Source organism: Xyrauchen texanus, chromosome 41, assembly GCF_025860055.1.
Source record: "Xyrauchen texanus isolate HMW12.3.18 chromosome 41, RBS_HiC_50CHRs, whole genome shotgun sequence".
Lineage (NCBI taxonomy): Eukaryota > Metazoa > Chordata > Actinopteri > Cypriniformes > Catostomidae > Xyrauchen > Xyrauchen texanus.
The window spans coordinates 26,207,665-26,279,753 of NC_068316.1; the positions used below are offsets into that span (position 1 = coordinate 26,207,665).

The window sequence follows — 72,089 nt, forward strand, 5'->3', positions numbered from 1 at the left end:
ACATACATTCATTTGTTTACATGTTCTCATTCTGTATCATCGTCTTTCACTCGCTCCTTTGCATCTTCTCACTCCTCCTCTCATTCTTTTATCCTTTCTGTCTACATCTCTATCTGTCAGCCATGAAATATCTCATAGCTGCTCTATAAGAGCTTCCCTGCAAATGTTCTGGAAGATTCTTACATCTTTATTTTCCATTTGTTGCCATGAGGATCCCTTTTTATATGACTTATCAAGCAGATTAATCAGTTATCAAAATAGTTGTTAGTTGCAGCCATACATTATCTCCCACTTGCTGTCTCTACTTCAGTCTGTATCTTTCTGTGCAGCTGAATCTGTAATTTTTCAGTCTCTGTCTTTCTCTTGTTCTCTTGTTCTCTCTCTCTCTCTCTCTCTCTCTCTCTCCTTAAGACCCATAGGGTATCAGATGGCCTTTTTAGCTCTTTAATAATGCGGTCAGCTCCTCATGTTCACCAGGGACCAGGGCATGTCTCCCCATGTCTGTCTGCCAGTCCTCATTGATTACAGACACTTGAGGAGATTGGACTTTAAGCATGTGTCTGCTCTTAGGGAGTCGACACGTGCCAACTTCCCTCCCAGATCTGCTCTCTCAGAGAAATAAGAGCGTTTTACAGACTGTAAACACCCCACACTTGCAGAAGTGAAGTTTCTGCGAGCAGTAGGAGGGAGCAAAGTGAGAACAATGTGAATTGAACTGACCATTATCTGGGCTGGCTATTTTTAGCATGCCAGCTGTGGTGGATAACCAAGTCTCTCCCTCTCTCACTATACAGAGAGATATTGTTACAACAATAAAACTGCTATTAGCCACACATTTTATACAGCATGGACTTAACTAACTAGCTAAACTGCCATGGTAATAGCATGAATTATGGACAGTACTAAGGCAATACCATGTTAACTGTGGTGGTACTATGGTACCATGATGGTATCATATAGTAATACCACGGCACTTTGATATATACAATGGTACTATATTTACATTATACTCCAAGAAACCAAGATAGTACCATGGTTTTTGGACATTAAAAGGAGTGGCTGACTATTTTTAGTACACTGACAGTAAACGATTACCACCATCTTTGTCTGTCTGTCTGTCTGTCTGTCTGTCTGTCTGTCTGTCTGTCTGTCTGTGGAATCTACTGCAAATGCTTGGTTGGTTATCTCTGGCTCCAATTAAAGGGTGAGTAAAGTGTGATTAGATACGAGTCCAAGACAGCACGGCCTCTCTCTCTGCTGTAGAGGAGCTGTCCTCATTACATTCGGCTTGTGTGTGTGTGTGTGTGTTACATTCAGCTTGTGTGTGTGTGTGTGTGTGTGTGTGTGTATCTCTTTGAGTTCTCCTCATATCATCATGCAAATCTACAGTGTGTAAGTGTCTTTTACAGTGTATTTTGTGATTAATAGGGGTTTTCTCACTGGGGCCGCATTATTTCACTAGAAAAAAATTTACCACTAGCATGGTATTGGAATGGTACTATGGCAATACCATATTTGTGTACATGTGTCATGGTAATACCATGCTTTTGGAAATGTTACTATGGCAATACCACATTTTTGGACATGTATCAAAGGGGTGGAGAAAAAAGATATTCTGTTAAACGTTTAGCTTAATGTACAAAACTAGAGATAGATACAGTAGGGACTCAACCAGAATAGCCTTCGTACCACTGAAATCACCACTTGGATTAATCATTAGCAGCTCTAAAATTCTAAGGGGTGCTATAACCATAGAATTTCAACAAGCCAGATCTGAACGCCTCAAAGCTCTTTTTCACAACATCACAACCGTTTAGTTGGAGGTGGTAAGGCACGTTAAGCTTGCTTTGCCAACTGGCATAAAAGAGAAGAACAAGAACAAATGCAAGAACACCACCTCTACATTGATTTGCAGGTTGGACGTTGCAATGGAGATGCATGTTAAACACTTTCTGGCAACATTCAACATTCAAAAGCTGTCAGGACGCTGAGCCTGTGCTTTCTTTTAATGTGCTGATAGGCTTAAACCGGATTATCAAATGTGAATTCATTATTTTTTATGTAGTTTTTTGTGTCCTGTTATATTCTCCTTGCAAGAAAACATAAACAGAATAATTCCTAAAGGGAGCAGAATCTACTGTATATCAAATTAAATATTGTAAAATATTTTAATAAGAATCACAATTTTGCATTATTTGAAAAGCTGGAAGTATTGTGGCCACATTATTTGTATAATATTTTTTTTAATACATGCGTTTGAGTTTTACTTTATATGTAGTAACCAGAAACGCTATGCCATTCAAAACTTTAGGTTACCGTAATTTCCGGACTATTGAGCGCACCTGAATATAAGCCGCACCCACTGAATTTTAAATAAAATATTATTTTGAACATAAATAAGCCGCACCTGTCTATAAGCCGCAGGTGCCTACCGGTACATTGAAACAAATTAACTTTACACAGGCTTTAACGAAACACGGCTTGTAACAAAAATAAATAGGCTTTAATGAAACACGGTGTGGCTGCGTGGGCGTGGTCAAGCGCCCGTCCGGGAGAGAAAAGCGGTAAGGGCGCTTACATCAAGTGCTGAAAACTGTCACACTGGTGCCTGTGTGACAGTTTTCCCAAGAAGGACACGTGAAGCAGGGCACTTGACGTTCCAGGTAAGGCTTTTAATGGCCACAGCAATGTTTACAATCAATTTTATAAAGTTTCTCAATTCTTGGACTTCTATGCGCCAACACTAGACTGACGTGTGTCTGTCTGTCACTCACTCACTCTCTCTGCTGCCTTTTTATGCAGCTCTCCCCACGCTTACTGAAATTAGTCACAGGTGTTAGACATTAGCTCAGGTGTAAGCGCCCTTACCGCTTTTCTCTCCTGGAGGGGCGCTTGACCACGCCCCCGCTGCCACACACGGCTTGTAACAAAAAATAAAAAATTAGCAGTAAACAGTAGCCTAGCAAGAAAGTCATTGGTCACTATCTTCCTCCTCTTGTGCACATGAAACCACTGAAGTCATCTCCTTCGGTGTCGGAGTTGAATAGCCTCAGCTTTAGTTGTCTTTTTGCACTGAGTCAATTCATCACGCTGCTGTTTCCAACGTCTCCCGTGCAGCAGCTCTATTTCCTTTTCCAACAGCCAGATCAATCGCCTTCAACTTGAAAGCTGCATCATATGCATTTCTCCGTGTCTTGAGGGTGACAAAATGACTACCGTAATCAGAATGATGGGAAGTTTGCGCGCTCTCGATTTAATCTAAACAGTAAACAAAAAAGTTGTTTGACCTTAACCCGTTCGGCAATTTCATTGGTCTAATGAAAGCTTCATGCCGCCAAAAAACTGAGCACGTCACAGAATGTTTTTTTTTTTTTTTCTTTTTAATTAAATTTGAAAGCGGGAAAAATCCATATATTAGCCGCGTCGTTGTTTAAGGCGCGAGGTTCAAAGCGTGGGAAAAAAGTTGCGGCTTATAGTCCGGAAATTACGGTACGTGCTTTGTTATTCGTAATCGGTCTAGTATCTGTCTAGTTTGTTATTAGTAGTTAATGTGCTATTAACTGATTTTGCCCCAAAGCTTGATGACATTGATTATATTTTTCTGTTCTTTATCAAGCCTATTGAAATAAGAGACAACCTAATGTTAGCATTAGACAACCTACAGGCACTGGCTCACTGACGGTCGAGGCTGCAGGCACTGGCTCATTGACGGTCAAGGCTGCAGGCACTGGCTCACTGACGGTCGAGGCTGCAGGCACTGGCTCACTGACGTCGGGGCTGCAGGCACTGGCTCACTGACGGTCGGGGCTGCAGGCACTGGCTCACTGACGGTTGGGGCTGCAGGCACTGGCTCACTGACGGTCGGGGCTGCAGGCACTGGCTCACTGACGGTCGGGGCTACAGGCGCTGATTTGCATGCGTGAGCTCTGGTTCACTGAACATTGAAGGCAGAGCCATGGGAGGTTCTGTGGACGGAGCTGTGGAGAGCAGAAGCATTTCCTCTTCTCCTCCTCCTCCAGGCGGACGAGGCTGGCAAAGCTGGCTCGTTGGCCGTGGCAGGCGTGGGCGTTGGCTCGCTGGCCGTGGCATGCGTGGGTGTGGGCGTTGGCTCGCTGGCCGTGGCAGGCGTGGGCGTTGGCGTTGGCTCGCTGGCCGTGGCAGGCGGGGGCTTTGGCTTACTGGCCGTGGCAGGCGCGGAAAGCCCAGAGGCGGAAGCCGGGATCGAGAGAGGTGGTTCCCCGGCAGCGAGTTCTTTGAAAACGATAGTCACATACTCCTTCCGCATGTGATCTCCGGGTTCTGGCGTGTTGGTAGCCCGAGCCGGTAGATGGTCTTCAGGGAAGCGTCATCGAAGCCGGTGTGGATGGCAACAGTGGAGAAGAAGTGTGAGTACTCGCGGATGGTCAAATCCGCCTGGGCCAGTTCAGTGAAGAAAGCTGCTAGATCCATTATGGTCGGTCGTTCTGTTACGACGGCAGACGAGGAGTGGGGATCTAGATGCGGTTTATTGAAAAATAACAAGACAAACAATACTGGAAAAAACAAAACATCCACGAGGGGAAACAAACGATATAAACGAGGGAACACATACCAGAATCTACAGAACAATAAAATTTATATTTAAACATACAACGACCGACAATGACTGGAGAACCAACAGGGTTTAAATACACAAGGATAATGATGACTAAACGACATGCAGGTGAGAACAATGAAGTGCATAGGCAGTGATCAGGGCAGGGAATTATGGGAAGTGTAGTTTATAACAGGTGACAAGTGAAACACAGGGCAGACAACAGGGGATCGTGACACCTAAAGTCTGAACCAAAGGAAGATAAAATGGTGGTGAATATGTTGGTGCATAAGAAACATAGGCTATCGCAATAATGGTTTGAGGTTAAATATATATTATTTGTAGGACGTCCGCACAGGCTTTAATTGCAAGTGATCCCAGTGAAATGGTCTTCTGAGGTTCATTCTGTTTGACTACCTACTGTAGATATAGGAAGATATATTGTGCAGAGTTCCACACTAACAGGTTTTCTATCTGAGAAGTTTAATTTCTTTAATTCTTCTTTAGTCCTGTAATGCACTGCTGCTACTGCCATCAAAGTGCTTCTTGTTGACTGCCGGACATCAAACCATCTTATTTGGTTCGTGTTTCTTGGTTATTTTGCATAATCCACGGGGTATATTTGTGAGCTGGTGTGTGGAGTATTTTTCAGGAGTCATTCTGCAGTTTCTGCTGACAATGTCCTAATAGTTGAAGAGCAAGAAAGCTCATCAAACTGTTGTGCCCCTGCAATATTTATAATCTAACAGCAATGCACTTTTGAAAGCAGAGCAAGAAAATAAATTATTTTTGCATCTGATTACTGATGATTCAAATAGACCACTTATATTAAAACACCACCAAATACTGAGGCAGCCATCTTGGATTCTTCCTCAACTTTCTCCAATTTCTTTAAGATGATCTTATGACTGAGCCGCACAAAAGGTATCAACATCTTTTCATTAAGGCAACCCTTACCGAGTAATGCTGTGAAAAAGGTTTATGAGGATGGTGAAAACAGGAAGTTTGGCTGTATCTCGGCAGAACTTTGTCCTATCAACGCAAAACTTTAGATGCTTCATTAGCACCATCGTCTGAGGGTAAATGCAAAGTTTGGTGATAGCACCACCTATGGGCCAAATGTTTTTTTAATTTTTGCCCATAAATTTGTAATAGTTTGTCCTAAAATCATGATGTTGGTGTCTGTGTATTCTTTAGGCCAAGAGGATTTAAACAGTTAACATTTTTTACAATATCAGCCATAGCGGCTCTCTGTCATTTTCATTTTTCTTATAAATTACTATAACAATACCTTATATTTGGACATGTATCATAGTAATACCATGTTTATTTGGCCATTTTAATACCATATTATTTGGACATGTTCCATGAACCTGTTATATATATATATGGCTCTATGGTAATGATACAATGTTAATACCATATTTTGGGACATGGTACCATATCAAATCATATATCATATTTTTTGGACATGATACCACGTTAATACCATATTTTTGGACACATTCCATGGTTATACCTGTTTTTTGGATATGGTGATATGGTAATAGAATTGTTTGTTTGTTTGTTTTTAACATGGTTCTATAATAATACCACATTTTTGGACATGACACCATATCAAATCATATTCTTTGGATACTATCATGTATCATGTTTTTTATTTTGTATTTATTTATTTTAGATTTATCATAGTAATACCATGTATTTTTAACATGTACCATGGTAATACCATGTTTGCTTCAGACTTGGTACTGTGGTAATGCTACATTTATTCTGTAAATGCACCCACACCAAGGTATATAAATATGCTAATCATTCAGTAATATGGTTTCAATTTGATACATTGCTGTATAATATTGCAGTATTGTTTTGAAAGGGTTAGCAGTCATTGAGTATTCTAATTATCCAGGGTATATTACAGCTGTACAGTCTTACAGAGGACCCAGGGGCCTTCAGATTGTAAAATCCTCCAATGACTCGTGACAATTGTCACGAACCCCGCTCCCTCGCTCCGCCCCCTCGAGCTTCCACGCTCGTTCCGCCCCCTCGAGCTCCCACGCTCGTTCCACCCCCTCAAGCTCCCACGCTCGTTCCGCCCCCTCGAGCTCGCACGCTCTTTCTGCTCGCTCGAGCCCTCACGCCCACTTTGCTCCTACTCGCTCACATGCTCGTAGGCAATCTCCCTTCCTCGAGTTTCTCACACGTTTCCAATCCCCCAGAACATTATGACCACCTGCACTCGCGTCATCTGTACTCCTGCACATTAGTTTCACCTGCACTCGTCTCATCACCTGTCATGGTTTACACCTGCACTTGCCCCTATATATATATCACTACCCTTTCGTCTCACGGTTGTTGGTTATTGTATTTAGTTTTCCATGTCTTTGCCCCCCGCTAGTCTCGTCTAGTTTTGACCTCCTCTCGTTCACCTCTTAGCTTGCCAGCTCCCCTTGTTCCCCTGTCTTTTGCTCCCACTAGTCTCGTCATTTTCCTCTTGATTCCCCCGGCTTCTTGTGCGGGTTACAGAATAACCAACCGTTACTGAAGACAGTCACAATGCCCCGCGCTGAGGATTCGCGCAGCTCACTAGAGCGGAGGTGCACGTCACATTCGGCGCGAGGAGCTACAGTTTGGAGGCAGGACCGAGCGCTCGCGGCCCAGGGGCAGCAGGTATGTTCTTTGTCTGATTTATGTCACCCTGTTTCACCTGTGTCTGCCCCTGAGCCCGTTGATGCTTTCCACGCATCCGCGAGCGCTGTATGCTCTCCATCCCCGGAGAGGTTTTATGGCTCATCGGACGCGAACCAAGGGTTTTCCGTGCAAGGCAGTGGTTATGTAACTCATAACCCCGTCCTTGACATTATGGAGCCAGCGGCCCGACTCTTGGGTTTGCGCCAGGGAGCCAACCCTTGGAGGCTTATATTATGGATTTTTGTGCCCTGGCGTACCAGGTGAATTTTGATGAGGTGGCTCTGAAAGACATTTTTCAATTTGGACTGAATGAGCCAGCCTCATCATTCATGCCTGGTGGTCGCTGCTCTCTCAACCTGGCTCAGTTTATTGACCTCGCCCTACTGTACGCTGGTTCCTCGTTTACTGTGGGGGAGGCAGAAACTGAACCAGCGTTCCATACCACGGCCCCCGTCTTGAAGCCTACCACGGCCCCCGTCTTGAAGCCTTACACGGCCCTAGTCCCGAAGCCTGTCACGGCCTTAGTCCCGAAGCCTGTCACGGCCCTAGTCACGAAGCCTGTCACGGCCCTAGTCCCGAGGCCTGACACGGCCCCAGTCCCGAGGCCTGTCACGGCCCCAGTCCCGAAGCCTGTCACGGCCCCAGTCCCGAAGCCTGTCACGGCCCCAGTCTCGAAGCCTGGCACGGCCAGCGAGTCAACGCCCATGCCTGCCGCGGCCAGAGAGTCAGCGCCCATGCCCGCCACGGCCAACGAGCCAGCGCCCATGCCCGCCACGGTCAGCGAGCCAGCGCCTGTAGCCTCGACCGTCCCCATGGCCAAGAGAAGGAAGAGGGCCCCTTCTCCCCAGTCTCGTCTTGTGCTCAAGAGTCTTCCACAGCTCTACCGACCTCTGCTCCGCCCTCAGAGTCTTCCACGGCTCTGCCGGTTTCTGCTCCGCCCCCAGAGTCTTCCACGGCTCTGCCGGGTTCTGCTCCGCCCCCAGAGTCTTCCACGGCTCTGCCGGGTTCTGCTCCGCCCCCAGAGTCTTCCACGGCTCTGCCGGGTTATGCTCCGCCCCCAGAGTCTTCCACGGCTCTGCCGGGTTCTGCTCCGCTCCCAGAGTCTTCCACGGCTCTGCTGGGTTGTGCTCCGCCCTCAGAGTCTTCCACGGCTCTGCCAGCCTCTGCTCTGCTCTCAGAGTCTTCCACGGCTCTGCCAGCCTCTGCTCGCCCCTCAGAGCCCTCGCGGCCTCCGCCTCTCGAGTCTCCCAATGCTCCTCCTCCCAAGCCTCCCAGGGCTCCTCTCAAGCCTCCCAGGGCTCTTCCTCTTGAGCCTCCTAAGGCTCCTCCTCTCGAGCCTCCCAGAGCTCTACCTCCCAAGCCCCCCAGGGTTCTGCCTTTCAAGTCTCTCGAGCCTCCCAGAGCGCCGCCTCTCAGGGCTTCTCCTCCCAAGTCTTTCAAGGCTCCTCCTCCCAAGCCTCCCAGGGCTCCTCTTCTCGAGCCTTCCAAGGCTCCTCCTCCCAAGCCTCCCAGGGCTTCCCCTCTCGAGTCTCTCAGGGCTCCTCCTCCCCTCAAGCCTCTCAGGGCTTCTCCTCTCGAGTCTTTCAGGGCTCCAGCCCCTTCCAAGCCTCTCAGGGCTTCGTCTCTCGAGTCTTCCAGAGCCCCACCTCTAGAGCCTCTCGAGTCTTCCACGACCTTTTTCCCCGAGCCTCTCACGGCTCTACTCCCAGAGACTCCAGAGCTTCCTAGGGCTCCGCCTCTCGAGCCTCCTACGGCTCCGCCTCCCGAGCCTCCCACGGCTCCACCTCCCGAGCCCCTCACGGCTCTGCTCCCAAAGACTCCAGAGCTTTCTATGGCTCCGCCTCTCGGGCCTCCTACGGCTCTACCCCCCGAGACTACAGAGCCTGCCAGGTCGTCGCCTCGGGGACCTCCCACGGCGTCACCTCCATTGGCTCCACCTCCTGAGCCTTTCAGGCCTTCGCCCCTAAAGCCTCCTTCGGCTCCACCTCCAGAGCCTTCCAGAACCCCACCTCCAGAGCCGCCTACAGTGCCGCCTCTGACGGCACCACCTTTCATGGCTCAGCCCGGACTTCCTGACCCTCTCCCTGTCCTGTGGCCTCTTCCCTGGCCTCCGGACCCTATTCCTGTCCGGTGGTCACCTTCCAGACCCCCGGACCCAGTCCCTGTCCTCCAGTCGCCTTCCAGACCCCCTGACCCTGTCTCTGCCCTACGGCTGCCCCCTAGATCTCCCGACCACCCGTCTGTCCGCTATGTTCCCCCAGACCTTGCCTTGATAATGCCCATTGACCCCATGGACTGTCTCATTTCCCTCTGTGCCCCTTGGACTGCCCTCAATTTTGTTTGTGTGTTTTGTGGGTTGTCTGTTCAGGGTTTTTTGTTTGTTGGGTTCGTCCAGCACCACTTCCTCACAACCGAGCGCGGCTGTCAGGAGCCGTCCGTTTTAGATGGGGGAGTACTGTCACGAACCCCGCTCCCTCGCTCCGCACCCTCGAGCTTCCACGCTCGTTCCGCCCCCTCGAGCTCCCACGCTCGTTCCGCCCCCTCGAGCTCGCACGCTCTTTTTGCTCGCTTGAGCACTCACGCCCACTTTGCTCCTACTCGCTCACATGCTCGTAGGCAATCTCCCTTCCTCGAGTTTCTCACGCGTTTCCAATCCCCCAGAACATTATGACCACCTGCACTCGCGTCATCTGCACTCCTGCACATTAGTTTCACCTGCACTCGTCTCATCACCTGTCATGGTTTACACCTGCACTTGCCCCTATATATATCACTACCCTTTCGTCTCACGGTTGTTGGTTATTGTATTTAGTTTCCTGTGTCTTTGCCCCCCGCTAGTCTCGTCTAGTTTTGACCTCCTCTCATTCACCTCTTAGCTTGCCAGCTCCCCTTGTTCCCCTGTCTTTTGCTCCCACTAGTCTCGTCATTTTCCTCTTGATTCCCCGGCTTTCGAGCTCCCCTTGTTCCCCTGTCTTTTGCTTCCTCTAGTCCCATCTCGCTGATTCTGTTTACCCCAGCTTTGACCCCCTACGCTCTCGTTGACCACTCTCTCCTGGATTTGCCCCTTTACCCTATCTTGATTCCCCGGCTTCGATTTAACGCTCACCCTGACCATTCTTCACTGGATTTGCCCCTTGATTGTACTTTTGCCTGCCTGCAATAAAACGCAGTTTGACTTACATTGTGACTGTCTCTTCTTGTGCGGGTTACAACAATGCAGATTTCATTCCATTTTATGTTGCAGTTTTGCTGACCACTAAATCCCAGTTGCTATCATTTGCAATGTGGACTAAGTGACTTTGACTACAAAAGGATGTAGAGCTGGCTTTAAAGGTCAGCTGTCCCACAGGGTCGGAAAGAAGTCTCTGATTCAGTCTGCCTCATTGCTCTGTGCCGTTAGCTTTTAAAGGTAACTGCCTCTGTAGGAGTGAGAGGCTTGTTAATCCCAGCGACAAGGGGCTCATTTCCATGAGCTTTTATATATTATTCATTATTCATCAGAGCAGAGCAAGAAGGGGTGACTCTAATTTGGAGTTTACAGGCTTAGCCAGGCCAGAGGATATAAACAACATCCATTTCCATCTGTATGAAATGCAAGACATAAAGCTGAAGCAATGCCGTTACGGAATGCCGATCTTAACAAGGAGGTTTTTACTTGAAGATTAGCACGACCCTGTGCCGTGAAGATTGGAGTGTCAGCATTGCAGCATTTATAACATTTTCATGGAACCTGCAATAGCAATCCAGCTTGACATAAATTTAGCTTGCCTGCATATGTAAATTTACCACAAATAATACATTTATTAAAAGGAGACTTAACATGGAAAACATTATCTTCCTTAATCTTTTGAAATAAGGTGTTACTATAACACTTGGTTTAATTGCTTTGTCCAAACCAGAGTTTCATTCCACTCCTCGCCCTCTGGCCCCGCAGGTTTATGGAGCAAAGAGGCAAATTAAGCCCCATTAGTACTGGCTAAATGATTTAGGACAGATTGTGTTCATATCTTAGCAAACCATACTTCAAAACCATTCTTCAAAAGGGATAGGGTGTAAGCACTAAAGATTTTTTTTCATGTCAGTCTTTTGTGGTATCAACTATATAAGAAACACTCGCCCTTAAACACTGTCATTAGTTTACATATCAGTCATGAATTTTCTGTTAAAAATAGTCTAATTGGCCAGTTCCTGGATAGAATAAACCGCAAAGTGAACTTAACTTGTATTGAACCAAAATATTCCTTTAAAACTACATTATGAATGTTTTGCAATGAAGCTAAACAATCGAACGCTGCATACGTGAAGAATATGCCCCCTAGGATAATGTAGGAAGACCTGTACGCCTCTTGTTACCTTTTGAGTTGCGTCTTGCCTCAGCATTTTAGAGTTCTGATATTGGCCCTTGGTTGAGGTGTCTTACTGAAGGGCTACAGAATTACTGAATGTCAGTTCGAGGCCCTTCATGCAGTATGCATTAAACGGGTTTGCTTAATGTTGGCAGCACATGGACTACATAATGCATGATAGAATGGGGCCGGTGTCCGCTCTGAAAGTACTGTGTTGTATCACACCTTGGGGCAAGCAGGTGAAGCTTTTCTGCTTCAGGGGTTGCCTCGCCCCACAGATGACCTTTGAGAAACACTCAAACATATACGCTCTTTAGACTTATTTCATTTATAGTTCTGCAGACTCTCTCCCTTTCCTCTCTTTTTTCACTAAACTACTTCAATATACACATGCCTGCCCCAGAAATGACCTTTCCCAATCATTTTACGTCTGCCCTTAAAGGAATGTTGAGAGGGGTAGGTAGCTGTTTTTTCCTTAATGTTACACAGCAGAGACTACAGTACATAAACCTGTTTCTTAGGGTTTTTGGTCTGTTTTCCTGGTCATGTTTACGTGTGTGTGTGTGTGCTGCAGCATTTCATGGTTTACTGTTGGCTGGTCTCCCAACCTTACTAGCTGAAAAGTGCACAAAATTTTAAAACCTTCAAACTAGACCAGCCTCATCGGCTAAGTGGCCAGTTCAGACTAGCAAACCAGGTGGTTTAAGCTTTATCAACATGAAAAAGATCATATCTGGGTAAAAACAGCCAATAAATACCAATGTAATATGAATTCTGTGGAGGTTCAATAACTAAACAATAAACTACATTTTTACATTTTCTAAATAAAATGTAAGTGTTGCTCATGCAAAACTCGCCACCCTAACATTAGGGTGTTGTAGATAGTTTCCAGGGTGTTGCTAGATGGTTTCTTATGGTTTCTTGGGTGTTTTGAGTGGTTTCTACACAGTTGCTCCCTGGCCCAAGTTTAAAGAGTCCACGCCAAAGTCTCTATGATATTCTGGTCCTAGATATGGCTCAGGGCCAAGTTTCAAGAAACCCCTTTTTAATTTAAGGAAACACTTATAATTTGAAGAATAACTGATAAGGCCCCGGTTGTATAGAATCACGACACGGCCCGGCCCTCCACCCTGTCACATTTCTCCCTCGTTCTCTCAGGCTGGGGAGCCCCCCGCATGACGTACATCTCACCCCCCCCTTTCCCTGGGGGGGGGGGGGGGTACGTCCTGTAACAGTTCGAGTTCACACTACACGATTTTCACTCGCCAACAAGGAACGCAATGTATGAACTATCAAAGACGATTTGAGAGAAGCTCCGACGACGTAAGCGAGATATCTAGAAAGATTAAATATATGGACCTGTCTATGATTCCAAATCGTGCAATGTGAAATATGTTTTGACTGAATACAACTGCAGCGTTGACTTACAGCCAATGAGAGAGCAAGAAACTGGGCACAGAAAGTTTCAGTGTGAGGAGTCTTGATGTACCTGCAACAGAACATCAACTAGCAAGGAGGCGGTATCAAGAAAGTTTCATTGGACTGAAGAAATGGAGGAAAAATTTGTGGAACATTGGCATGAGCACCAGTGCATATTTGATGTTTCATCTGAACTGTAGCACAACCGGGTGGAGAATGAGAAGAGTTGGGGAGAAATTGCCAATTCTCTTGGGCAGTCAGGTAAGTAAATAGGTTTCAGTATGATGTACTTTTTCATATTGTAACCAATAAAATATATGGTGCCTTTACACATTATGTATTAAAAACATACACATCATATACTGAAATGCATAACATATGATCATGCATTTGTTTTCGTATCTCGTATCACTTCTCACATGTACACTGCCTGGACTCCAGATTACGTTTCACAACAGAGTAGTCAGGGATTCCTCAATAGTGAAATGTTTTGTTCACCCCTGTCGCCAATTCAATTTGAAAATGCTACGACTTCCATGACCACGATCTCACATCTTTGAAAGTCATGTATTGTGTAGGAGGCATTAGTTTCATCAGTCCACAAAACTTTTTCCCAGTGGAGTGTCATATTGTGGAGTGTCAAGGTGGTCTTTGTCAAACTTTTGGTGCATAGCAATGTGTTTGTTGGAAAGCATCAGCTTCCTTTGGGGTGTCTTGCCATTGGCACCATGCCTGTTTAATGTTTTCCATATAGTAGACTCATGAACAGAGATGTTAACCAGTTTCAATGATTTCTTCAAGTCATTAGATGTCACTCTAGGGTTCTTTTTTACCTCATTGAGCATTTTGCTGTGTGCCCTTTGAGTCATCTTGGCTGGAAGTAACAACTTCAGTATTCTTGATTTTTTTGCGAGGCGTAGTCTACGCCAGCAGATGCTTCTTGTGAATATCAAACTCAAAATGTTTAAGTGTTTTTTATATGTTCAAGTAGCTCTAACCCAAGTATTGCCAAGTTCTGACTCTAATTAGCTTTTGCTGACATCTTTAGCCTATGGGGTTCACTTACTTTTCCCACAGCACTGTGTATGTTTAAGGGGACATGTTCAAAGACATGGAAGATTATAATTGTTTGTGTTGTTAGCTTAAGCACATTGTACTTTGTCTATACTTTTGAATGTGATGAAAAAAGACCTGGTATAGCTCGATTAGACATGTTCATGTAAACATACTGATACCTTAGCAGGCACCACTAACAAGTCTAGCGATGTCAATAAGCCATGTCAGAGATGGATCTGTAATTAACATTTCAGCATGTGTGGCCGAGTGAGATGGAGTGCACTTTGCCATATGTTTGTGAATGAATGTTTTTGTGTTAGTGTGCACACTTGTGGGTGTCTGTAGAGTGCTTGTGTGGGTGGCTCTCATCCCACACGCAGCTTTTTAGCCAGAAGGATTTTGGCATTGTTTCTCCGAATACCATTTTCATATCTTCTGCATCTGAGAGGCATTGTGAGATCTGGCTGGCAGAGGCACATCATTAAACTGCAATGACTGCCATGGTAATGACTGCTGAAGGCTGCCTGACCGCAAAAGAGCCCCAGCACCGGTAGCAGCACGTACAGATTGCATATATAACTGTGAAGAAGACAAATAAGGAATGAGCAGTGTGTGTGCGTATCATACTGCAAAGCATTCAGAATGTCATAAACTCTTGGTCCGTTTCTTTCTGTATTCATCTACAGGTGAAACTCGAAAAATTAGAATATCGTGCAAAAGTTCATTAATTTCAGTAATTCAACTTAAAAGGTGAAACTAATATATTATATAGACTCATTACAAGCAAAGTAAGATATTTCAAGCCTTTATTTGATATAATTTTGATGATTATGGCTTACAGCTTATGAAAACCCCAAATTCAGAATCTCAGAAAATTAGAATATTGTGAAAAGGTTCAGTATTGTAGGCTCAAAGTGTCACACTCTAATCAGCTAAACACCTGCAAAGGGTTCCTGAGCCTTTAAATGGTCTCTCAGTCTGGTTCAGTTGAATTCACAATCATGGGGAAGACTGCTGACCTGACAGTTGTGCAGAAAACCATCATTGACACCCTCCACAAGGAGGGAAAGCCTCAAAAGGTAATTGCAAAAGAAGTTGGATGTTCTCAAAGTGCTGTATCAAAGCACATTAATAGAAAGTTAAGTGGAAGGGAAAAGTGTGGAAGAAAAAGGTGCACAAGCAGCAGGGATGACCATAGCCTGGAGAGGATTGTCAGGAAAAGGCCATTCAAATGTGTGGGGGAGCTTCACAAGGAGTGGACTGAGGCTGGAGTTACTGCATCAAGAGCCACCACACACAGACGGGTCCTGGACATGGGCTTCAAATGTCAAACGTCTTACCTGGGCTAAAGAAAAAAAGAACTGGTCTGTTGCTCAGTGGTCCAAAGTCCTCTTTTCTGATGAGAGCAAATTTTGCATCTCATTTGGAAACCAAGGTCCCAGAGTCTGGAGGAAGAATGGAGAGGCACACAATCCAAGATGCTTGAAGTCCAGTGTGAAGTTTCCACAGTCTGTGTTGGTTTGGGGAGCCATGTCATCGGCTGGTGTTGGTCCACTGTGCTTTATTAAGTCCAGAGTCAACGCAGCCGTCTACCGAGACATTTTAGAGCACTTCATGCTTCCTTCAGCAGACAAGCTTTATGGAGATGCTGACTTCATTTTCCAGCAGGATTGGCACCTGCCCACACTGCCAAAAGTACTAAAAACCTGGTTCAATGACCATGGTATTACTGTGCTTGATTGGCCAGCAAACTCGCCTGACCTGAACCCCATAGAGAATCTATGGGGCATTGCCAAGAGAAAGATGAGAGACATGAGACCAAACAATGCAGAAGAGCTGAAGGCCGCTATTGAAGAATCTTGGTCTTCCATAACACCTCAGCAGTGCCACAGGCTGATAGCATCCATGCCACGCCGCATTGAGGCAGTAATTAATGCAAAAGGGGCCCAAACCAAGTACTGAGTACATATGCATGATTATACTTTTCAGAGGGCCAACATTTCTGTATTTAAAATCCTTTTTTTTATTGATTTCATGTAATATTCTAATTTTCTGAGATTCTGAATTTGGGGTTTTCATAAGCTGTAAGCCATAATCATCAAAATTATATCAAATAAAGGCTTGAAATATCTTACTTTGCTTGTAATGAGTCTATATAATATATTAGTTTCACCTCTTAAGTTGAATTACTGAAATTAATGAACTTTTGCACGATATTCTAATTTTTCGAGTTTCACCTGTATTTATGACAGACAGGTTAGCCTCAGGAGTTTTGCATTGAGGTGACCATGAGTGTGTGGAGAGTGTTTTGGTCTCAAAGGTGGGGTTTCTGTAGTCTCGTGTAGCTGGACTTTAGATTATCAGCATAAAGTCTGGTCCACTTTAAGGCTTTTCACATTACACTTAACACTTAGTTACTTGATTTGGACTTATTTTAAATGAGATGTACTTTTAATTTATTGTGACTGGAGACATTTTATTTATATTGGTCATTAATGGTAGTGAAATTACGGGCATATTGTATTGCAATTGCATTGCCAATTTGTTGAGGATTTACCAAAATATAACAAGTATATGATGTAACAGGACCTCTCGTATCTGGGAACATTAGGATGCTGTAATGACAACATTAAGAGTAGGTAATTTAATGGTGTCACCCGCACCCACACACACAAGATGAGACAGTTACAATGTCGGAGGAAACTGCTTTTATTTAATAGCAGTGCAGGCAAAAGTACAAACAGGGGCAAATCCAGTGAAGAGGCGTCAAAGGGGAGCGTGATGTCGGAGCCGGGGAATCAAGAGGAAGGAAGGGGCAAATCCGGGAGAGAGTGGTCAACGAGAGCGGGAGGTCGAAGCCGGGAAAACAGTTAACAACTATGGCGTAGAACAAGACGGGACTAGCGGGATCAATGACAGGGGAACAAGGGGAGCTGGCAAGCTAAGAGGTAAACAAGAGGAGTATCAGAACTAGGCGAGACTAGCGGGGGGCAAGGACACGGGAAACTAAATACAATAACCAACACTGGAGAAACGAATGCGTGTGGAAAATATAGTGACGAGTGCAGGTGTAGACAATGAACAGGAGTGCAAATGACGCGAGTGCAGGTGTAAACAATGACGTGGTGATTGGGACGAGTGCAGGTGGTCATAATGTTCTGGATGAGAGCGTGAAGCGAGCGAGTACGCTCGCGGAGTGCATGTGTGCCCGGGGGGGGGGTATATTCTACGAGCAAAACGGGCGTGGAAGCCCGAGGGAGGAAAAAGAGCGTACGAGCTCAAGGGGGCGGAGCGAGGGAGCGGGGTTCGTTTGAAATGGCAATAAAATGATGGGCCTGTGAGGTTGTAGTTATGTTGCTAATTAGTAAGTCATGAAATGACCCAACAGTATGAATACAATACATACAGCGTTTTGTCCGTTGTGTGTTAACTGGGTAAGCTTCTTCTTTTTTTTTTCCTGGGTTAAGGCCACTTTTAACCCTGAGTCTAGGAACATTTGACACCTTTATAGTTTATTATTATTTTGGATCATTTTGAAAGAGGGTTAGCACCGCTTAAATTGCAGATATTTCAGTGGCAAACATGATTACACCGGCAATCAGCATGTTGTTTCTGAGAGTTCAAGTACTCTTCGATTGGACACACAATGCTAACTCACTGACAAGCGACATAATTTCTAATCAGACCTTTTTGCATCGGCTTAGATGTGTTTACCTTCCCTTTTGGCAAGACAGGAAGCGCAGCCAGAGAGACCCAGGTTCAGTTTGTGTTTGCCTAATTAGCGACTCACGCTAATTTGTGGTTTGGGTTGGGGGGTTCAGTTTATATCGCTTTTGGCACCCCTCCGTAGACATTACTCCTGGAAAATGGAGCACACACATGACCATAAGCCCAACAACACTTATCGCTTTTGTCTTGTTAATTTTAGTATTCTTGAAAATATTATAATGCAAATGTTAACATAGGGTTACGAATGTACAGTGTAGTTACAACAGATTGTGTGAAACACGGGAACAAGATAACTCAGAACTATGTTAATGCATGGTTAAAATGACCCTGAGGTAACAATTAAAAGTCTTAAAAGCATGTGCAGCTTATACTGGCCAAGAACTGCCCACTTCTACAGAACTGTCTGACTGGCATGCAAAGTTGTCAATCACAGTTATTTATTTTTTTAATATGTGATATTTAGGAGGCGAGTACATCTGAAATTGGATACAACACTGAAAGCGAAGCCAAATAAACCTATACTGTTGTGATCAATTGATATTTTGTTTACTTGTTACCCAAGTGTCTTTAAATTATCCACCTTTTTCCTGAACACAGAAGTGTCCCCGATTCATAGCGGAGGCCTGTTTTTGTTTTCCGGTCTCCAGTGTTTTCAATCGCATTGCCGTGTGTTTTTACCGGATAATGTGATGTTTAGCATATTACATTTTTTTGTATTGCCAAAAACAAAAAGCAAGTTGCTCCATAGTGCCGTTACTTTACTGAGTTGCGATGATCATATTTTGACAGTGCCTAATCCGTCAAACTATAAGGAGTGGGTAGATGACATGAAGCGATGGCCTGAATTTGGTTACTGTGTATTGACATCATAAACAACTTTGAGTTCCAACAACTGCTCAAGTTGAGCCTGAACTAATTTTTACTCCAGCAAACACCTAAAATGTTGTCGTTCTCCATCTGGCTTGCTCTTTTTGGTAGTTTTTACATTGCTTGTTATGGAGACCGGAACCAGAAACCAATCCAGTGGCAAGAATCATCATTACTGCGCCCAGTGGTTGGACAGTGGGATTCTTGAATGTCTTTCAAAGATGCCATAAATCTAGCATACTTTTTCTTCTTTGTTTGCCTTTTTGCAACATGGGCCATGACTTTCTTGTCTTTAGCAGTCCTAAAATCTGGAAGACGGGATCATCCTCCACAGTGCAATCGCTCCAATATTTGCCACTCATGTTGTCGCCAACTGACGTATGTTTCATACATCAGGCGCCACAGTGGAAAAATAAACTGTAACCATGCCAATTGACAAGGAACGGGCTGATTTCGCAACGAGAACTGTTCGGCCCGATGGTGGAAAAGAGGCTAAAGATTTTTCCGTCTCCCTCACAACATTACCCTTTCAAGGGCATGACCTCATCTGATGCATCGCTGGTGTAACTGAAGATTAGAGTGGTAATCAAAGCAGTCCTGAGACCCCCTTGAGCACCAATGCCTAGACTCTGATACTCGGAGGATGAGACCAGAAAATGGCCCCAAAACTCAAGGGTCCATTCTTGTCTTCCTGTACTCTAGATTTTCTGCTGAATATCTGCTCAACATGAGCCACAGAGGGAGGGTCCTGTTTCTGCTTTTTACTGTAGAGAGGTGTGTTATGGAATAATGGGTTTGTGTGTGGGAGAGAGGTTTTGATGGGACAGGAAAATCTCTAACCTTAAAGGAATATTTCACCCAAAGAGGAAAATTCTGTCATTATTTTCTCTTGTGATCCAAACCTGTATGTGGTTTGTGTGGAACAAAAAAGGAGACATTTTTAAAGAACCTTGGCTCTTTGCATTAAAAGAAAATAGTAACCAAGCTCCAAAAAGTTAAAATGAACTCCATAAGTATTATAAAAATAGTCAATATGACTCTTGCGCTAGCCTTTATTATAACTCTTATAAAGCCAGTTCATAGTGACCAGTCAAGCTCCAATATGAACTACATTTATAGTGCTTTTATGATTCCCCTTTGGGAAACAGACACGGTCGCAATGACCTGTTGTTGTATGTCAAAAACTGCATAAAGATTCCTTACAAATTTATACTTCTCTGTTCATCGCAAAAAAAAAAAAAGAACATCATCCAATATTAATAATAAAGTATTATGTTACAGTAATATACATTCAAGTTGACTGGATACCAAAGAATAATGAAAAGTGATATTTATTTTACATTTTCTTATTTTTTCCAGTAATGATACAATGCTCTTTTGATTTGGACTAGCATGAAAGTGCAATGAATGCTGTTGAAGTGGAATACAAAATTCTCAGAATGATCATGATTATAATTTTGTGCAAAATAATCATGATTACATGTAGTCATTTTGTAGACGCTTTTATCCAAAGTGATTTATTTGAACCGTTATTGTGCAGCCCTAGCATACGCATTTGAAACAATAAGAAGGTGAGTAAATAATGCCAGAATAATTCCTTTTAAACAAACTGAATTTCCAAGCAGCTATGAAAACACGCAGTGCTGGAGGTGCAACAGAGGTCGTATAAATTAACACAAAGCACAACCAAACCAAGCTGGTAAGGTTACTACTGGCATCTACTCCATAAATGCAAATGAATAGAGAAAAACAGCTTTTTGAGGAAAGACGGTAAAGATGTGTTCAGACAGCTAGATATAATCTCACATCTTTCTTGCTCACTCTTTTGCTTCAGGGTCTGTTTATGCCTCTAAAAATTTCAGTTGATGCAAAACGCTTGCTTTAATTTACTCAAGCTCGTTGATTCCTTGACGCCAAACACCCTCCCCTCACGTCTGTCATCCCTTAATTTCCACCATCTCTCTCCCGGATCTGCATGAATGACGCTCTGAGGATTTCATTAATGGCTTGTAATGCCTAACAAGGGCAGAGGAGATGACTGATTGGAATCACCCGCCAGCGTGTTATCCAACACCCACGATGAAGAGATTCAGGATTTGCACTGGGAGAGCCTGTGGATTTTACAGATTACACATCCCACACTTGCAGGATTACTCCTGGCCACTAAGGGCCATCACTGGTTCCACAGTAACTCATACATGGAAAGCTCACGAGTACATCAATTCTAGCAAGAATTTAAATAATAAGTATTGGTTAAAAGAAGCTACACCTAAGGGAGAGAAAACAAAATAGTCTGGTCCTACTCTGTGCATAATGTGTTACCAGCTCTTCACTCCTCCTTTAAACTCCCCACTCAGCTTGCTATAAAAGCCTGTTATGCATTCTGGGATTGATTTCGTCAAAATCATTATGCAGAAATGCTTCTCAATTGTTATCAAGTCAAGCATTACTATTACTATTGCTCACACTTTGGGTTAATGAGCAGTCACATTTACCTTTGCATGGGTGAAATTCTGCATGCAAAGAAGGCACTGACGTAATTTAAAGCTAATGTGAAACCTGCTAAACCTCCTTGTCCAGCAACCTTTGTTGTGCTGCACTCATCGCTAAAATTGTTTTGTGGTCTACGAAGCACCACCCCACACAGAGGTAACTGTCAAACCAAGCAACTTCCGTTTAGTCAATACTGCAAATTCTCTTGTCACAATTAATCAAACTTGAACCCGGCACATAATTCACTTAGGGAAATTACTTTGCCACTGGAAGTCATTCAGGCGAAATTCCCAACCTGATCTCGTGAAAATTCTGTGACTGTGGAGAAATTTGTGTACAAAATGACATTACATGGTTCATTACACGTATCGCGGCAGTTCCAAGGTTAAATGTGAGTCATGTGCTATTACAAAAGTGTTTTGATAAGATAGCATTGCAAAAGGAACATGGCAAAAAGTACGTGTTTATGAACTGATGATCTGCTGTTTTTAATAGCGATTTTGTAGTAATTTCGAAGTGAATAATAGTAATCATTGTTGTAACACCTGTAATGTTTCCCTTACAAAAAAATCTGAGTTCTGGCAAACTAGCCACAATCTGCCACAAATTTGCCACTTATTATTTTCAAGTGCAATGGAGCTTGTGATTCACCTCAGATGTATTCCAGATGTTTGCAGTTCTTCACTGGTTGTGGTGAACCTGCAGCAAACTTTTGGAGACAATAGACAAATTGCCTCAAGTTTGCGGCAAATTTGCCACGTAAAACAAGTAAAGTATAGCAGGGGTTACCTCCCCCCATCCCCCAAGAATCTATGCCCCTGAAGTATAGTAATGTGATTCTATGAGGCCAGGTTGGAATTCCCGTTGAGTTGGCTGTTTTTCACCCATGGAATTTCATCATGGAAATGTAACCAACTCAAGTGGTAGAGCGTGTCGCTAGCCACAGCACAGTAATGGGTTAAATTCCCAGGAAACACAAATTAATCAAATGTGTACCTTGTACAGACAATATTCTGCATAACAGAAAATATGTCGGCTTTCCCTGTGATTTTAAACATTTGGTGGTCGTTTTGACCTGACTTTGAAACACTTGTTCATCCCTGACTCATTTCCTGTGTGCCTTTAATGAAGCACATGGTTGCATTCTGTGCTTTTTTGTTTACTTAAGGGAACATGTTCAATATTTTTTGCAAATGTTCAAAAATCTTTCCTTAAAAGGGTTTAATTTTAGTGGTCGAAGACTGCAGCCGCGTGTCTAAAGCTGCACAAATTCTCACCTGTCTTTGCAACGTTAACCTTTCACTGTGATATTTTTATGTCTGCAGTCTTTTCTTTAGAACTTACAGTCACAGTCTAGTCATCCACATATTCCAATTCCCTCAAGGAATCGTGAACAATGTGTGTGTGTACGTGTTGCTTATTTCCTGGTGTAATGGCTGCAACAGTTTTCCTGCAGTGTCTGCAGTTGATCTATAGAAAAAAAAGCCATATGACACCTCTGTAGTGTGTGTGTGCGTGTGTGTGAGAGAGAGACTGGGAATCTGCAGTGTGACATCCCAACAATGGGGTGCCTGCTGCAGCCGCATCAATTAACATGAGGCAGTGCCTGGTGCATGTTGATTGGTTGAGAGGTATGTCATTCCTCTTTTCATCCTGCCATCGCAGCTCCACGCCCACCACAGTGGAGCGGCAGAGCCAGTTGTAAACAAGGACGTGCCCACTGTGAGTAGAGCAAAGTCCCATGTGCACGTGTTTGCTTGCGGAGTGTGGTTTTAGACACTGCTGCTCTCTAGTGGATGTTTTTACAAGAGCCTGAGGCTATGCACACCCACACATTCACTTTTTTAATTGGTTTGCACCCAAATTGTTAAGTTCTTACTCATGTTTTAAAGTGTTATGTGCCAAAATGATTGTGCTAAGTGCAGCTAAGCTTGTTAATGTCTATTGTTTCATTAATCAACATAACACAGTAACAAAACTGAAACTAAGGAAAAAAGGGCTTCAAAGTTACTTGTTTTAAGTGTGGATTTTGTAATTACTGCAGTTCCCTTTCAGAAGAACACAAGCTGCGTAATCGCAATGGGACACTCCCTGAGTGTCACGTGGTCTGATCTATGTCATGGGCTCCATAAAGGCACTCGCTTCACGCCATCGAGTTCTTTAGTGCATGATCTCGTCTGGCCTGTGTTGTGCCAACAAATGGCGTCAAAGCGAGTATCATTATTATTCTCCCTTTTGAGTGGCAACACAAGATGAAATTGAAGAAGTGACTCACCTCGTTTTATACAGTGTAATTTCAGAGCAATTTTAATGTGTTTTTTCCAGACATTACAAGGGTCCGACAGGGACAGTGGCACTGTTCTAAGCTTGCAATTCCTCGCCACGAGGCATTATCCCCACTAGTTTCCAGTTCCATGGCCTCCAGATTGGAGCTCTGTGTGCGGGGACAGTTTGGGATTTCGGCTTTGTGTCTGAGAATATAGGAGTGCGAATGGACATCGGATTCTTCCTCCTGTTTGAGGCCTAGCTCGGTGGGCATTTTTTGACAAACAAGCATGGGAAAGTGTTACCATGTGTGTCTTGAGCCGTCGATATTAAAAACGCTGTATAAGAGAATTAGTCATTTGAAGGGAAGGAAACAAATTGGCCCTTTTGTGCCTATTGTCTTTTTCTGTGTCGCTGTAGGAGAATGCAAATGAAAAAGGCAATGGTGGAGCAGCCTCTACTTTTATGTACAATAAAAATAGGTCTACACAGGAGCCTGATAAGCTTGCTGTGTAACGAAGGATGTGCCCCTATGAAATTGGACTGTATAAACGTATCCATTTCTTTCCTGTTTACTCTTCGGTGAGTATCAGGATGAGTTCACCATTGCACATGCCTCAAACGTCCAACAACCAGAATATGGTTCAGTTTTCCCCCACAGCTTGCTGGGGAGCAAAAATTATTAAAGCCTCTGTCTCTATGACCAAGGGTCTAGAGACTTGCATAACAGAATTTGATGTCCTTTAAACACAAGTCTACACAAAAAAGAGTGAACATAAGCACTGTCCCTACATAAGAATGCTGGGACCATTGTGGCGAACCTGCTTGCTCTCAATTCCCCTCCATGTTTACACATTTTTCCCCATTCTATGCTAGTGAAGATGGTTTATCTGGCATCCTCTGCTGTAAATACATTAATAGTGACTGCTTTTTATAATTGCATGATCGTATTCAGCCTCTGTCTCCATGACCAAGTGTTTCGGGACATGCATAACAAAATTTTATGTTCATCGAGCACAAGTGTACACAAAACATGAACGTAAGCACTACATGTTGTCCTCCCATTAAGAATGCTGGGGCCGTTGTGGCAAACCAGTTTTCTGAAATAAACATTCCCCCAATGATCACACACACTCTTTTCCCTGGTATTTGAACAGGGAAGGTTTATTTTGTTAGTGTCCCTGCTGTAGATACATTCAGGGTGCTCATCATTTTTGCCTAAATATAATAAAGGCAAAAACATTATCAAATTCCCTTCAACCAGCCACAGTATTAGAGGAGCAAAGGCTTCCTCCTCTGTGTCGCTGGTTTGGAGACAGTTGCCAATAGTAAGCCAATCGTGAAATCTAGTGGTTTCAGGTTACACTGCAGGCAAGAGCCATGCATTAATCCCTCTGTCTGTTGGCTTGGCAGCAGCTGTAGGGCATTTCGAACTGGGTACTTTGAACGATAAACATGACTATAACATAACAAAACATGAAAATCCCTGATAACAAATCTTTTATTTAATTTATTCTCTTTAATTTAATTCATTGGTTTTACGACATGGATAATATATGACATGTTATGAGAAACCTGATTGTCTGGGTATATTATCAGGATAAGCCTTGAATAGTTACCCTTTTTAGTTGAATGAGATGAATAATACAAGATTAAAGATTATACTTATCGATTACATTCAATCGATTATTACTTATGTCAGTTATAGGTGAGTACAAATCATTATACATTTTAATAGGTACATCAGGATATAATCATTCATTTTCAGTTTTAAAAGTGGTCACAGGTCATAAAGTCATTTTCAGAATTATCTAGCAAGGCTATGTATTGTGTACATTTTGGGTCCAAATGCATTCTGTATATTATAGGGGTTTAACTCGGCAAAGTACAGTGACTTTGTGTGAAATGTTCATGGATTCCTTGTTAGTCTAGTTTAAGTGTAGCAAATTGGTTTATATCGAAGGACAAAACAGTGTGTTTTAAATCTTTCCCAGGGTTTCCAGGGAATGTGTTCTGTCTTTATTGTCCTTTTCTATTACCTTTTCCCTTCGGGACTCTTTACAGAGATTGTCTTTATAGCAGTGTCAGGCAATAACCATTAAATGTAGGGGTATTTCCTCAGAAGCATGAAGTTCTCAAGTCCTGTGCTATCTGGACAGGTCCCTTTTGTTAGTTTTATTGGCCAGATGTGAGCTTCAGCTAGAGTTCTTGGCGCCAATCAAGCAGAATATTTAAATTTATGATGTTGACGGATTCCAGCATTAAAAGATTGGGTTTTGTAGATTCAAGTCATATTGCAGCAATTGTTCGCTCTTCTGCATCTAATATCCTACACATGACATCCGGTCGAACGACAGGACGGTGGTGTCCTACATGAATTCTCATGCCATTCTGAGGCTGGCATGTCGCATTCTTCTGTGGGTATGGGACAATATGCTATCTCTACAAGCCATGTATGTTCCTGGCCAGTTGAATTTGGTGGCGGATCTCCTGTCCAGTCAGTGCTTGTTGTCCGGTGAGTGGACATTACATCCTCAGATTATGGAACATATCTGGATAAGGTTCGGCAGAGTGGAAGTGGACCTGTTTGCTTCGAGCGAGATGTCACACTGTCCCCTCTGGTTTTCCATTTCGCCTCTGGCACCACTGGGCATCGATGTGTTGGTGCATCAGTGGCTGACAATGCATCTTTATGCATTTCCACCAATCAGTCTGCTGCACACATTTCTGCAGAGAATTTGTAAGGATCGGATTCGGCTTCTGTTAGGGCCGAAATTTTGGCCATCTCAAGTTTGGTTTTCGACTCATTTAGCAAATTTTTGCTTCTTGGTGTACTGCACGAGGTGAAGATCCAGTTTACTGCCCTCTCATTACAGAGCTGGATTTTTTTGCAAGAGCGTTTTGAGGCCGGGGTTTCCCTGGCAACACTTAAAGTCTATTTTGTCGCTATAGAGGCTAAGCATGTGCTTATCAATGGAGTCTCTGTTGGTAGACATTATCTTGTCTCTCGTTTTATGCACAGGGTAAGCAGGCTTAGACCTTTTTGTCCTGTCTGTATTCCTTTATGGGATTTATTTGTTTTTTTAGGTGCTCTCGGTTGCTCTATTTGAGCCCTTGGCAACAGTCGCAGATAAGTTTCTGACTCTTAATATAGCCCTGCTTTTGGCATTGGCGTCGTTTAAAAGGGTTGGTGACTTGAGTTGTTTGTGTGCTTTGGTGGCCGCAACAGGGGTGTTTCGGTGTCCTAGCACAGTGTCTCATTGGCTAGTTGATGCAATTTCAAGTGCTTACAAATCACACAGTTTACCTTTGCCTTTTGGGTATTCAAGATCACTCTACGAAGAGCATGGCATCCTCATGGGCTTTGGCTAGAGGTGCGTCCTTGGAGGATATTTGTATGGAAACAATATAGTCCTCTTCGCATAAATTTGTTAGATTTTATCAACTGGACAAGGGTTTGACTCCTGCTTCCCAGGTTCTCTCTGTTGGAACAGGAATAAACTCATAAGGGTCTCGTTTTATTCAGACACTTTAGCTTGCTTGTGCACCACTATATGCTTGCCACACTGGCATAGACAGTTGGCAGCTACTGTTCGCATGGCGTGAATGTACTGTATATCATTCCCAAAGCAATTATGCAGCTCGAGTTACTACGAAAGGGAACGTCTTATTTATTTGAAGTGTAAACCTGTTTCCCTGAGTGGGAACGAGTGATTACGCAGAGCCTCCGTCCCACTCAGGGAACCAGGGTTACGCTTCACGTAACGTATTCAACACTGTTTTCTCTGAATCTGAAAGGCTGAGGTTTTCAAAAAAGGACCCCAAAATATGATGATCCCCTTCTTAAAACATAAAGACAGCTACAGTATATAGTTATTTGTGTAAAAACCTATTTATAATTAAATGTATATTCCGAGTTTAATATAAGTTAAGCTCAATAGACATAATTTGTGTTGTAACATTAATTACCCTGAAAACAATTTTCAACTCATCCCTCGTTTATTTTAAAATCGTGGTCACATTTGCACACACAATGGAAGTGAATGCTTCCAGTCCATAAACATTAAAACACACACTGTTTCAAAAGTATAGCTACAACAATATACATGTTAATGTAACTTTAGTGTAAAAATCTCAGTTCTACATGATTTTAGTGTGATTGAATTGCTTACAGAGCTTACCAGCGTTGTCTCATCAAGGTGACAAAGTTGTAATATTGTATATAACTTGGTTAAGATTTTGTAATTTGTGTGGACTGCACTCGTAAAGTGTGTTATAAAGCTTGTTAAACATAATTAACTTATTATTTATTATGATTAACTTAAATTAATGCAAAATTTGACAGCATACTAAAATACATTTTGCAATTCCTAAATTTCTGTACCCCCTAGCTCCTGGAAAAACCCTCATGTAAGACACCTGATTTCAGTCATAACTCAATTTTGACCAAATAATATTAACTAAATTTTGTCTTTGTATAACAGTATATTTTAATGTGGTCATGTAGTTTTTCTGAAGACAAAAACTGTCCTAACCTTCCTGGTCCTCACCTATGGTGCACTTTATGTGGACTTGTGGCCTTTGTGGTTCCATTTGTCGTTGTATGATTCAGAAAGTTGTTCATACCTGCCACCTTTGTGGCTGATATATGCTCTTAATGCACCCTTTTATGAACTGCAAGTTGGTGCGGACTACTTCCTAGGAAACCAAACGCCATTACAGTCATCACCAAAGTGTGGACTCGGATGAGGAGAGGGAGATTTGAGGAAGAGCCACTAACTTCTTGACTTTGAGGAATTGTCCATTTATCACTGTTTGCCCACTTCTGCTTGATTTGGCATGTATTCTTCCAACAAAAGAGACTAACCTGTGCCTCTATGTGTAGTAAAGCAGAATTCGTTTTGAAGCTGAACATATATGTGTGCCATCTGGTAATATTTAGGTTTGGTGCTCAACTGGATAGAAAAGCTGTCAGTAATCTCCCAGAATCCCCCAGTCTTGACACACAGGCAGCTGTTGTGCGGTCTTTAAAATGCTGTGAAAACATCTGCCACTGCACCAGCTGGGAGCACAAATATAGATGCTGCCTTCCTCCAAGGAGCTTTTAAGAGTGCGTTGGAATTTAATGAAGCCAAGCTTTCGACTAACGTACTTGGAAATAACTTCCTTGGAAATAGCATCATGCAGGTGCATTTTGGAGGGAAGATCCAGACCAGACATGGATGTCAAATTTGTATTAACTGAACTGAAGAAAAATACTGTGGAAACATATTTTACCACACCAGTTGTGAACACTAATATAGATGCTGCCGTTCACCACGAAACCTTTGATCAAGCATGTTAAAAGCTCTCAAATTGAAAAGAGGCAATTTCTTGCATCATGCAGGTGCATTTTGGAGTCAAGCCCAAACCCTCTTAGACTAGGCCCCTTGAGGCTAAGACCAAGACCTAACCCCAAGACCCAGAGCAGGATCTTACGATCAAAGAACAAGGAATTCTATTTAACTAAACCAAAATGTAGAGAATGCTGAATTCATTGCTACATTTATTTTAAACACTGAGCCATTTTGGCTGTGTAGTCACTGTATTTCTTGTGAATTCTTTCTAAACCTCATGATCCGTTAAGATCGATTTTTAATGTTATATGTAGGGGGTCTCTGAAACTTAATTTAAAAACAAACCTATTATTTTCTTTTTAATACATTCCACTTTTCAATTTTGAGGTCCAGACCAGGGCCACATGTATGTGGTCTCAAGACAACAGGATCCAGACTCCAACGCTTACACTCATTTACTTCTCTTAGGATTCATGGCATGAAAATAAGAAGTATCATCAATGTCCAATGCCACATAATCTTCTCAGTTTGTCATTTTAGATTAGATTTTTCATTTATTCCTACACATGGTTGCACAGGTGTAGTTTCGAGGTCAGTTGGACTCAAAATTCCTTGTCAAAAAATTGATGATGGTGAGAGACAGTGTCTGTTCTGGGTGAGTTTGCACAGGTGCCTCCCTGGAGTGTGATGTGCCCTGCTGATGTCAGGCGAAATTGAGAGAGCTCTGATGGCACAGCACAAACAAGTCCTGAGGACAGTCAAGAGCCACTCGAGTTTTGGCAGAGGACAGAGTGAAACGCTGCCGACTCCACACTATTGTTTTCAATTTTTTGTTTTGTGAAGCATCCTTTACACCATTTAAAGGGCATTGTTAATGTGGTTACATCGTATTTGATGCAGAACCAAGACTTACTGTATATGGTCCTTGAACCATTAATGCATAAATTATTGTATTTTCACTTACTATGGCTCAAGGGTGCTTTCGAAGCAGATCAGAGTCTGTTTGACATCATAATTCGGTTTGATTGGTCTGCCTTAAAAAAAATATTCTGGGGTACTGGTAATATTCCATTGAAAACATGAAAATGTTCCAACCTAACCTCTGGAAGTGACCTGCTAGTGTTTGTGTTGTAATTTGTCAATTGTAGTATGATGCATTTCTATTGCTGCAGAAATTCTCTTGTGAGCTGCTTGCATTTTTTAAACCTCTTACTGTAGAAAGATGCAAGGTTCAATCTGTTTGTGTTCAGATTGATAGTGAAATCAGTGTGACAAAATGTTATTAAAACCGAATGCTCCATCTTTACTCCTGAAACATTGTCTCATGGGAATTCGTCAAAATACTATGAGGTGGTAAATTTGTACCAATTTGTACAACTTGATTAGTAAAAACATTTCATACTTATACATCAACCAAACACATACGCTTCACATACACACGTACAGAGGATGGAAAAGACGCTTTCTTCCGTATTTGGCTACACATCAGGTAGTATATAATATCATTGTTATTTTTACGCTCTGGGTTGGGTAAGTTGTTACACTATGGTTAGGTTTAGGGATTGGGTTTGGGTTAAGGGTTAAAGTTACGAAAAATCACAGTACAAATGCCATATCGGTAACTAAAAGGGCACACAGAGTATGTTTTCTAGTAACTAGCTACTTTTTCCAAAGCAAAAAACAAAAGCAACACTCAAATGCATAGTTTTCTGTATTAATTGGTCATAAAATGTGATCTCATCTTCATCAGAGTCACAAGTATAAACAAACACAATGTGCTATAGCTACCAACACACAAACAATTATAATCTTTCATGTCTTTATTGAACACATACCATTAAACATTCACAGTGCTGTGGAAAAAGTAAGTGAAGTCTAGGATTTAATAATGGGTTAATCCTCCTTTTGGCGGCAATAACTTTAACCAAGCATTTCCAGTAGTTGCAGATTAGACCTGCACAATGTTTAGATTGAATTTTGGACATTTCTTCACTACATAACTGCTTCAGCTCAGCCATATTCTTAGGATGTCTAGTCTTGAGGTTATTCCACAGCATCTCTATTGGGGTAAGGTCTGGGCTCTATCTGAGACACTCCAAAAGTTCTGTAGTAGATTTACTTCGATGTGTCCCTCCCAATGTTCACATATAAGCTAAGCAACTGGTTTAAAGGCAGGTTCTTATGTGAAAACGTACCTCACATAGTGTAACAGTATGCCCCACTATTGTGGCAAGTTCTTACAATAGCTCAACATGTGTTCATTGAACTGAATCTTTTTTCCTGGGCAAAACAAATGAAAATGTTCAGAAGTTTTTTTTGTAGTCAAGAATTTAAGGTATGTGGCTAGGCAGAAATGGACTTTTAGAAATATTTTCTGGAGTAGAAAGTTTGACAACTAGCCCTGGTCTCCCCTATTTAAAAAAAAAAATACATAAATAAAATAAAATAAAAATATAAATAGCTATAATGTATCTACTTTTAGTTATAAGCTTTAGTGTAGCTAACTACTTAAGGGTTGTTTGTTTAAATTGAGTTTCTTGTAGCTTTGCAGTTTTAAAGTAGCTTCCTCAAAACTGAAGTGGCCCTCCATAATGTAACTCTGAAAGGCCTTTAAAAGCACATTTTGGTAACCAAAAACTCCTCAGAACTGGCCAAAAATGTGTGGTTGTCTTGAAGAAAAGGTTTAGTAAAGTTGCAGAGACAAGCTTGCAAATAATTCAGACAATTATTGAATCTTTTGCTATGTCAAAAAAAATCTTTATCTTTAGGTTTCCTTCCCGTTTGTGTTAAAACTTTTGGGGAAGGGAAAAATGGACTAATCGTGCTTTCACTCTTATGAGAAAAAGCTTTGAGAATGCAACCATATTAGTCCAAACAGTGTGAGGGGCATACTTTGTACATGCTTGGACATGTCTGCCTGCAATCTCACCAATGGAGAGTAAAAAAGAAGCTGTTTTGGATGAAGATGGAGTAAGAAAATACTGAGAAAGTGAGAGGAGGATGTTACAAGACATTATTTTTAAGCTCGAATTTGCACACAAATATCTCATAAGTAATTATCACTAAATGGATGTGCGCATTACAAAATACTCGTGGATTTTCTTAAAGAAAAGTTCTCCTAAAAAGGAAAATTTGGTTATTTACTCACCATGTCTTTACAAACCTGTATGACTTTTTCTTCTGTGGAACATAAAATGAAATATTTTAAAGAATCTTCACAGCTCGTTTTTGTACAATGACAGTTTATGGTGACCATGAGCCATATGGACTACTTCTGTTATGCTTTTTGTTACAATGTTGAAGATTGTTTGGAATGAGATTACAGAGATTATTTTTTATTTTATTTTTTGGCTGAACCTATTCCTTTAATGATTTGAAAGTCTTTATCCAACCTGCAAAAATGTTTACAATAAAAAGCATTTACACAGACGTTTAGTTCACACCAACCTGATAGCACGTCACAGTTTAGAATCAGTCTGACCTTATTTGTACTAAATACTTAACTTGGCTCAAACCAGCTGGCCTCTTAACTCCTCAGGTTGCCACCTGGACTATGATGCATCTTGTTCCCTTGCCGTCCCATCAGTCATCGGGCTGCGCTCCCTCGGGATGCTGCGCATGGCTGCGTCAATGCTCTTGCGCATCTCTTTTAAAAGAGAGGTTATGGACAGAAGATACCAGGAGAGAGGCTGAAGTTGACAGATGGTCCGTGTCACAGGGATGAAGGGAATATTTACAGAGGGCCGCCTGTGCTTCGCAATTGATCTTAATGTTACTATTTACTGAACCTTCACTATGAAAAATGAGCACGTGCATCTCCTCCGCCAACCTTGCATCTTTTCCTCTTACCTTCCACCCTTAACTTTACCCCCTGTCGAGTCGGCAAATTGCCGCACGTTGTGAAGTGTCTTAATAATGAAATGCTTCCTTGACTCTTTTTGAGACGTCCTTAATAGAGCTGCCGCGTGTCGTGTTTAGCCGAAACATCAGTCTAAAGTGAAATATAGAGCAGGTGAGGCTGCAGCAGTGCTGTCGAACTGCAGGAGTTTAGCTGGAGTCATTTGGCAGTGTGTCAACAAATTTAACTCAAGGGTGATTAAGGAGAAAAAGATGATTATTCTACAGATAAATCAAAGCTCACATGGTATGGGCCATTTCTCTGTTTCTGGGGCATTTAATTATTGGCAGAACTAGGTGAGGATTACGAAGAACCTGCTTGAATTTAGGCATTTGTTACTGCATCTGTTTCGAGTTCTACAACAGTTAGTTCTGGTTCTCGAATCTGATGACAAGAGGCATTCCAAGAGTGCTGATGTATGAGAGCAGTGCAGAGAGCTAGAGGTGTAGATCATTATGCATCACTTTGGCATTACATATTTACACCAGTAGGTGACAATCATCAAAACTATGTTAGAAACACTGATTCAATCACACATGAAACACCAGCTAAGAACATCAGCATCATCTCGCACTCCACGTTCGGTTGCAGCACGATACTAACTCTGCAGCTGAGATATACAGTTAAACTAACAGCCTTAATATTTGCAAGTATTTGAATTACTGCCAATAACTGCTGAGAGTCGTGGTACTGTTTTTAATACCACCATTTGGGACCGTTTAAACAGAACTAGTTTTTGCGTCCATCCGTGCTGTTGTTCCATTGCTTTGCCATGTTCTTCTCTATTCGTGGTGCTGCGACTAGTTTTTATTTTTAGCACAAGAACGCATTTGGTGTTAACAGCCTCCTTCTTTTTCTTCGATCCAATGTCTTTAAGTGATGACAAAGTTGGGCATCATGTCAAACATTCAGACACACTGGCCGACTGGGAAATGTCACACCTCTTCCAATGGCCAATCCGTCTCTGAGCCAGACTGTTTTCTAGATAATAGGATCGACATTAGCTATTGAAAAACTATCGGCCGACATACTTATAATCAACATTGAACAAGATGTTTACATAAACTGCAGCTCTTTACCAAATTGTGACCAAACACTTTATATATTTTGGGGTTTATTTTGGTGTACAGTTGTCTCTATCTTCTCAAAGGCCATAACATGTTACGAAAATGTTGCGTCCACATCGTCTCATTCTCATCTGTTTAACTGATTACATTTTTCTTCTCATTTTGTTCTTTCCTGCACTTTGGATGGATGTTTAGCACATGCTGTATTAATATAGTGTGTCATGGCACATCATGAAGCGTGCATCTTTCTGACTTAACTCTTTGTTCAATATTGATTTAGCCTCTTTCAGGCTTGACCTCTGCTGAAAACGTGGACAAATAAAGATTACAAAGTATCCTTTGGACTTCAGAGCGCCTCACTGCCAAAATGTCTCTAACATTACGTGCATTTCTGCCATTTAGCTGTCATTCAGTGCCATGAAATCCCACTCATCATTTTCTGTTCAAGTCACAACCAAGAATGGTCTTTACCATTGATAGTCGGTTTTCATTTAAAAAGTGAAATGTGTTTCCCAAACACACGTTTTGACTACCATTGGTCTGCCAGTCCCTTTTAAGCTAAAATAGGAGGACATATTTTGCCATGACACACATCTCCTTAAACGTTGTATTAATTTTGGCAGCTCTAGAATTTTTTATATGTGTCCATTTGTTCACAGGTGTCTATAGGGAAGATTATGAGGTCCAGAAGACTGTCCTTGAACATGGAGACAAGAAGTCTGTTTGATGTGGTTTGATAATGGTAGTTAAGTTTTCTCTGACTATAGAGGACTGCTCTTGGATTCATGGTTGTCTAATTTGCCATTCTTCATTTGTCCTCTCCAAGCAACTTCATCAGAATGGAGGCTGGCCAATCATGATGGAGTCATTCAAGACTTTAGAATGGATTTACCATCCATCTTCCCTGTTTACACAGTCATGAAGATGTGCAGTGTGCCATGCCATGTACATATATGTAATTTTTCCTTATTGTAAGGCAATGTTACAATAAATGTCAATTCCATTTTCCATTTTTTTTTTTTTAAAGTTTTATGACTAGAAATCTAGACCGCAATGGTTGCTCTTTATCAGTGGTTGTCAACTGGTGGGTTGCGACCCAAAAACAGCATACAGTTCTGCACTGATAGGGTCACAGACACATATGGTAATCATGCATAGTGAAGGTACCACAATAAAAATAGCTTATCAACTTTTAAAAAAGAGAAGAAAGTTGCCATTGTTTTACTGGTGAAATATAAACATAAATGATGATGAAAGGCAAAATATTGAATGCCATGGATCAATATTTGCAGAGTAAGCCATTATTTTGAAGAAGAGGTCAAATAATAATTTTTGCCTATGATTTTGAACAAGACTACAGGTCCAAAAAATATTTTTAAATGTGGCTGCATCTGTAAATGGTTCAATTTTAATTTTATGGTTTAAAATCAAATATGGGTAACTTGGTATGAAGCTAGTATTTCTTACAAAACTAATGATCAGATGCTTCATGTTTGATTCTATGCATTGTAAAATAGTACAATAATGTGTTGGGTTGCCACTTGATATCTAATGTAAAATCTAGTTCTCAAAGCAAAACCCATTGCTTTATAATTGCTAGATCCACATTGATCATGTTAAAAAAGAAAGAAAAAAAACATGCATCTATCTCACTTGAGTTTGCTTTCAAAGGTTAAAGGTGTCTGACAAGGCCAGTTGGTTAAAAATAACTCATTCTGTTAGTTTTCAATCTGTGATGAGGGTAAAAAAGAGGGGTAGGTATAAAGATCATATTTCCCAATGTCTTTGAAGAGATTTTGGATAGGAAAAGCAAACAGTTTTGTTAAAGCACATTGGTTCATAGCCTAACATGTGGCCCAGTTATAACTGCATCATGTAAACCTGAGATCTAAATGAAATTATGCATGCAGATTTACAATTATTCATGAGGCAGCTACTGCAGACAGAGGCGACTTGCATTAATCATGAATGTGTTAGTGAGAATTTAAGTAATGCTCTTTATTGAATATTTCATTTGGAGCTATTTTCTATTATTTGACAGTTATTGTGTAGTACTATAACATTAAATCAATACACATTTACATACAAACTGTTCTTTTTGCAAAGAGGGATATTAATCTAAATTGAGTTGTTCAAAGCAATACATTTTGAAGCCAAATTTAATATCAGTTTTCATACCATTTTGTTTTAACCATCTTAAATATTTGTATTCAAGTGAGGTGTAATGCAATTACTCCACTCAGACAGTTATACATTAGATTATCTGTTAAATAATGTAAGGGCCAGATATGCTTATTGTGATTTCGGGTGAGTTAATTTAGAAACTTTGCCTGCTTTACATACAAGGACTGTTTGCTCTCAAATATTAAAGCACCCACAATGAATTACAGTACAGTGATGTGGTGTTAACTATCAATCAGGCCTATTTCATTTAACCAAAGTGCAATATTTCTTTCTAAACTCCTTTTCTCCTCCATTTACCAAAGTATTGTATCAATGTCCAGCCATTATATACTGGAAAAATGAGGGCTAGGTTTCATACTTTTTACTCCAGTGAATACTTTGGGGGTGAGTTTATTTTTCAATATAGGTAAATATAAAGTACAAAACCAAAGCAGCCATAGTGTGCATGCATCAAACGTGTTTGTATTCGCTCACAGTCAAAAGAGTATACACCGATGAGCCAAAATATTATGACCACTCAAAGGTGAAGTGAATAAAGCTGATCATCTCCTTACAAGGCCACATGTCAAGGTCTGGGTATATTAGATGGTAAGAGAACAATCAGTTCTCGTAGTCAATGTATTGAATGAAGGAGAAATGGGCAGGAGTAAAGACCTGGGTGATTTTGACAAAGGCTAAATTGTTATGGCCAGTCGAATGGGTCAGAGCATCTCTGAAACGGTATGGCTTGTGGGGTGATCCCGGTCAGCAGTGGTGAGTTGTCCGAAGAGGGACAATCCACAAACCGGTAACAGGGTTTTGGGCGCCCAAGGTTCATCAGTGTGCAAGAGCAACTAAGGCTATTCCGTTTGGTCCGAACCAACAGAACATCTTCATAAAGTCACAGAAATTTGTAATTATGGTTACAGGAAGAATGTGTCAACACACCGTGCTGTGTATGGATTGTGTAGCCGCAGGCCTTTCCATGTGCCCATGATGACCCCAGTACACCTTTGAAAGCACCTACAATGGGCACACGAGTGTCGGAACTTGGAGCAATGGAAGAAGGTTGCTTGGTCCGATGAGTCCCGTTTTCTTTTACATCCCCTGGACGGCCATGTACATATGTGCTGTTTACCAGGGGAGGTGATGGCACCAGGATGCACTGTGCGAAGATGACAAGCCGGTGGAGGGAGTGTGATGCTCTGGGCAATGTTCTGCTGGGAAACCCTGGGTCCGGCCATTCATGTGGATGTCAATTTGACTCTTGCCACCTACCTTCACATCATTGTAGACCAGGTACACCCCTTAATGGCAATGGTATTTCCTGATGGCAGTGGCCTCTTTTAGCAGGATAATGTGCCCTACCATACTGCACACATTGTTTGGGAATGGTTTGAGAAACATAAAAAAGAATTCAAAGTGTTGCACTGGCCTCCAAATTCTCCAGATCTCAATCTGATTGAGCATTTGTGGGATGTGCTGGACCAACAAGTCCTATCCATGGTGGCTCCACCTCGCAACTTACAGGACTTGAAGGAACTTCTGCTAATGTATTGGTGCCAGATACCACAGGACACCTTCAGGGATCTTGTAGATTCCATGCCTCGGCGGTTAGGCACTGTTTTGGCAGCACGCGGAGGACCAACAGCATATCAGGCAGTTGGTCATAATGTTTTGGCTCATAAGTGTACTTTGAAAGGCTAAGCAATCTGCAGTGTGAACGCAGAAAACAAAGTATACCTGAGCCTTTAAGGTTTTAATAATTCACTTGGAATTATTTGCAATAATTAATGGGTCCACAAGGTGGCAAAACTCACCATTGGGTCATTGCTTTCATGAAGAAGTACTAGACGATGTAATTGCCGCTAAACAACAGGAAATGAATGTGTAAACAACAGTATTTGATGTTTACGTCAAGGTCAGGGGATAACTGCACGTGTATAACTAGAGTCTTAAGAAATATAAGACATATTTATGGCTCTAAACTCCAAAAGAGAAAACATTTTACTGCATGCATTAAGAATATTTGCTTATCAACCATTAGCATGTAACCAAACAAAGAATGTCACCTTCTATCTCACTTTGCCTGTAGGCAATAACAAGCATGAACCAAATCAAACAGTCCTTGGAGGTTAAAACTACAGCAAATGGACTGTAAATGACTTGTAATGATAGATAACTGATCTTATATTGGCACATACAGGCTTATTATACATTCATTGCCGTCAATGTCTTTGCCGTTATGCTGAAAGAACTGTAAACATTGCGTTTTATTTTTTCCAACCATCCACACTCATTGCTTTATATGTAATTCAAAAAATGGATTACGGTTAAAATGCCAGGTATTGTTCAAAAGAAACACAAAATATGCATGATTTATCATTACAGCACATTCATTTAGCAGCAATGTTGCCCCAAAGCTTTTTCAATCATATGTTACTACTGAACAGAATTATATTTTTATCCTTCATGGTAACTGGTGCAATTAAAAACAGTTTTCACTTCACTGAACGCTTAACAAATGTTCACCTGTTTTGTGAGTTGTGCATTTTACAAAACATAGGCTACTACAAGGCACTTCTAAGTAGTACACCCACAATTTAAATTTACAGTCCAACACAGATATGCATCGAGTTCATTTAATTCATCTGGAAAAGCATATTTCAGTAGTTTCTATTGATGACACCTGAAGCTGTCCAAGCTGTAAGATAAAGCACTGCTGAATTGTTCCCTGTACAGTAAGTGTCCGCAGAACAAAGACAGTATTACAGTGTTGAGATTTGTACAATACTGATAGAGAAGGCACTTTTTCATGTTTGAGCTTAATCAATGTCATTTGTGAAAGAGTATTCCAACAGAAGTCCAGCCAATGGGATATATCGGTAGTTCTTTTGATGTTTGTGATCCTTTGCAAATGTTCCAAATATTCTCCATTTTTTTCTGAAATGCACTTAGAATGGAAGGTGGTTGGCATTTTCCATTAAGGTTGGCCTGCTGAACCAATGCACAGATTGAGTTTACAGCTATTATATGCCAGTTAGTCTCTCTTGCCAGCTTTAATTTCCAGGACACATCCCCCCATTTTTTTTATCCATACCCTTGAGGCTTATAGGGATAGTTTACCCAAAACTGAAAATTATGTCATCATATACTCACCCTCATTTCTTCCATAGAATGCAAAAGGAGGTGTTTAGCAGAATTTCTACACAAAAAACATTTACATTTTATAACAAATGTGCATCAAATTGAATTGAATAATTTTAACAAAAAATAAATAAATAATATTTTTAATGTAATTCATTTAAATAGGAAATTTGTTATGAAATTTAAATGTGTACATCTGAAAAAATAAGCTAAAATATTTTTTGAGTGTCAGGTGTTCTTTTCCATTCAAATAAAGTGAATGGGGACTGAGGCTCAAAAAATGCTAAAAATTAATAAAAAACAAATTATTTGCACAAAAAACATTAAACTATCATAAAAGTAGTCCATATGACTTGAGCAATAGTATCCCTTGTCAATAGAATAGAATAGAATAACTTTTAATACGGAACAGACAAACATTGTTATTTGCTATATTTGTTATTTGCTAAAATAGCATGAATGGATCTCAAATCTCATTCACGCTTGTTTTTAATCAAATTTGGCGTTTAAAGATGATTTGTGCCAGGTTTGACTTCAGTAACACCATTGATTTTGCATGTCTCGAGACAATGCAATGCATGTTCTGAGAGCTACAATGGTGGAGAAGATTTTCATCAAATGAACATTTCAGTCTATTTCTCAAAGGTTTCAGAATACTTGTTAAGTATGTGAGACACGTGGACCAGTTTTATAATACTTTTGTGGCTTTTATGCTCTTTTTGTCACTTTTATTGTGTGGAAAAGAGCCGCGGAGAGGTTTTGATAAACATATACTTTTTTGTTTCACCAAAGAAAGAAGGGTTTGGAACGACATGAGGAGTAAATGATGACAGAATGTTTTATTTTGGGGTGAACTATCCTTTTAAGGCAAAGTCGGGTACGAAAGTTTTTTATTATTTCTAAGGTCAGAAACGCACTAAAGAATCCTTTTCATCCGATCAGGGTGCAAGTGCGTAAAAGCGCAAAACCATCTCTCTTCATATCGCGTGAAAATCTGCAGTCTCACACGGTGTCGAGCTGTACTTCAGTGAATAGTTCAGTCCATCATTGTTATCCCAGAATTCGCAGTTATCTTCTTTCATGTACACTGCGAAATGCACAGATGCACTCGGAACCAAGAAGGGAGGCGTGTACATGGTGAAGGAGAAGCGTTCTCGGTGCGTTTTGTTCTCGGTGGGCATCAGAATGGCCTGAGCGTCCACGAACGACAGCCAGTCGTTGAAAGTATACCTGACACCAACCTCTCTCCTGTTACTCGTACCCATCACTATTATGATCCCACGCACATCAAACTGTGTGCTCGTGACGCTTTCCAACGCGATGTGACAGCGCGTAAGCCGCATCTCCATGTCACTGGAGTCGACGGGCATCTTGAAAGCCGGTACCAGGCGCTCCAGTGTCAGTTTGGACTTGAGGTTTACGCTCAAGTCATCCATGAAGTCTCGGTCGTGATGAAGCGGGAAACTTTTCAGCCTGGAGAACACTTTGGCAGGAATCTGGGGATCCTCGCTGGTGTTGAAGTGCTTCACGCTGGCCAGATTTAACCCGAGCGCATCCGCGAACTTTACGCGTTTTCTACAGTTTTGAGAGATTTGGTGGTAAAGGTTCGCCTGCTCGGGATACGCAGGTAAGGACTTGGCTCTTCTTCTGTCTCGCAGGTAATCGGGTATCTCCTCGGGTTGAAGATCATCATCGGAGTCTATTCCGTTCTCCATTCGCTTCTCATTCATTATGTTCCTCTATCCAAGTTTGAAATATCCAAGGATCTATCATTCCAGGAGAATAGCTCCTGAGGAACATTTACAATCTAAAAACAACTCCAAAGGAAAATATATGTGGTTCATTAATCAGTTACATAGTGAGGTACGCCCACCCACTGGCAGGTTCCAGCTTGCATTGCTGTCTTCTGGGTAGATAAATAGTGTAATCTCAGTGTGTCAGTGAGAGATAAATGCCTTTTTTTTTCCACTCAAATTTGAAAAGTTATGAACAGCATGTGCAGAATACAGAACTACATAAGGAGACACAACATGCATGTTTCAGTGTTTCCCTCCAGGACATGAATGTATCTCAGAAATAACACTCCAAACCAATCAGGGTTATTCCACCAAATATTGATTTCTGAACTCTTCCTAAGTCAAAACATTAGTATTGTATTTTTAAAAAATGAATATGAACTTGTTTTCTTTGTTATCTGATGCCTAAAGACAGCGCTACAGTGAGACAGGAAGGACAAGCCGATCATCCTCACAGTGGCAGACCACATGTAACAACACCTGTACAGGATCGGTACATCTGCATATCACACCTGCGGGACAGGTACATTATGGCAACAACATCTGCCCGAGTTACACCAGAAATGCACAATCCCTCCATCAGTGCTCAGACTGTCCTCAATTGGCTGAGAGAGGCTGGACTGAGGGCTTGTAGGCCTGTTGTAAGACAGCTCCTTACCAGACATCACCGGCAACAATGTCACCTATGGGCACAAACCCACCTTTGCTGGACCAGACTGGCAAAAAGTGCTCTTCACTGACGAGCTGCGGTTTTGTCTCATCAGGGGTGATGTTCGGACTCGCATTTATCGTAGAAGGAATAAGTGTTACACCGAGGCCTGTACTCTGGAGCAGGATCGATTTGGAGGTGGAGGGTCCATCATGGTCTGGGGCGGTGTGTCACAGTATCATCAGACTGAGCTTGTTGTCATTGCAGACAATCTCAATGCTGTGCATTACAGAGAAGATATCCTCCTCCCTCATGTGGAACCCTTCCTGCAGACTCATCCTGACATGACCCTACAATGTTAAGTTACAATGGAAGTAAATGGGGGCAATTTTTGGAGGGTTTAAAGGCAGAAACGTGAAGTTTATAATTTTATAAAAGCACTTTCAATAATTCTTCTATTAATTTTTTATTTTAAATCATTGTTTCCCAGGATTACAGGGTTTATTACATCATCATGGCAACAAAGTTAAATTATTCTGCAATTTCATCACACTAAAATCATGTGAACGCTCATATAGTTTAAGTCTTGTGGCTATACTTTTGAAACAAGCACGTTAACATACACATCAATACGCTGCTTACTTACAAAAATCAGTTGATTCAAATCTGTCAAAGCAAGAAAACCGTGTTTACATGAGATTTGAAACAATCCCTTTATTCTCTGCTTTTCACGTCTAACCGTAAAGAGACATGCGCTCAACAGGTGAGCACATTGGATAAGCCAGTGAGAACACCGTAAAGGTGTTTACATGCCACATGAATTCGGCTTAATGGGCAAAAATCTACCCGTGTCGATCGGTATATTCTTACATCGTTTATGACCTTACACCGATAAAGGAACAGCATTTATTGTGTTTACATGACCACACGAGTTGTCGGCTTATTAAGCATTATCGTGTAAGAACATGCATGTAAACACACTTTACAGATTGGCCCCATTCACTTCCAATGTAAAGGCCCAGATAAACTTCGTTTTTACGCATTCCGGATCGCTTCGTACCTGGTCGACCGCATAACCTCTCTGAGTATACTCTCGAATACGAACGTGTTTGATGCATGTCCATTACAACTTCTTTGTGATACTCTTTTAGTGCAGTCAATAGCAGGTGTATGCGTCAGTGGCGTGCACAGCCCAAAAAATACATTATTGTGGTAATCAATATTATGCCACAAATTCTGTCGATTGAACTCTGCTTGTACTGAACCTGGAATATCTCTTCACTTTCTGTTTTTTAAACATTAGTGGAACATGTGATGAACTACACCTGAGGTTACTATGCTAGGACACCTGTTTGAACTTTATACATCCTCTAAAAATCTAATTGACACCAGTTGTTCAAAAGTTATCGCTAAAATGGCCTAGAAAAGTAAAATACAAATGACTGCATAATTTGTTTGAAGATGTCACTTGTTATATTTTGTTAGCTACTGTATGCAATGAAATCCACTTTTAAGTTTGGCTCAAGTGCCCAAATACTTTCTGGGGTCACAATGCAACAGGAAGAACTGTAAACAGGCTCCCCTTGCCTGCCTGTAGGTTACACCAGGTTTATTTCCTTTTAAGCTGTCCTGGCTGCTCTCTCAACCTGCTGGCCACAGATCAGTGAGATCTTCAAAACATACTGTTATCACAGCCAAAACAAACACACACAGCAAACCTACAGCTATGTTTCAACACAACTGGGCCCAACTACAACATGATTGGGTAGATATATTTGACCTATAATGGCTTTTTATTTACCTATGTTCACTTTTATGTTAAGAACCATGTTAGGTTATATGGTGTAAAGTTCATAGTCTAAGATAGTTTCAGCAATTTAAATACCATCAAAAGTATAATATAGCAGAGCTATTAAAATGTAGATGCATTTTAATAATATAGATATATCCTGACACTATATTTAAAACAGCGAGTCAGTGTTAAGGATGAAGGTTTGTCTCTCTTGTATGGATAATTCTATGAACACAACAATTACAAATATTAGACAAAGGAGGACTTGTTGTTGAGACACAATTTTAAGATTGTATTACTATATAAGCTCAATATTCCACCTGTAAGATGTAATAGACAACAGTCCTCTCCAGTGACATTGTTGTAGCTCTGACTCACCAGCAGATGTCAGTGTTGTCACATTTTATGATAATGCACAAATACAGGTGCCTCAAATGGCATTTGGACATTAAAGTCACATTTAAAAATGTGTAAATGTCATCGCATTAGAGGTGTTATCAACAAATGATGCTAGGGCATTTCTCAGAAAACAACTTCACATTATAGAGCCATTTTTGCAATGACTTGTAACCAACTGGTGTCAAGGTGATTTTTGGTGAAGTCTGTTCTTCATCATATCAACTGTGGACGTGTTCCACCAACGTTCGATTTTTGGTTTTAATTTTGGACAGTATATATCACTGGAAACCTGTTTTTTTGGTAAATGCTTTGCTTGAAAAGGGTGCTTGAGCTGTATTTCTTAAAGTATCGAACCAAGTGGCATTTATTTTTATCTAATGTGAAGTCATTTATGAAGTGCTTTTTAGGTCCCCTGCACTTATATGACTTTAACTTCATTGTTTAATGTTTCCCTGATTAAATGTAGACAAAAGAAAAATGTTTACAGAAATATGCATAATCAGTTTCTTTGTTTATTGTGACTCAATAAAGCTGAATGATTTGACTGCTGCATTCCAGTCAACATGACACCAATACACTTGAATGTTACAGCGTGTCATTCTCTCAGCCATTAACATTAGTGTGGTAGCAGCATTTCAATATGACGAGGACACACAGCAAACATCTGTTTCTTTGAGATTATACATGGATGGACAATTCTATAGGAATTTTACTTGTATATTATATCACAATGGGAATGTATTATATAAAAAAGGGAATGTATCAGCACCATTCATACTGGTGCACACATCAGTGTGTAACTGGCAGCCCAAACATACTCTCTGATCTCTGCAACAGTATTAAAACAGTGTGGGTCTTCAGCACACTGATTGTCTCTGTAGTGATACGATTACTTGTTATAATTAAACACAGAAAGTCAACCTAAATAACAAGAAATGAAACATAATTAACAGTTTTTGGGTGAATTTCACAAAATATGTCCAGTCCATATAAAAACAAACAAACAAAAAAAAAAATACACATTCTTGACTAGTTTGTGATTCGCCCATTTGAAAAGCTATATCCATGGATCTGCTATTTCCAGTAATCAATAACATTTCTAAATATCAAGTGAAGCGATTAATGCCTGCATATTTGTGACTTAATAATTATTTTATTTTGTTCATGTTCTGTTACATTTTGAATGTTATTCTTTAGATTTTGTAAAAAACTGTACACATGTTTTTATTATTTAACTCCAGTCCAATTAGAATTGCACTGCAATCTGAAGGTAAAAGTTCAAACTAAATGATTCCTTTGAAAAGAAAATTTTGTTTATGTATGTGATAGTGTTCAGCTTATTTCACATTTCTAATTTCATCATGGACAACTGAAGAAATGGCTTACTCTTTATTTTAATGTGTCCTTGTTACCGTGTAATTACACAAGTAATTACTGATTATTACTTATTAACAACATGTACTTATTATAGGGTTAGGGTAAGGGTTTGGTTTAGGGTTAGTTGCTTGTAATTATACATAATAAACAGTTATTACTATAGTAAATACATGTAATATATGTAACAAAGGCACATTCAAATAAAGTGTTACCAATAAATGGTATACACATAGTATTACACAACAGCAAAACCGTTAGACAATCAATTCTGAATTCGGTGTAATTGTGTATACATATTTATAATGCCAAGTGTAAATCTAAAATATACTTTCATAGATCTTATAAAAACATTAGGGATAAGTGACAACAAACTGAATGTGCAAAAAGTGTGCCTTCATTATTAGAATATTTATGGTGATAGGACAACCTGAAATGGATTATGGTTATTGTATTTCAACATGTACGTTGAGCGCGTCCATCATGCCTCCTCTGCTGTGTATATATGGTACATGAACGTGACAATTACAGCAGCGACAACAGGTATCAACCAGTTTGACCAGCTAGAACAAAAGATGAAATGGAAGGTTTGGAACAAAGCACTTGGTAATTAGTTTTAATTATTAATGCTGTTTGTGAACTTCAATGGAAAGTTTCTAGTGAAAAAAAAATAAAAAGCTTGAGCAAATAGTTGCAAACTCATATGATGAGACATAATAGCATGACCGCTCACACAAGAAAAATATCCTATATGTTACATATACAGTACATAATTAGGAAGCACTTTACTAACTCACAGCCATATTGCAGAAAGTATCATTTTTATCCCTTTTTGCAATTGCATCTACTTGTATTATTCTCATTAGCAGGTTACTTTTAAAAACTTTTTTTAAAAACCATGAAATCCTTCTGAACATACCTTGCTGTTTCTTGAACAGTTGTTCCAAGTGATTCCTGTTAAACAGAAAAACCAAAAGCAAGTTTATACAGTGCCACCAAATGTGGGTCCAAAACAGTGCAAGGCTAAGGTGTGTGTTTCTTTTAAAAACACAAATATGAAAAAAAGACAACAACATGGTTTACGTACTGGTGGTTTGGCAAGCTTATCCCTGTCGTCCTGGGGGAAAGGCAGAGGAAAAGGCATTAATAAAAAAATTATCACAATGTATTTATGTGATAATTATCACAATTATCACATAAATACATTCACATTTCAATAACAATGCAAAATAAGCAACAATTACATTTTGAGAGTCTAATAGAATATTACCACATAAAAGGATTCAAAAATAATCCAAACATATGGACCAATTTCAGATTGGTTGTCAAAAAGGAAGTCCTAATACTGTCATAAAAACTGAGCTCCTTTAGAGAATAGGGAGGGAATTCATTTTCTGAAATGGTTCCTGTTTTGTGTTCCTTGCCATAGCTTTTTCCATGCCTTATGGAAATGTAACCAAGGATTAACACCAGTGATTCTCAATTCTGTTCCTGGAGGCCCTCCAACACGACACATTTTGGAAATCTCCCTAATCAAACATACCTGATTCAACTCAGCTCGTTAGTGGGGACTCCCAAGACCTGAATTAATTTGGGTGTGTCAGAAAAGGGAGATATACAAAATGTGCAGTGTTGGGGGTCCTCCAGGAACAGGTTTGAGAACCACTACCATAGCTGAACTATGATACTTGTAGAAAAACCATTGCAACCACAAATGTTATCATCGTTTAACAACAGTGACAACATTTTAACCATGATATTTAGAGTAAAACCATAGTACTAATACAATATCCTAAAACTTTGGTAATAAAAATGATAGTCATTCTGACAAAAAAACATAATTCATTTGTAGTACACATACCATCGTTTTAATTTATTTCAAGGTTATATTAATATTTTAGTCAAAGTAATTTATGGTACAAAACAAATGAGAAAACATTATGATTATTATTAAAATAGTTTGATTTTCCTGTAGTGTTACTGTGGTTTAAATATGAATATCATGGTCAAAATACTCTATGTAGTGCAACCATTGTACATTTTGGGGTTACTATGGTATTCCTACAAATACCATAGTTCAACTATGGTTACAATATTAAAACATGCTTAATTTTATTATGGGATGCATAAAGATATAGGGCCTCATTCGTGAAACTTTCGTAAATATACAAGTAATTTGCACAGAAAACGGGCCTTCTACTTATTTAATTTAACTTCTATAAAAATGTTGTCATGGTAGTTTGCCTGAAAGAACACAACTCATTCGGATGTCTTATGTGCGATTTCCACGTAGTCAAGAGCAGGTGTAAATTTCATACAAACTAACATTTTAAAAATCCGAGAATTTACGTCAAAACTGGTTTACAAACGATTTACACAAAAATTTGTCCTGCTCGTTTTATGAATGAGGCCCATTGCGAGGGAACACAAAACTTATTGTGAGGAAACACAGACTATTGTGAGGGAAGTAAAAATTATTTCAGAAAATAAATTCCCTTCCTGTCATCTGATGGGCTCTGTACTAAGATGGTGCCAAATCCAAAAGTATTCCAGACCCTCTAGGAGGGATAAAAATGGATTCGAAGTTTTTGATAGTATCTCCAGCCCATGTAGGTCAAGGAAAACATCTGAGATTCTGTGAGATACAAGTATGCATCGACAGGCCTGATGCTGTCCAAGATTAAAACCCAAGAATGTCGGACAATCCATGAATCATTTCCAGCCAGGAAACTGTGTGTGATTTTGGTTAACTGTGGGTCTGCTATGTTCTGATATACTGTATTGATTTTTTTTTGTAATATAAATCAGTTTACTCTTAAAATCAATTTAATGTTGTAATGCAATCACTTAAATGAAACTACAGATTAAATATTTATGCTCTTCTGAGTATTAGTGCTGACTGATGGTTGCTAAGCAACAAATGCAAAATAAACAGACTTTGAAAAACATACAAGGTATAGTTTAAAATCGTCAAAAGTGGTTCACACCACGTGAAGAGCACAGCGACTTCCGTTGACACGAGCTGCTGCGGCCATTGGCGAAAAAGATTGCTGTGGGCAGCGACAAGACAATTTGAGAAAATTTCTACTTTATGCAAATGACGAGCGACATTCACAAGCGACTACCAATGAGAGTGAAGACAGAGGAGCTCACGTCATCCCTTTCCAGGCAGTGACTGAAGAAACTCAAGACAAATACAGGCAAGATAGAAGGGAATTTTAAAGTTTCTATGATTGATTTCTCTGTTCTATATCATTTGTCTGTAACTGCATACAATGATCAGCCACAACATTAAAACCACTTGCCTAATATTGTATAGGTCCCCCTCGTGCTGCCAAAACAGTTCCAACCCGCATCTCAGAAATACATTGTGAGATGTTATTCTTCTCACCACAACTGTACAGAATGGTTGTTACAGAGTTACTGTAGACTTTGTAAGTTCGAACCAGTCTGGCCATTCTCTGTTGTCCTCTCACACAATATTGAGTGTAGAATCACACTGTGAACTATCGGTTATCGGCCCAGAAATTCCATATTGGTGCATCCCTACTTATAATTATATTCTTACCTTGCATTCGGCATTGCTATGCATTTTGGATAAAACATTAAGCCTTCATTTTGGTAGAGGAAGGTATTTCTGGTTTTGGTTGCGTTAGCAATGGCCTTGTAATGCAGAGAAATGCTCTCATCCACTCTTCTGTACACAAAAACCTAGTTTTATGAGGTTTCTTTAGATTTGGATAGTAACTGTTAGCAGTGTGCAATTAGAAAATCTAGAGTGCTGTAAATACTACATGCTCACTTATTAGCCTCAAGCATGCTTCTAGTATGTGTAATACAATACAGAGCAGTGCAAGACTATTTATTTATTGAATGAAATCATAGCCCTTGCGGTTAGAAAATCACACTATGTCAAATTGCAATTTCAATTTTATTTTCAAATAATCATTCAGCCCTACTGTACATGTCTAAATGTGCAAAATTGAGCTCATTTACATGGACACCAGAAAGCCGTTTATTGTGAAAAAGCTGCATAAGACTCGAAGTCGGCCTAAGCGTTTACATGCAATGTTTTCGTGGCTTTCTCTCTACTCCCGTATACATGCGGCTTGGTCAGTGAGCAGCTTTCTCCACAGCAACATAATTTCCCTGCGATGCTTGTGTAAATAACAAACATGGCATCCGAGGAAAAATGTCCTATTTATTTATGTGTTGCTTTGCTTTATTTCCAGATATTCCAGAATCATTGCTGTGTTTGTTTCCTTAAATTTTCATCGTGACCTGCAGCAGATTTGCACAGCATTAGTGGAGTTTCCCTCTTATGTCAAACTTTGGAATTCCCCCAGTGTACTTGAGGAACAGTAGTCGATATTTTAAATTGTTGTGTATAAATAGGTATAGTTTATAGTGTATTTGTGGATATGATGTATGGCTCTATCCTATGAATTTTGTTATCTGGTCTGTTCACGCACATGCGCATGCTTTAAAAACCTGTAAGAACGCCGCATGTGTGTTTACATGACTACATAAGCAGCGTTCTCTTGCAGAAACCTGTATTTGTTAAATGGCTTTCTCTTATGGAGTTCTCTTTAAGTGCCGTAAAGAAAACATAGTTCTTGTTTACAATACATTTCAGGGTTTTCTGCAAAAACGTTGGAATAAACTGTATTCTTAAGTGCATATAAACAGGGTCAGTGTGCCCAATCCGTATTAAAATACACCACATTTACAAAACCACAAATGTCAGTAGCCACACAGGAACTTCAACAGCTAGGCCTATACCTGATACTGACTTAAAGATTAACCAGAACAGAAAGGCCTTCTTGCAATTGACAAACAGACTTACTGGATGAAGCTCTCCTATGACCATAGAATTGGACATCTCACGTGCATCTGTCGAGTGCCCAACATCTTCAAAACTGTCCGTGGCATCTCCACCCGCCTGCTCTCGCAACACCTCCTCTCCTCCTGGGTGCTGTGGACACCAGAAAATCAAACCTTCCAGATCATACTTGACTTATCAGGAAATCAACTAATGCTTACTTACGAATGCCCTTTGACCTTGATTAAGCGAACTGCGAACACACTGTGAATGTCAATTTCAAAGTATATTGTTTATATTACTAATTCATTTAGCAAACGCATCTTGTTTTTTTATACTGTAATGTTATTTTATCACATAATTTCACGCCTTTTACCCTCAATAAACAAGTTCAACAATATACAGCTCTGGAAAAAATAAAGAGACCACAGCAAAATTATCAGTTTCTCTGGATTTACTATTTATATGTATGTGTTTGAGTAAAATTAACATTTTTGTTTTATTCTATAAAGTACTATCAACATTTCTCCCAAATTCCAAATAAAAATATTGTCATTTAGAGCACTTATTTGCAGAAAATGACAACTGGGCAAAATAACAAAAAAGACCTCAAATAATGCAAAGAAAACAAGTTCATATTAATTTTTAAACAACACAATATTAATGTGCTAACTAATGTTTTAACTTAGAAAGAGTTCAGAAATCAATATTTGGTGGAATAACCCTGAATTTCAATCGCAGCTTTCATGTGTCTTGGTCTGCTCTCTATCAGTCTTTCACATTGCTGTTGGGTGACATTATGCCACTCCTGGCACAAAAATTCAAGCAGCTCGGCTTTGTTTGACAGCTTGTGATCATCCATCTTCCTCTTGATCACATTCTGGTGGTTTTCAATGGGGTTCAGGTCTGGAGATTGGGCTGCCCATGACAGGGTCTTGATCCGGTGGTCCTCCATCTACACCTTGATTGACCTGGCGGTGTGGCATGCAGCATTGTCCTGCTGGATAAACCAATCCTCAGAGTTGGGGAACATTGTCAGAGCAAAAGGAAGCAATTTTTCTTCCAGGATAACCTTGTACGTGGCTTGATTCATGTGTCCTTCACAAATACAAATCTGCCTGATTTCAGCCTTGCTGAAGCACCCCCAGGTCATCACAGATCCTCCATCAAATTTCACAGTGGGTGTGAGTCACTGTGGCTTGTAGGCCTCTTCAGGTAACCATTAGACAACCAGAAGATGACCTTACTCCAGTCCTATACGGTCCAATCCTTATGGTCTTTTGCAAACCTCAGCCTGGCCCTTCTTTGCTTCTCAATGATGAAGGGCTTTTTTCTGGCTTTGCACAACTTCAGCCCTGCCCCTAAGAGCACGTTTCAAACTGTCTTTGCAGTGAACTTCACCACAGCTGCCACTTGTCATTCTTTTTGTAGGTCACTTGATGTCATCCTACAATTGAGTACCATTCAAATTAGTTGGTGGTCATACCGGTCATTGGAGAGTCGTTTTCACCCTCTGAAGGTCTGTAGCTTTGTTGTCCCCAATGTCTGCTTCTTGACCTTGTTCGTATGAACCGCCATCTTTAAAATGTTAAGGATGGAAGCAGCCTGACGGTCACTGTATCCCTCTGCCAGTAAAGCCAGAATTGAACCCTTCTTTTCCTCAATGAAAACTTTTTTTCAATTCTTCTGGCACGGTCAATATATATATATATATATATTCCATTTACTTATGAGGTACTGCTGGCACTGTTTTGCCATCAAGCTGGTCCTATTGCAAGAGGATAATGATGATCACAGCAGTGTTTTTTTTTATATACACTTTTCCTTATTAAATAAGATTTGGTTAAGGTGATCACCTAATCAGTACCTCAGTAGAATGAGGTGTGCTTGTGTTGGAATTCAACAGACACTGGAATGGAATGGCTACCATAAATGTTGAGATGCTAATTTAAGAAAGAATTTGAGTAACCTCTTAATTTTCCTAGCTGTAAATTTTTTTTTTAACAGCATTTATTATTCTTCGTTAATGTTAGTTCATAAAAATAAAATTGATCACTGTTAGTTCATAGTGCATTAACTAATGTTAACAAATACCACTTTTGATTTTGTATTAGTTATGTTGTAACTAATTTTAACTACGATTAGTAAATGCTGTAAAAGTAGTATTCATTGTTAGTTCATATTAACAAATAGAACCTTATTGTAAAGTGTTACCAAATAACTTAGTCCATTTTTAGGCCTAGTTAGACTGCATTACTGGACTAGATATTAACCTGTAACCTGGATAAACGTAGATCTTGATAGTATTGGAAAGAGAGGTTATATGATCAAAAAACTAAAAGTGTGTTTCTTGAAACTGCAACTTCCCCTCAAATTGATCTGACCTCCAGAATCAATTTAATGAAGAAACAACCTTGCATATTTTTATTTTATATTTATAATTTCACCGGTTTATATTTTAACATGGATTGCAGCCCGTTGGAGGCAATTTCACATTAAACACATTTGGCAACTGATTAAATAAATCTCTTTGGTCAAAGGTATACTTTGTGCGCACTTGGCAAGTTTCTTCATTCAATCCTCATTTTGACCCCTGAAAACATTTGACTATGCGTAATGAGCTTTTAAATGCATTCACTGTTTCATTTAATTTATTTTTTTGCATGAATAATAACACAAATGTATTAAACAATACCAAAACAATGCTATAATGTTTGTTTACACGATGCAAAAAACATTATGTATGCATGCTTTAAATTCCAAAACAGTTATGATATAATGCAAATGTAATATTTGCGTAAATAACTTACCTCCTCGAGAAACTTTGTGACATCGAATACTTTATTGTGGATGATAATCCACGTGCTTTTAAAAGAGTTCCGTTCCTCCACCTCTGACAAGCGATAATATTTAACACCATTTCCGTCTGTGCCTTTCTCATCCATTTGTTTGTTTAAATGTGTGTTATTTGTACAGAAAGCTGCAAAGAAACTCTCAAAAGTTTCACAACGAATCGTTCAGTCACGTACTTCAGTGCTGCACCTCCTAACAACAATTGTATATTCCCAACACGCAAAGCAACGCCCATTCCGCATGTACTGCAATCTGATTGGACGATAGTGTATTTGTTTATCTAGTGTGTCTATTTGATTGGGCCAAGGGCTGTCAATCTTCTCATTGGGTCATACATTTCTGCGAAAGCTACAGTGACTAGATTGAAGTTCACAGAAGTTCATTTGAGAATAGTTCTCACGCAACACGGAAATGGTGCCATTTATCACCATCTACTGTTGCGAAGTCCGTTAATCCCGATTATAGTGGTTTGCCCTTAAAGCCGCTCATAGATGAGTTTGTTGCTGATCTTGTTTATGTGTTTCTGTTAAGTTAAAGTGTGTTCACTTCAAATGTTGTAAGAGTGGGGTTAATTATTTTATTTAGAAGCGCTCTTTGGCTCATTTGGCGGCCTAGGCGAGATAAGTGCCTAAAAAATTGGCCTGGGGCCAATTTTCTTTTAGGGCCCCCTCGGTCCAGATATCTGTCAAAGTTGAGATCCACACAGTTCATTTTCATTGATTTAAGTATCTTTTAATTCCTGTTTGGTTATTTACAGTCAGATTAACTCAAGCATACAGCACAGTTGTGGTAAAGAAACCACTCAACTGAAACATGTTTGCTGAACAGCCACTGTTCTTAAAGAGAGTGTAGCATTTCTTTTCTTTTGATTTTCTCCCCTTTTTCTCCCCAATTTGGAATGACCATTTACCAATGCACTCTAGGTCCTCGTGGTGGCGTAGTGACTCGCCTCTGTCCAGGTACCAGAAGACGAATCTCAGTTGCCTCCAAGTCTGACATCATCACGTGGCTTATTGAATACTTTGTCGTGGAGACATAGAGTGCTTCACACCAGGTGGAAGGTGCTTCACATCATTCACTCACAACTAACCACGTGCCCCACCGAGAGCGTGAGCCATAATATAGCGACCACAGGAGGTTACCCCATGTGACTCTATCCTCCCTAGCAACCGGGCCAATTTGGTTGATTAAGATACCTGGCTGGAGTCACTCAGCACGCCCTGGATTCTAACTTGTGAACTCCAGGGGTGGTAGCATTTTTTTTTAACATAATGTAAACTCAATCTAAATACTACAAATGATGCATACAAAAAAACAAAAATCTAACAAAATGTTTATTAAATGTGTAAACATGCATATTTTTAAAGTTGCAGTAATACACTATGACATATTTTAACTTCATCAAACACTTTAAACATAAAGAACAACAAATATACTCCTACAGCATGTACATATGGGTTTGGTGAAACTTGGCAAAGAGTTCAGGCAGTTCTGGCTAACACTGCTATATCTTTTCAACTCATCTTAATGATGGGGTGCGTTCCATTCAGAAGTGATCATCCCTATATCCTTCAAAGACTTTACCCTCCATTGTGAGAGCTGCGAATTGCTGAAAGATGTGGGGCTCAAAAATATCAGACATTTGGTCATTTTATTGTAAATTTTGTTTGCAATGACCCTACAGCTTGGCTATCATTATAATACTCCCATTGATAAGCCCTGTGAAGGCATCATGTAAGCCAAAATCCCCTTGAGTAGATTATGTTAACAAAGGTTTTAAATTATATAAGAGTCTGTTTTTGAATGCTCATGATTTCACACTTCAGCGGTCAAAACATACACACAAGCCCTTTAATCTGCTTTAAGATGCTCTTTCTTTCTTTCTTACTGTAAAACCTTTGAACGTCAAACATTTAAAAGTATTTAAAAAAAGTTTTTTCAAGGTTTTGTCAAACCAACATTATAGTTTGTCTTGACAAACTTTACATTTCTAGGTCAGTTAATCTGTAGGCTTCCACACAAAATTTCCCCAACCACCTAAGCCCAGTTATTTTTTGTAATATTGGGACAAATTCAGATATAGCAATGAATAGTATAATTAATGTCTCTGTTCAACAGCCATTTTATACAAAGAATAAAGCTTAACAAAATAAAGCTAAAGTATGAAATAATAGTAAGAAAATTCAAAAAAAATTTATATTAGAAACAAATGATTGAATGGCTAATTGGCCATGAATATAGCTTACACTGTCACGCGATCCCTAGATGTCTCGCACTTGCTGCCAAAAGCTTGCGTTCTTGAATAAACACTTACTACATCAGACTGTGAGGTATAATTCATTCTTTCGTTCTTTCTTTCTTTCTTCTTTAGCTATCTAAGCTTTTTTGGGATTTGTAAGAGGTAAATGAATAGCTCACAAACTCTTTGTGTAATTTCTCATTATTTCTTCTTCAATTTTGGGTCAAAATAGGAACGTACTATTATAAGCTAGTCAGATGAGTGGTTTGACCAAATGTACCTATTGTTTTCTTTCTTTCTTTCTTTCTTTCTTTCTTTCTTTCTTTCTTTCTTTCTTTCTTTCTTTCTTTCTTTCTTTCTTTCTTTCTTTCTTTCTTTCTTTCTTTTCAGAATGAGTGGAAGTGGGTCACAGTCTCTGTTTTCATCAGTCTTCCAGAACTGAAGAATGTAAGTTGTGTTCATCTGTTCTTCCTGAACACTTACGATGCAGGAGTGCTGACAAACAAGAAGTGAAAACCTGCAGGTGAAACGAATTGGAAAACAGATTTGATGTTGTAAATAAGTCTGAAAGTCACACACATACTGTATTTTTGTGTTTATTTATTATGTTGATAATAACTAATAATGACTTAATGCCAAAAAAAAAAAAAAAAAAAAGAGAAATATATAAATCCATGTAATGCAGAACATTTATTATTTAGAACACATTGCATGCCATTACGTGTTAATAAGCGTCTTTTAAATAACTACCCATATAATCTTGGAGTGTTCGTGATATCGGCATCACCTTGCGTGCATGTGTGTTGATATGTGCGTGACTTTACATCTGTAGGTGCCTGTGTGTGCGTGTCAGTGCAGCTTGTGTAATGCATGTCCCGTGTGAGCAAAATATTTGAAGCACATTCCACACACTCTTTCATCTGTTTTTCTGTCCTAAACTGAGGCCAATTTAATCAGCAGCTCACATAGGAAGTGTCATAGGCAGCTTTAATTGTGCCTTTGATTTTAATTTAATGCATTTTTTTTTTTTTACAAATGTTGTGAAATATTGTCAGATGGAAATTTTTGTGAATAATTGACTGTTATGCTTGTGTAACTTTCATGCCTTTTGTACTTGTGTAGCCAAAATAATTAGTACTGAAATAAATTCTGTTTACCATTTTCACAAGTCCTTGATCATTAGCTTTGGCCGTCATCTGAGGTAGCATGAATGTGGTATTTTTGTTTAACTGTCTTTTCTGAATGTATTTCTTTCCTGGACTCTTTACCTGGTGCAAGAGAGGCATCATACAGGCCTTTGCAGAGAGTCATTGTCTACAGGTTGTTTCAAAGGGAATTATTAGCCCCTTAAACAAACAATTGCCTTACACATGTTTTAAGTCATGTACGTTCTGACAAATCTGACAAATATCCCTATTACTCCATGAGATCAGTCTGAACTTAATCCTAGTCTGATTTTAAACTGTTGTAATTATGTAAAATATTGGTATATATAAGGGATAATCCAAGGCTAGGTGTGTGTTAAACAGTTTTAATGCACAACGTGGAGGTGGAGTGATGTCACGGCGTTGCGAACACACTCTCACGGCGAAAATGTCTGGATTCATACAACGTTTCTAAATTTGGCTAATTCGTATGATATCGTATGACTGCACTTGTTTGAACTCCTACGACTTTCACTACAGTTGCTGGACATCATTTCCATCTAATACATGACAATTATTTGCTTCTGTCACACACAACAGCTTCCTATCATGTTTACACTCTCTACTGTTTAAGTTTAGATAAGGGGTTTGGGTAAGGGCATAATATTAATTAATATGTCCTTAACGCATCATGTGCAGAACTCGTGCTTACTTCCGCATTTGACATCCGGGAATTTGCACGTGATGAATTCGTACGAGTTTATGTGAACAACATCGTGCGAGAGCATACGAAATAGTAAACTCGTAAATTGTGTAAACATTTTTATGAGATCGGGGTGGCGTTGCGGACGTGACATGCCTATGCGAAGTGCAATAAAATCGTTTAATGCTCACCTAGCCATGGACAATTTTGCTTATACCATGTTCACTTGTTAGCATTGATTAGTTCAAGCTGTCATTGATTTTTGCAGTGTAAACTTTGACTGGAAGAATAACACTAATGGTTAATTTTATCTATGGGTCTAGAGTTCTACGCCGAAATAGTGTGATAATATTACATTTATTAAATTAGTTAAATAAAAAGCTGTATGAAGAAGTATCCATTAAGGCTGCGTGTTTGATTGAATTAAGAATGAAATCACCATATTGCCAAGTGCAATTATTAAACTGCAAAAGGCTGCCATTTATAAAACTGTCTATATTTAGCGATTAAGTCAGCGATGTGTGATCATGCAGCACCTTCTAGTGGGAGTGTCTTGAGCAGCTCAGTAAGATGAAATTTATCATATTACAATTCAAATTGTCTTGCCTTGTCAAGTTGGACAGTGAAAGACACCTTTGATGGGTTCTGGTTTCCTTCTCTTTCTCTCCGCGCAAAACATAGCTGAGTGTCAAACCGTAGATTCCTAACAAGCCTTTTTTGTATAAGGGGAGAGTGCAGATTAATTCCTAATTATCTTTAGGTCGGATTCAGTAATAAAGGGCTGATGAACAATGCTGTTGTTTCTTCACAATTGATTTATAGGATTAATATAGAACTGTAATTAATACTGACGGGAACTACCTGTGCATTAAACAGTTTTAACACACACATTCCAGCCAATCAGAATCGAGTACTGCGACAGTTTGCAGGTGAAATAAACACTAGAAGTGCTAAAACAACAATTACATTTATTCCCTTTCACACAAATCATGAATAAAACGGCAGGCTATTATAAACACATACTTTTCACCCTGTTCCTCGCATAATTCTATCATATAACATCTGAACACTCGTACTGTAGCGCATGATTTGTAAGGCGATATATTTTAGCATTTGCTTTACAATACCGACTACATTTACAAGCTACTTCAAATATGATCAAATTGTACAGGAGCTTGACTGATAGATCAATATGTGTTTTAAAGGACCGGAATATGAATTTTGAAGAGCACTTGAGTCGTCACGTGAGCCCAAAGTGTCATAGAAGCACCACAAAATGATGGTTGATTTAGCAAAGGTTTTTTTCATCTCATTTGCTTTTTATGACACTATCGGTTAGCTTTAGGTTCATGGTTTATGCAGGTAGGTTTAGTTTATTTAAAACAGGATAGAGCATTAACCTTCATAACCTCATCTGTTTGGGAGAAAATTGTACTCGCTTTTAGCACCACACAGTGGACATTTCACCTCGTAACTACAGCAATATGTGTAATAAAAAACTTAATAACATTTTGCAAATGTTTCTCCACAGTCATGTAATTTTTAAAAGATCAGGTTCATACTCTCTATGCTAATCATAATTTTCTTTTCAGTCTTTTCAGTCTAAATCAGTCTTTTTTCTAGTTGAACCCTCCTCAGAGGGTTTTATCTTCCATTATGCACACTAGTTTGTCATATTCAGTTACTGCTAAACTGGCCCCCAAATTGAACAAAGCTGGCCAATACCTTATTGCAGGTGAAAGACAATATCCCTGCGACAATACACTGACAAAAGCCTCATTATTACCACATGATTGTAGTAGTTTACAAAAATGCAGAGCACAAATTTAGCCTGTGTGCATTCACATGACACTGGTAGTCAATCTTTTGTAAAATCCTGTTGGTGTAGGATCAGGGCAAAGAGCAGTTTCTGGTTGATTTTGCTGGTGTGTAATCTAACTGTTGTTTTACCTTTACCTTGAACCTTCTTTCTAGAGCAGGAATGAGTAATACTTGTAGTCTAACTCTGGGTGCTCCGTCCATCTACTTAGCTAATATTTTATTGGAATGTGTCAGCAAATGTATTTTCAGTTCAGCCTCGCTTAAACATTTTCATTAAGCTTTGAAGCTCAACAATGTTATAATGAATTATCACTGTGACAGTTAAACTCTAAACATTAAAGAAATATAAATTCATATGTAACAAGCATGTACATGCATGTGTGATGCTCCCAATTAATGGCCAACATGTAGGTCATCCACCATCATGGTTTGTCAGCAAAGCATTAGTAGACATGAAATATTTTGTGAATTCAGTGAAAAGTCTGCACATGATAAGATAATCATACAGTTTGGTGCCCTTGTGTTGGAGGTCGCTCCTTGAAAACTTCTGTTGTACTGTCCTTCAGCACATTGAAAGCTATTTTACTGTGTTCATGGCTCTAATACTGTCTGAAGTTTTTGGAGTTATCTTTCAAAGCGATGCAGAGAGAATGTACACATTAAAATGTAATTTTATGAATAGTTAAAAGTTTAAACCATATGTTATCAAAAACTCTTTTAATGGTATAACCTGATTAATGGTATAACTCCCTCATCACAATTTATTTATTTATTTTTTTTTCATGAATTGCACAGAAATCTCCTGGTGTGCAATTTGTTCAATCATACAGTATTTAAAAAACAGATTGTTTTATTTATTTATTTTTTCCAGAAAAAGACTTCCTCAGTCACTCTGGAAAACTAAATGCTGTTGGTAGATTTCTATATACTTTGGCACAGGACATTGCTATTTCTATTCACTCTGTTAAACAGTGACTTTCCCTGATTGCTGGGAGGTGGTTGAACACATATGGACCCCCCCCTTTTGTGACCACTACAGTACATTGAATATTTTTATGTCACACCTGAGCCATTTTAAATGCCCATTTTTGTAAATGCAAAAATGGTTATTACAGTTCAATAGTGAAAAATTAAAAAATGGTGAGCAATTACTGTTCCCAAGACTTTCCCTTTTATATTAATTCTTGATCATGATAAAACACATACCAGATATCCATGGATACATTATGCATCAACTTTTTTGGCCTACTTTTAAAGTTCTCTCACTAACTGATGATGACACACACATGTGCTCTTTTTCTGACTCAATCTCTTTTCAAATCTCTCACTTTTGAAGCTGTGCTCTTACACATACTACTCCTCTATGTTCACAGACAGTGTTAGCTGTGTGTCAGTGTGGAGGTCAATAAACTCAGATTTACCCCAGCTGTGGTAAAACGTCAAACCTCAGTCTAGTTTCTTTAACCTATGAACAGATTATTACTGCAATAATCAAGTGTTACACCCTTGGCATAATTCATGCCCTGTGCCTCAGTCACTTATCTGCCTTATTCCAGTCTGAGTGTGCTGTCCAATATCACTGCTCTGCACTAAAAGCTTAAACTGTTGATTCAGATCACTGATGTATATGTTACTTCAGGACATTACTGTGTAAAAGGTTTGCTCAAATTTGTGAACACAAATTCTAATATGCAAAGAAAATGTTTAACCTGTGTGTAATAAGCTTCATTTATGGTACTTGAAAATAAATTTCTAGTGTGTTAATTCATTTTAATTTGTGCTAATTCATTTTTTAGTCAACTAGCACCAGAGCTAACACCTAAAAAAATTAAGCAAACTGGTCTGTGTTAGTGCCTTATCTGTACCAGTGTTTAAAGATCAACCAAACTATCATTATTTATAATTTATTAAAGGGGCACTAATAGACAGTTTATTCATAACACCCACTATAAGGCCAAAAACATACTTTAAGCAAGTACGCGAACACAGGCTCTTCTGCTTTGCCAATGTGCAGTCTGCATGAACATACTACATTTACATTTATGCATACAGGCATTGTATGGAATTCGATCACGATGCGGGCACAATTGTCTCTCGCTCGAATCGTGTCCATTCAGAACACACTGAGCAAAGTCAGGCTAGGCCAAGGTTTCACTGTTCGTCATACTAGGTCTCATGGCATCTGCGTCCTCTGTGATCACTTTGGGCCTTCTGCGCATGAGACCGTTTCAGTTGTGGCTCAAAGCCAGGGGATTTCATCAAAGGGCCAGTCCCCTAATGCTAATAAGGGTTACGCACCACGCGCTTCGTACCCTTTCTATATGGTTCAGACCCCGGTTCCTTACTTTGGGTCCCACTCTAGGTGCATCTTGCCGTCGCAAGTTGCTAAAAACAGATGCCTCCCTGATGGGCTGGGGTGCGGTCTTATGTGGTCGTCCAGCTCATGGGGAATGGGAGGGTCATCAGCTCGATTGGCACTTCAACTGCCTTGAGTTGATGGCTGTATTTCTGGCCCAGAAATAGTTCCTCCATCATTTGAGAGGCTGCCATTTCCTGGTGCGGGTGGACAACAAAGCAGCAGTCTCTTACATAAATCATCAAAGAGGTCTACGTTTACGCCAGCTGAACACTCTGGCACGTCAAATTCTCCTTTGGGCCCAGGGCAAGCTCTTGTCAGTCAGGGCAGTTTGTATCCCTGGATGCCTGAATGTGGGAGCAGATTTGCTGTCCTGACAGAAAATACCAACTGGGGAGTGGAAACTCCACCCCGAGGTAGTGGAAAAAATCTGGTTGAGATTTTACAGGGCAGAAGTGAACCTCTTCGCCTCTCAACAGACAGCGCAATGTCCCCTCTACTTCTCTCTGAGTCACCCAGCCCCCCCTGGGTCTGGACACGATGGCGCATACATGGCCCAGAATGTGCCTGTATGCTTTCCCCCCGGTTTCTCTGCTGCTGGGAGTCTTAGCCAGAGATCGCTAGCAAAGGTCTTGCCTCTTACTGATAGCGCCGCGCTTGCCGAACAGGGTATGGTTCTAGGAGATAATGTCTCTCCTCGATGGCTCGCCTTGGGCGATTCCAGACAGGAGGGAGCTTCTATCTCAGGCGCAGGGGACAATATTTCATCTCCGGCCCGAGCTGTGGAACCTTCATGTTTGGTCCCTGAAGGGTACCAACTGAGGGACACTGGGCTTTCACCTGAAGTTATCGAGAACATTCTAAGTGCTAGGGCTTCCTCTACTAGAAGAAGTTACGCCAATAAATGGGATGTCTTTGAAAGATGGTGCAGTGCACATAATGCAGATACAGTTAACTGCCAGATTGCTTCAGTTCTGGACTTTCTGCAGGAAAAATTGTCTGCTCTGCTCAGCAAAATTGTATCGGCTTGCCACGCCTTGATTGACGGGGTGCCGTTGGGGAGACATCCTCTGCTCGCTCGCTTTGTTCATGGAGCCATGCGACTGAGACCTCCTGCTAGGACCAGGATCCCTTCATGGGACTTAGCAATAGTCCTTGAGGGTCTGGTTGAGACCCCCTTAGAACCTTTAGATTCAGCGTCTGATAAACTTCTGACTCTCAAGATGGTTTTTCTTATGGCAATTACTTCTCTAAAAAGAATTGGGGATCTACAGGCTCTGTCTGTCATGCCAGCCTCCTTAGATTTTGCCCCAGGAATGGCTAAAGCAATTTTGCACCCTCATCCTGACTACCTGCCTAAGGTTCCTTTCTCGACTGTACATCCGGTCACTCTCGAAGCCTTCTGCTCCCCGTCGTTTACAACACCAGAGCAGGAAAGACTTCATGGACTTTGTCCAGTCCATGCCCTTCAGACTTATGTCCACTGCACTAGACAGTGGCGTAAGTCAGGGCAACTGTTCGTTTGCCATGGAGGCCACAACAGGGGTGGCCGCCACCAAGCAGACTATGTCACATTGGGTGAGGGACGCTATTACCCTGGCCTACAGGGCACGTGGTCAAGCTTCGCCAGTGGGTATCAGGGCTCACTCTACCAGAGGGGTCGCCTCCTCTAAAGCCTTGGCTAGAGGTGTCCCTCTGCAGCATGTTTGTAATGTGTCAGGCTGGTCCTCTCCGCACACATTCATAAGATTTTATAGTTTGGATGTTCATGCCACTCTGGGCTCTTATGTCCTTGAATAAACATCACAAGCTTATGTCTGAGACCTCTCGTGCTCTTGTGAGCACAACTACACAACTGTAAGGGGTCCGGACATCCACAGTGTGGCGGCATGGGTATTCTCGTTCCCAAAGTGCTAAATCAGCGCAGCATCAAAATGTAGCTTTTTAAGGTTACTTAACTGTGGTACAAATGGAACGAGATGCTGCGCTTCAGTGCCGCACTGGGATGCCCCAGGACTGATCTTTAGACAAAATACCTGACGATGCACCTGTGACGCATCTATGTATAGCCCTGCTACAGGTGCATTCAATGATGTCACCAGCAGAGGCTGTAAATTCTGGTCAATTTTATTGACGTGTTGCACACATATTCACAGCTGGTCACACCTAAAGTTATTCCCAAAGCGCTAAAAATACATTAAATTAGCATTGCCTCATTGACCTGCATAGTAGTTTACTTACTACTTACTTACTCTGTATATATATATATATATATATATATATATATATATATATATATATATATATATATATATATATATGTCACATGATTTAGGTATCATCCATATACACCAACTGTGTGGGATGATTTACACGCCAAGCAGTATGACCAAGAGTGATTGTTGCTGGGTTTCCATCCAACTATTTTATGCAAATTTTACATTTGCAGTTAGGAAAATCTGAATGGAAATGCCTGATATACGCAAAAACTCTTAAAATTCACTCAAAAGTTTATGCGCCAGGCATGAGCGTATTTTCTAGAGTTTCTCATAAGTCAAAATGCACATTAAGGTGATGGTAACAGTTTATTTGCAAAACGATGACATGTTTTGTCCATTTGTCCACGTGTTTCGGCTCCTCACAGCAAAGAATTTCTCTGAGCATAGCCCTTGACATACTGAAGTGGTTAACCCACAGCTGGTCACTAAAGTGGGATCTATGAATCCTCCAGAACTGTTTTGAGAGCGGAAGGAACTTTTATAAACTCGATAACACCTGCATTCAACTCTCCTGTTTGATACCCCATGCAAAAGCACCAATATTGCAATGCAACAGTAGAGTTGGTACAGTTACGATGGAAGTGAATGGGGCCAGTCTGTAAACATTCAAAAGTATACCCACAAGACAAAATGCATGTGTGGCATAGGGGGCGTGGTCGTGTGTCAGTCTGAGAGAGCGGTAAGGCTTGTCACCTGGTTTGTAATTACCTCTAACACCTGTGTCTTGTTATAGTGATACGGAGAGAGACATTTAAGGGACGCCAAGTGTCGAGAGCGGGAGAGAGAGTGTCCAGAAAGCACGACAGCCAGACTGTGCAACCTGTGTCATTTACATTAATATAAATATAATTATACCAACGGTTACCGTCGTGTGTCAAAACAAGAAGTGCAAATTAAAGTACTAACCTTGAACCTGCCTCATTGTCTCCTGACTCCTCCATCACCCCAACCAAACCAGTTCACAGCATGTTAACATGATTTTAGTGTGATAAAACACAGGTGGTAGAGCGGGCCGGCCGCTAATCACAGGGTTGGCTGTTCGATTCCCAGCCAATGATCTACTTGCCGAAGTGTCCTTGGGCAAGACACTGAAACCCAAGCTGCTCCCATTGGCAGACTAGCACCTTGCATGGCAGCTCTGCCATCATTGGTGTATGAGTGTGAGTGTGTGTTAATGGGACACAGTGTAAAGCGCTTTGGTAACCACTAAGGTTAAAAACAAGGTGCTATATAAGTGCAGACCATTTACCAATAAATCACTTAATAACCTTTTCTCTGTAAAGTTATTGCCAATTTTACAACATTGTTGCCATGACCATGTAACAATACATGATTTTTAACAGAAGAAATAATGTACAGTAAGTGCTTTTATAAATTCATAAGCTTCACATTTCTGCCTTTAAACCCTCCAAAAATTTAACCCATTCACTTCCATTGTATATATCTCACTGTAACTCACTTTTTTATTTTTTAAAGAAAAGGAGGGACGAGTCAAAATACATTTTTGTAGCTATTAACATTATGCCACATATGCTGTCGATTGAGCTAAACTTGTATTGAACAGGATGTTTTCTTTAATTACAACTTCTCAACAACACACTCCTGATAACCGTTTAAGAATTGATGTTGATCAGAGTAATGTAAAAGGACATATAAAACAATAATGCAATAAAAACATTTTTTACATTCCTTGTGTAGTTCTCACATTTTAACGTGTAATTATCTTGGCCCCTTTCTGATTATTTTGGCCCTTCTCTGGCTCCCTCCTTTAACACTATAATAACACTAATAACTGCACAATGGTACTGTTGATTGACATTTTCTCTGGTGAAGCAGTGAACACAACATAATTCAATTTTTGAAAACACATTTTGAAATAAAAATGTTCACTCTATTGAATAAGACCAAACAGTTATTATAGAGTTATTAGGTTTCTGATTTATTGTGAGGGCCTGCACTCTAATGCAACAACAGATTTGCCCTGTGTGTAAATCATTCTGATGCTAGCCTGATGAGACTCTGGAAATGTTGTACTATCATACCACTTTGTTAATGTATGTGTGTCTGTGTGTGTGTGTGTGGAGCACTAACTAGTTCTTTCTGGATTAGAGGTCAAAATCAGACCTTTGATCGCAAACAGATTCACTCCTGGGGTTTGGTTCTTTCGAGAGAGAATTTGTCTGAATGTGTTTACATGCACGATTGCCCATTTACATTGTATGTTCACCATCTGTTCACACCTACACCACATCCAAATATGTTGTTTCAAATGTGCTTGTTTGCTTACAAACATACACTTACACATGCAAACATTACAAAATCTGCCCATTAAAGGAAAACAACATTGCTGCATGTCATTCTTTACTGTATACTCTATGTTCCTGTCTCACTCAGTCTCTCTCCCTCTGTTTCTGTCTTGGCCTTCTCACACTCTGTTCTGTGCTTCTTGAACAGTCTCTCATGCACTCTTGTTTTATTATGGACATCAGCTGCCTTCAGTAAGGGAAGAGGAAGCAGTCTACTGTGTGTATTTTAAATCAATAGATACAAACTGTTTTCTTTTTAGTAAAGTTTATTTTTAGTTTATTTTTGTTGTCTTATTAAGGAAGTTCTGATTATCTGTTTTTAGCAGTGTAGCATAATGTCTATCACTCAATAAAATAACATACCAACTTCAATGTGTACTGCAGTTTTAGATTCTGTTTACACTTATGCTCTTACAGCCTTAAAATGTTTATACATTTTTTTACTGCATTAGTAGTTGAAAAAAATTTTTTTCTGACAAATCTGATTACAAATGTTTGTCTCACACTGGATTAAAAATAAAAAAGTGAAATAATGACACCTAGTGGACATGGGCTATGCAAGTAGTTGTTGTAAAACATCTTTGACTCGAGAATTTAGCTATTTTTTCAGAATGGAATACTACCGTACTGCATACTGCATACTGCATACTGCATAAAATAAAAACTAGTGTACTGCGTCAGTTTGCATTATGCAACAATACATATTTCATTAGTTGTATTCTATAATAAATAAATGGTATATAGTCAAAAAAGAGTCAATGAATGTTAAAAATATATACAATTATTATTTTTATTATCCTTTTTTTCTTATATTTTTTAGTAAATAAATGATAAATAAATTCTGTCTTTGGGCAGTGTGGTCAAATAATCAGTCATGGAGGAGGTGTTCAAAATCAAGTCAGTGCATTGCATTGTGAGATACAGTATTCCTCATATTATGCCCATTACTGGACATTTTGTCAAAAGTAATCAGGGTACTCTAAACATACAATACAGCACATTTGCATACTATATGACGTAAACATACGGCAAACAAACATAAAGACATTGGAATGATAGGATGCTATATTAAACACAGTCTTTGTCTTTGGATTCATTCCATAGGGCAATGGGAACTGCATTTCCAAACATGTTTCTCATTATTAATATCATATAACCCCCGTGTTCACACTTGCACTAGTTTCATACACATAAAAGATCAGCTCTACTCTAAATATACCAATTACAGAGACAAATTAAAGACTGTAAAATGCAATAATGATAATTCAATATTTTTTGTTCTATTGGAAAGCTGATATATGCTCTCTCTTGGCAGTCCAAAACATGTCTCCTTAATCTCCTGCTGAGATATCCGTTGTGTGATGTATCCGCACTCAGCCGATACAGTGATTTTCCAGAGTTGACCTGCAGGGGGTGCTGAGAACCTTCATATCTGATCTGCGGGAAAGCCAGCAAGCATTGCTACAACAAAAGTGAATTGATCAGACCCATCTTTCAGGCGTTGGCCACGCACGTGTACACAATCACAAACATTCATTTCAGACAGTTACGAGCTACTCTGAGGTCAGATTACTCTCCTGCACTCAATCAATTGGGTGCAAACTCACTGAATACTGTCTGCCGCTTACTATTACAGTACATCTGACCTTGTGTTGATTCGTCTCACTGGCTCATTTGTTTTGACTAAGCTCATCTGCAACATGCAACAACACAGATGAAAAAGGATATGTTCCTTTATTGATCAGAGCCATTTAGATGCATGTGCTAACCAGGTTTACATTCATGTCGCAAGTGGATTATGCATATTATGATAATATGAAACAGCAGCTCAAAACATTTCAGTGGACATGCAGTTGACCATGCAATGCAGCTTTTAAAAACACCAGCACCCATCATGTGTCATTCTTATGTTCTCAGGGTCCTATGTTCCCCAGATTTATATGACACATTATGAACACATGACAACGGTTCCTATATTACCAAGGTCATATGTTTCCCAGTTCCCAGGGTCCTATTGGGTCTCATGTTCCCCATATTTATGGGGTAGGGTTAGGGTTAATATTTTTGAAATAAATATTATATTGATAATATTTATGGAATATTTCAAGTCAAGTCAAGTGGTTTTTATTGTCGTTCAACCATATACAGTTAGTACAGTACACAGTGAAAAGAGACAACGTACCTCCAGGACCATGGTGCTACATAAAACAACATAGGACAGAACCACATGAGACTACACAGACTAAATAGCATACCTATATATAGTGCACGTGCAAACGTGTGCAAAAAGTATGGGACAGTACAATAAATTACTAAAAATTAACAGGACAATAGGTAAAGTGAGAGACAGTGCAGCGCCGACCATTACACAATAGTGCAAAAAGATGACAGTTTCTAAAAATGCCAAATGTAAACATAACATACTATGAGATAGTGTTCAATGCACATAGCGGTTATTGAGGTAGCAGCCAGGTATAAAGTGACATTAATTAGTGTGTGGGGTCATCCACAATGCTGGTTGCTTTGCGGATGCAGTGTTTTTACTAAATGTCTTTGATGGAGGGAAGAGAGACCCAGATGATTTTCTCAGCTGTCCTCACTATCCTCTGCAGGGCTTTGCGGTCTGAAACGGTGCAAGTCCCAAACCAGGCAGTGATGCAGCTGCTCAGGATGGTCTCAATAGTCCCTCTATAGAATGTAGTGAGGATGGGGGGTGGGAGATGTGCTTTCCTCAGACTTCGAAGAAAGTAGAGAACACTGCTGGGCTTTCTTGGTAATAGATCTGATATTGAGGGACCAGGTGAGGTTCTCCGCCAGCTGAACACCAAGGAATTTGGTGCTCTTGACGATCTCCACTGAGGAGCCGTCGATGTTCAGCGGAGAGCGGTCCCTCTGTGCTCTCCTAAAGTCAACAACCATCTCTTTTGTTTTGTCCACATTCAGAGACAGGTTGTTGGCTCTACACCAGTCCGTTAGCCACTGTACCTCCTCCCTGTATGCTGACTCGCCATTCTTGCCGATGAGACCCACCACGGTCATGCCATCGACAAACTTAATGATGTGGTTCGAGCTGTGCATTGCTGCACAGTCGTTAGTCAGTAGAGTGAACAGCAGTGGACTGAGCACACAGCCCTGGGGGGGCCCCAGTACTCAGTGTGGTGGTGGTGGAGATGCTGTTACTGATCCGGGCTGACTGAGGTCTCCCAGTCAGGAAGTCCAGGATCCAGTTGCAGAGGGAAGTGTCCAGGCCCAGCAGGTTCAGCTTTCCAATCAGGTGCTGAGGAATTATTGAGTTGAATGCTGAGCTGAAATCTATGAACAGCATTCAAACGTATGAGTCATTTTTATCTAGGTGAGTGAGGGTCAGATGGAGGGTGGTGGCGATGGCGTCATCTGTTGAACGGCTTGGACGATACGCGAACTGCAGTGGGTCTAGAGAGGGAGGCAGCTGGATCTTAATGTGCCTCATGACGAGCCTCTCGAAGCACTCCATGATGATGGGTGTGAGTGCGACGGGATGGTAGTCGTTGAGGCAGGACACTGAAGACTTATTTGGCCTTGAAGCACGTTGGAACGACGGCGCTGCTCAGAGAGATGTTGAAGATGTCGGTAAGAACATCTGCCAGCTGGTCTGCACATCCTCTGAGCACTCTGCCAGGAATGTTGTCTGGTCCAGCAGCCTTCCGTGGGTTGACTCTATGTAGAGTTTTCCTCACATCAGCTGTGGTAAGACAGAGCACCTGGTCGTTGGGAGGAGGGGTGGTCTTCCTCGCCATCATGTCTGCTTCAAACCTAGCGTAAAAGTCGTTCAGCGCATCTGGAAGGGAGGCATCTTTGTCACAGGCAACTGATGTTGTCCTGTAGTTGGTGATGGCCTGGATGCCCTGCCACATGCGCTGCGTGTCGCCACTGTCCTGGAAGTGACTGTGGATTCTCTGGGCATGTGCGTGCTTTGCCTCTTTGATGGTCCGGGACAGTTTGGCCCTCGCTGTTCTTAGGGCAGCCTTGTCGCCTGCTCTGAAGGCAGAGTCTCGGGTCCTCTGCAGCGCACCTGAGTGCGTGGTGATGGTTTGGAGAAGGTGACATCATCAATGCACTTGCTGATGTAGCTGGTCACTGATGCTGTGTAATCCTCCAAGTTGGTAGAGTCGCCATATGTTGCAGCCTCCCTGAACATGTGCCAGTCAGTACACTCAAAACAGTCCTGAAAAGAAGAAATGGCTCCTGCTGGCCAGGTTTTCACCTGCTTCTGGAGCGGTTTTGTGCATCTGAGGAGTGGTCGGTATGCTGGAATTAGCATAACAGAGATGGGGTCTAAGTAGCCGAGGTGGGGGCAGGGCTCAGCCCGGTATGCACCTGGGATGTTTGTGTAAACAAGATCAAGCATATTCGCCCCTCTCGTTGCAAAGTCCACATACTGATGGAATTTAGGGAGCACTGTCTTGAGATTCGCAAGGTTGAAATCTCTGGCAACAATAAACTGCATTCTGCAGTTCACTCATAGCCCCATACAGTTCACAGAGCAGGTCAAATTTGATCTTGAAACGGGTCAGATTTGACCCGAACACAATTAGAGGGTTAATGTGTGTTAACAGAATATTGAACTGGGGAATTTAGGACCCTGGGAACATAGGACCTTGGAAACTTAGGACCCTGGGAACATAGATATGCTCCCCATCTCAGATTACAATTATGAATAACCCCTATTGTTTCCACTCTCACTGTCTCTATGAATAAAATGGCAAAATAATAAATAAAAAAGAAACACTTTTTAAGTAAATACACAAAGATATATAAAACTGAAGAAAAAAAAAAACGATTGGCCTTTTGGATACTAGAAGTTTTGCAGTGCACTAGTTCGTTTTGCTCATTGTGAACACTTCATCAGCTTTAGCTGTAATATCATTGAATACGTTTTTGTATATGTACATTTTTCAACATAGTACAGTTTTTTCTTCTCAAAGTGATTATTTAAACAGACAGGCACAGTTCATTTCATAAACACAGCAAACATGGAATACAAGAAAAGAGACCTTTGGGATCAGAGGATGAATTATGAAATCCTGAAAGTGCTCTCAGAATATAATATCTTGCCTAATCTCACAGTGAAAGTGGAGTGAATGATTTCACGCACACATGTGAAGTGTATATATGGACAGTGGCCAAAGTATTCCTGGTATAGTCTGCCTTAAAAACAATCCATCAATTTGTAGGAACTATGTAAGCCTGCCATTTAAAACATATAGAGTCTAAGTTTCCAGCCAGAACAATACCTGACACTACATTAGGTCATTTCTTCCATTTAAGTCTGCCAGATGGGCTGAGATTTAATTTATGCTGGCCAGAGCTTCATTGATGTTATTAAACTTTGGAAAAATGCTGCAAAACATTACAAAATGCTGCTGTGAAACTCTATACAGTATGTGTCAATCCCTGTGTTTGTACAGATGGAAAGTTGGCGCAGAGGAAACTTTAATTAAGCTCATAATGATTGATAGTGACAACGCTAGGCCAGCAGTGATTAAATGACAGCAGTGATTTTTAATTCATTTTGGATGTAGAAAAAGAGTACAAGTATCATTATCAACCTACTTCACAATGCACTAGTTGTTCAATACAAATGACCCTTAACTTAGATGAACCATGAATGTTTAATTATTTGAAATATATTGGATTTTTTTTTCTTTATGTGAGTGTAAAAGCTCATAATTCTGCAGGGAAAGTCAGCCAGCCATGATGTAACAGACATTATATGGGTCATTCAACAATAAGTGTGCGATCCAGGGCTAAATAATTCCACATTTAATTTCACAAATAAAAATTAAAGTTATTTTGAAATATTATTGATCACTATTTTTAAGATAATTTATTGTTTTTTTTTATGTTAACTGATCATAAAAAATACACATGTCTGCCCCAGCCATAACCACATAAATTTACATTTACATGACTTTCTTGACCAGAATTACAGAAAAAAATCTGAAAGTTATTTAAATGTAATTCTTTACTGATTAAAATAAATATAATTTCATAATAATAATAATAATAATAATAATAATAATAGTTAAATATGTAATTAATTTAAATAATACAATTAATGTAAATGTCTGTGGTGTTGCCCAATGCACCATAACTGTAGCGAACACAAGTTGAGACAGTCACAATGTCGGGGAAAAACTGCTTTATTCACAAAGCAAAGCAACAGTACAAAACAAGGGCAAATCCAGTGAAGAGTAGTCAAGGGGAGCGTGAGGTCGAGAGCCGGGGAATCAAGATATAGAATAACTAGTGGGAGCAAAAGACAGGGGAACAAGGGGAGCTGGCAAGCTAAGAGGTAAACAAGAGGAGAGCAAAACTAGACGAGACTAGCGGGGGGCAAAGACACGGGAAACTAAATACAATAACCAACACCCGTGAAACGGATGTGCTATGGTATTTATAGGGGAAGGTGCAGGTGTAAACAATGAAAGGTGATGAGACGAGTGCAGATGAAACTAATGTGCAG

At 40.3% G+C, this 72,089-nt stretch overlaps 2 protein-coding genes and 1 long non-coding RNA gene across 3 annotated transcripts; 1 reads left to right on the forward strand and 2 right to left on the reverse strand.

The window, feature by feature from the left end:
* Positions 1 to 1,116: 1,116 nt before the first annotated feature.
* Positions 1,117 to 34,684, forward strand: LOC127634190 (uncharacterized). Its single transcript, XR_007969331.1, has 3 exons — positions 1,117 to 1,204; positions 34,400 to 34,482; positions 34,567 to 34,684. It is a non-coding gene; the product is annotated as an uncharacterized LOC127634190 (long non-coding RNA).
* A 1,116-nt stretch (positions 34,685 to 35,800) lies between these two features.
* Positions 35,801 to 40,849, reverse strand: ppp1r3g (protein phosphatase 1 regulatory subunit 3G). The gene has a single exon (XM_052113625.1). The coding sequence runs from the start codon at positions 40,778 to 40,780 to the stop codon at positions 40,028 to 40,030; it is 753 nt and encodes a 250-aa protein (XP_051969585.1). The 5' UTR covers positions 40,781 to 40,849; the 3' UTR covers positions 35,801 to 40,027.
* Positions 40,850 to 44,183: 3,334 nt separating this feature from the next.
* On the reverse strand, positions 44,184 to 52,933 carry LOC127634189 (cytochrome b5-like). Its single transcript, XM_052113627.1, has 5 exons — positions 52,693 to 52,933; positions 49,907 to 50,035; positions 46,148 to 46,177; positions 45,980 to 46,014; positions 44,184 to 45,623 (listed from the first exon to the last, which is right to left on the reverse strand). Exons 1-5 carry the CDS (start codon positions 52,825 to 52,827, stop codon positions 45,542 to 45,544), a joined length of 411 nt encoding a protein of 136 aa, XP_051969587.1. The 5' UTR covers positions 52,828 to 52,933; the 3' UTR covers positions 44,184 to 45,541.
* Positions 52,934 to 72,089: the final 19,156 nt, after the last annotated feature.

Excerpts from the sequence above, each read along its gene's own strand:
- ppp1r3g (XM_052113625.1), bottom strand. The coding sequence starts at position 40,780 with ATGAATGAGAAGCGAATGGAGAACGGAATAGACTCCGATGATGATCTT.
- LOC127634189 (XM_052113627.1), bottom strand. The coding sequence starts at position 52,827 with ATGGATGAGAAAGGCACAGACGGAAATGGTGTTAAATATTATCGCTTG. Across the intron at positions 50,036-52,692 it reads TCACAAAGTTTCTCGAGGAG|CACCCAGGAGGAGAGGAGGT; the intron begins GTAAGTTATTTA and ends TGGTGTCCACAG. Across the intron at positions 46,178-49,906 it reads TCATAGGAGAGCTTCATCCA|GACGACAGGGATAAGCTTGC; the intron begins GTAAGTCTGTTT and ends CCTTTCCCCCAG.